At 42.8% G+C, this 72,089-nt stretch overlaps 1 protein-coding gene across 1 annotated transcript; it reads right to left on the bottom strand.

The window, feature by feature from the left end:
- Positions 1-47,614: 47,614 nt before the first annotated feature.
- Positions 47,615-53,699, bottom strand: DLX2 (distal-less homeobox 2). Its single transcript, XM_073633890.1, has 3 exons — positions 53,105-53,699; positions 51,332-51,516; positions 47,615-49,744 (listed from the first exon to the last, which is right to left on the bottom strand). The coding sequence occupies exons 1-3, from the start codon at positions 53,424-53,426 to the stop codon at positions 49,397-49,399; spliced, it is 855 nt and encodes a 284-aa protein (XP_073489991.1). The 5' UTR covers positions 53,427-53,699; the 3' UTR covers positions 47,615-49,396.
- Positions 53,700-72,089: the final 18,390 nt, after the last annotated feature.

Below are 72,089 nucleotides of genomic sequence, written 5' to 3'. Positions count from 1 at the left end.
GGACAGGGGGCAGTTTCTAGTGCTGTGCTGTAGCTCCCCCTTAGGAATGCCCATAAATTTGGCTTCAGCATGAAGTGAAGCTAACAGCAGAAACCAAAAAAAAAAAAAAAGTGTTTTTATTGCACAATGCAGCCACAGATCAGAAACGGACTAAGTTCTATATGCACTTTGTTCCCTGGGGAGACTAAGATGGATTTTTAAAATGGAGTTCTAGCCTGGGGAAAAAAAATAAAATACAGCAGCTACAAATACTGTAGCTGCTAGCTTTTAATATCAGGGCACTTACCTGTCCAGGGAGCCCGCGATGTGAGCACCCCAAGCCGATCCGTCCTTCGGCTCCGGGTGTAGACGCTGGCATTGCTAGTAAGGGAAACCAGCAGTGAAGCCTTCAGGCTTCATAGCCGGTTTCCTACTGCGCATGCACAAGTCGAGCGGCAGTTTCAGAATGGTCCCGTCTTGTTCTAGGATACACACACAGATCCCAGAAGACAGCTGGGGGGGGGAGGGGAGGAGGAGGGCCCAAATTATTCAGGGAAAAGCCGTATCTTGCCGCGGCGACATAGGACAGAAGTCCAGAAGAAAAACCACAAAAAAGGTACTAAAACACCAAAAAAGACCAAAAAATATATATATATATCTAAATTGGATTGCTTAAGACCAAGTTGTCTTTTTGTATGAAACTCAGCTTTACGTTGTGTTGATAATCCTTTTTTAAGACAGAGGAGGAGAAGATTTGGGTGTTTAAAAAAATAAACGTTCATACTCACCTCTATGCTGTATTATCAATGTGATGCTGCAGCTGTCGCACGTCGGCTCTAGGACAGAGAACTGAGCGATCACATGATCACTGATCGTTAATTTCTTGGTCTGCTCAGAATGGAGAGCAATGAGTGTCAATCACTGCCCTCAATGGAGCACAAAAAAGCTTTGGCCATACTTGTCTTTTAAACAGTTTCTAACTGTGGCTGGACCAGAGCTTGCAGTGGCATAACAGAGCCTTATCCTTAAAACTCCAAGTGCAAGTGTATTTCCACTTACTTGTAATGCACAGCACACTGAGGCCTGTTTCACACCAGCCGATGTGCAATCTGGCTGATTGCGATCAGCACAGTGATGATGCTTTTTGTTTTAAAAAACAAACCTTATTGAAATGTCACATAGACATCTCATTAAAGCGGGGTTCCACCCAAATTTTGAACAATATCTGTATGTATTCTCTTCCTTGCCTAGATGCTGACATGCCGTTTAAAAAAATTTAAATCGCCGTAATTACCTTTTATTTTTCTGTTCTTCTTTGCACTTCCTGGTTCTCCTCCCGTGGGAGTAGGCGTGTTTCTAGCCTCTCCCAGACTCCTGGGAGCTAGTCTCAGGCTTCCCAGGATGTCACTGAACATGTGCAGGAACGAGCGGTGAATGCTGGGAGCACAGCATTCACTGCATCCAGGAAATAAATGCTTGTGGGCTTCAAATGCCCACAATGAAGATGGAAACCGCCTGCAGTGAATAATATAAGTTATTCTTTCCGACGAAATCTGACACAGGCGGACATATTACACACAATATGTGAGTATGTAATGCTGAGGAGAAAAGTTTGTGAATGAACTCAAAAAAAAAAAAAACGATAGATAGGTGGACCCCCGCTTTAAGTTCAATTGTCAGCTGTGTAGTGGGAGGCAGTGGAGTGCAGTACTTTTTTTCAGAGAATTGTGCCCGCACACCACCGCAACGCAGTGGTGTGAACTGGGCACATAGGAGAAAAGGCATTTTGCCTTGTCTATGCAGTGGGACTGCACTGGAGTAGCCACCCAACGCAGCCCCTAGTAATGAGGTTCCAGTGACATAATCCAAGGAAGCAGGAGTGGGATGTGGGGATGATTTCCCATTTGTTCCCAACCCCTAACCATGTGATATTCTATAAATCAACTGACCAAGAATGGGGGGTTTACAGAAAAGTGTCCCTGTGCTCTGTATAATTCTTCTCTGAATTATGTGACTGGCATCCATACACTTAGCCCACCCAACGTTTTATTTCAGAGCAGATCCATGGGAAGTAGAGAGTGATAAGGTTCCCTACAAAAGGGGCACAGTCATGGCTGCAACTGCTGCAAGCCCTATTCCCAGTCTTCTGCCTTGAGCTCCCATCTATTGACAATGAGTTGTCTATCACAGTTGTTACATTTCCCCCAGGCAATTTTGCAGTACAGTGTATGACAGACATGATATGCAGGTGTTCCGTCAGATTAGGCGACCCGTCAGATTTCGTAACGAAAGTGACATTCCGTCACGGCCATCTTGGTACACCCCGCACTCGTCCACACTAAGCCTACAGTCTGAAGTCGCCAAGCAGACATCTTTTTACACCCACCGAAGTCTTGCACGTCACACTTATTTTTACCAGTAAACTGAGCTTATATCATGAAATACAGTATTTAGAACTCCGTGACACTGTTTTGATGTTGAATTTTAAAAGCAGCGGCAAGCCTTCTGATATCACACATTTGCTAATCTGGCAGAAGCCCTCTGCTTTTAAAATTCAACATCAAAACAGTGTCAAAGAGTTCAAAATACTGTGTTTTAGGATATAAGCTCTGTTTACTTGTAAAAATAAGTGTGAAATGCAAGACTTCAGTGGGTGTAAAAAGATGTCCGCTTGGTGACTTCAGACTGTAGGCTTACTGCAGCTGAGTGCAGGGTGTACCAAGATGGCTGTGACGGAACATCACTTCCGTTACAAGATTTGACAGGTCACCTAATCTGATGGAACACAGGCCTCTCTTGAACCTCTTAGTTCAATAAACATTTCTGTCAACAAAGAAAAAATATCCATCAAGAAAAAATATCCATCATAATATATAACATTGTATTTTATTATTATTTATACATGCGGCTATATATACTGTAATTATCAAAATTAAACGACAGACAAATGTGAAAGTGATAATCAATTAAAAAAATAAACAATAACATTAATTGGCATTGTATTTTCCATTTCCATCATTATATGTATGTGAACGTGCAATAAATAAGTGTGCACCAACACATCCCAGCCCTTTGAGAGCTTTATGACGCTGGGAGGCTTAAGAACACATGACCGTCGTGACTGGCTGTCACGGCGGTCACGTGATCCAAACATTCCCGATCGCATGCAACGTTCGGGAGCTTTTGGTTAGGCACCGGTAACTGTGCCAGGAGCACCCATTGACAGCAATTCATGCAAATATGTGGCTTCTCTGTGCCAAGGACCAGGAGCTGAGAGGGCACATATAAATGCATGTGGCCGGCGCCGGGGGTTTAAAGATTAACTATAACTATTCTTAAAAATGTTCCCTCCCCCTCCTCCTACCTATCCTGACTAACCTGTAGAATAAATATCTGTTTACTTATCTATTTTCAAGCTGCTCTGGTCATGTGATCCTGCAGCTCTGTGTAAGGGAACCCTTGACAATTCCAGAAGTGATGGAACTTATAGGCTTGCATGGTCCAGCCATTGTCGGTGCTCCCTCCTCTCCCCAGCAGCAGCCACTCATTGACACAGGGGAGCCAGAGCTGTGAGATCACATGGCCAAACTGGAGCTGTTTAAAAATAGGTACACATCTTTTTTATGCAGGGTGGGCAGGCTTAGGTAGGTAGGAGGAGGTAGAAGGAACATTTTTAGGAATACTTAAATTTAGGCTTCTCTTCCACTTTAGTTCGGATTTGTGAGGTCCCTTTCACATGGACGCTGTCAGGTGGCAAAACCAGGCACAATTTGAACTCACCTCAGCTGCATGTCAAAACCAGGCAATGGCCACCATACAACTCCATACACATTAGTTAAAGAAAGAAAAAAAGCCAGGGCATGTTACATTCAGCTGGTTATACCAACTGCCACTGCACCTCACTGAGGTGAATGGGGCCACAAGAAATCACGTCCAATGGATGTGGTTGTGGCGCTGTGCACAGAGGTTTCTTGTAGGCAGGTGTAGTTTCACTCCATCCAGCAGGTGGTGCTGTGCCACTTTATAAAGGAATCGAGACTTGGAGGAATATTGCTCCTCTGCAGCTTCCATAGGCGTCACAGGAAGAGCAGTTGTCCAATTGGACACTCTGATCCCTGGTGACCATCAGCAGCCATCTTAGGTGGGGCAAGGACAGGGGACCCTGCCGGGGTTTGACAGACATTTGTGAGTGGAATAGCAAAGGGACAGGTATCCGCTTGCTAGGGAGAGAAATATAGTGTTAGGGAAAGGTTCCTGCAGGAGGAGGGAAAGCATAGGGATATCACGCAAGTCACCGGTCACCAGAGCTGCTTCTGCAATCTTCTTGAACCAAAAAATGCATATGAACACACAAAAAAGTGCACTTAGAGTGTGTTTTTGATCTACCTCCTGAAAAACTAGGGCCCCACATTGACTCCTCCCCCTTCCCCATGGTCACAAGGCTCCTGACACTTAAGTCTTCCCAGCTAAAAGGCCTGGTGGACCCCTCATCTAATCAGCCGAAGCCAACCACTGAGTACTAGGTGAGGAGCTCTCCCAAAGAGAGACCCCCCCTCCAAGGCAGGGGAAGAAGGAACCTAATGGCACATCCTCCCCCTAGACTTCAGGGTAGGCCCACAGACCCACACCCTCCATCCTGAGTAAAAAGGGAACATGTATACAAGTGCAGAGTGACACACATGTGAGGAGAAAAAATATATATGCAAAGCAAAAAAGTGCCAGTGCAAGAGCATTGCCTAGGCCTTGTGGCCTGGTAACAAAAATTGCCCTGGTCTCAGCCAAAAGGCCTAGCCTATGAGGCATAGTACAGAAAAAAAGCAAGAGGTATTGTGGTCTAGTGCTCATTCTCACAGAGGGGTCCCAAACCCATAGTGGTAGTAAGAGCACCCCCAGGGTGTGCTTGACATCATGACTCTCTGCCTTCCCAGCCTCTGGCCAGACCAGGTAGTGCTGCTCAAATCAGGAGGCACTGTGCCAATCGGAACCCTCCGTACCAGGGATGTAGTACGCCTGACCCCCACCTGATGTGGTCCACGCTATGTTCGGTTTCCTTGCCCATTTGGAAGATCCCTCATACCAGCAGAAACACCAGCAGGCCAAAAAGACTGAAGAGCGCCCATACTGAACACTGATAGGAACTAGACTCAGACTGCACTTGACCTTAGCCAAAAGGCAGAGAAGTCCAACCTTGTTACAGTCTCTCAGAACCGCTAGCTGAGTCTTGTAATACTGCCAGTCAGCCACTCCTACAGCAGATGCCGCCCTGGGTAAAGTAGGTCTTGCCTGTATTGTGCCATACTATGAGCTTGAAGAAACATCACTGCATTCCTGTGTTGATGCTTTGTGTCATGTTGGTACAAATTAGTGATGCCTTCCTTGCCTTATACTACTACATGTGCCATTATGGGACTGTACCGTGTTGGAATGGAGTACTAATCATACCTGTTACTGCAGCTGTTACTGCAAGTGTTACTGCCAGTATACTGTTATTTCAAGTGACACCAACAACATTTCTTCAAATACTTCTGTTCTGTATCTTCTGCCTCCTTATGCCTTCAAATATAAGAACTTGTATCTCCAACTGGTCTCGATGTGAGTTCTCTCCCTGTATTGGGTACCACACCTCCTGACCCCGCCCACAGCCTTTAGTATTTGCATTTCACCTTCCACAAATGTCAGATTTTTTATTTTTGAAAGAAAAACTGTCAGTTCTGCTCATTCTTTCCTTCTGGAAGTCTAAGTCCAGCATTGGTCAGACCTTTATGCTAGGATCAAACATTGCCATTTGGGTGCATTGCATTAGCGCACACAAAATTGCCTAAATTAAATTTATATATATATATATATATATATATATATATATATATATATATATATATATATATATATATATATATATTTATATTTATTTATTTATTTATATCTGTCGTTGACCTTTTATACACACACACTAACTACAAGCAAACAGATCACAGGTGAGGATGGTTACCTTTAATAGCCATTCAAACCCCTTTGTTTCAACTTGTGTGCATGTTATCAGGCCAAAATCACCAGGGCATGTAAACTTTTGATCGGGGTCATTTGGGTAGTTTCTGTTGTGATTATGATTTAAAAAGAGTGAACACATTTACTGATAATAAATGGCTTCAGCCAAACACTAACCATGAGTGAAAGAAACATTTTTGTGTTATCATTCATATTCTCTGAAAAATAACCAAGAAATCATAAATTCTGCCAGGGTATGTAAACTTATGAGCACAACTGTATACTGGAATTATTGTCATTATTTTTTTATACTAGTAATGGTGGTGATCAGCAACTTATAGTGGGACTGTGATATGTGGCGGACAATCTGACACTAGCTGACACTTTGTGGGAACTGACTAACTGACACTTCATCAGTGACGCTAATACAGTGATCAGTGCTAATAATATACACTATCACTGTACTGACGACACTGGCAGGGAAGGGGTTAACATTTAGGGGCAATCAAAGGATTAACAGTGTGCCTAACAATGTTTACTGTGTGTACTGCTTTTACTATGCAATGGGACGGTCTTTACGCTTTGCTTTGCAGGTGAACAAAAAACAGCACATTGCTGCTGTCTGTAGAGAGCCCTGTGTTGTTTACCAACACAGAGATCTCTTCTGTCATTCACTCAGCCAATCAGCGGTTTCCAGCTATAAATCATTGGCCAGGACCCGCTGATTGGCTTGTGCTGTAGCAAATGACAGCACAACTGGGGTGGTGGACGCATGCGCCCCCTATCTAAAAATACTGCATCACATACAGGTACATGATCCACCGCAGCTAGGCCAACCTGTACATCTACAGTTAGCTGTCCGGAAGTGGTTAATTTTTAGTTTTTTTACATATTAACCACTTTGCCTACTGGGAACTTTTACCCCCTTCTTGTCCAGGCCAATTTTCAGCTTTTAGCGCAGTCACACTTTGAATGACAATTGCGCTGTCATACAACGCTGTACACAAACAAAATTTCTATCATTTTTTTTCACACGAATAGATCTTTCTTTTGGTGGTATTTAACCACTTGACCACTGGGCACTTAAACCCCCTTAATAACCAGACCAATTTTCAGCTTTCAGTGCTCTCACAATTTGAATGACAATTACTCAGTCATGCAACACTGTACCCATATGAAATTTTCGTCCTTTTTTTTCACACAAATAGAGCTTTCTTTTGGTGGTATTTGATCACCACCAAAAATTTTGTAAAAAAATGCATTTTTCTTCATTTCTATTAAAAATTTTTGCAAATAAGTAATTTTTCTTCATAAATTTGGGCAAAAATGTATACTGCTACATATCTTTGATAAAAATAACCCAAATTAGTGGATATTATTTAGTCAGTGTGAAAGTTATAGGGTCTACAAGCTATTAGGTAGTTAGCACGAGGCACAGTTCGTTTTTTGAAGTTGTCATTTTTCCCCACAATTCTTTGCAAAATTAAGATTTTTTTTATTTTTATTTTTTTTTTCACACCAAATTGTCATTATAACAGGTTATTTCTCTCACATGGCATGTACAGTCCACAAATGAAACCCCAAAATATATTCTGATGCTCCTCCTGAGTATGGCGATACCACACGCGTGAGACTTTTACAAAGCCTGGCCACTTACAGAGGCCCAACATTGAAGTAGCCCCTTCAGGTGTTCTAGGAGCATAAACTACACATCTCATTTCTCAACCACCAATTACACTTTTGAAGGCCCTGGAGCACCAGGACAATGGAAACGCCCACAAAGTGACCCCATTTTGGAAAGCAAACACCCCAACGTATAATCTATGAGGCATAATGAGTCTTTGGAATGGTTAATTTTTTTCCAGAAGTTTTTGGAAAATGTGGGAAAAAACACATTTTTTTTTTACACAAAGATGTCCATTTATAAGATATTTCCAACACATAGCATGTACATAGCAAAAATGACACCCCAAAATGTATTCTGCTACTCCTCCTGAGTATGGCGATACCACATGTGTGAGACTTTTACACAGCCTGGCCACATACAGAGTCCCAACACTGAAGTAGCAACGTCAGGCGTTCTAGGAGCATAAATGACACATCTAATCTCTCAACCACCTATTACACTTTTGAAGGCCCTGGAGCACCAGAACAATGGAAATGCCCACAAAGTGACCCCATTTTGGAAAGCAAACACCCCAATGTATAATCTATGAGGCATAATGAGTCTTTTGAACCGTTCATTTTTTTCCAGAAGTTTTTTGAAAATGTGGAAAAAAAATAAAAACGCATTTTTTTTTTTACACAAAGTTGTCCATTTATAAGATATTTCCAACACATCGCTTGTTTATAGGAAAAATGACACCCCAAATATATTCTGCTACTCCTGCTGAGTATGGCGATACGACATGTGTGAGACATTTACACAGCTTGGCCACATACACAGGCCCAACATTGAAGTAGCAACTTCAGGCGTTCTAGGAGCATAAATTACACATCTAATCTCTCAACCACCTATTACACTTTTGAAGGTCCTGGGGCACCGGGACAATGAAAATGCCCATAAAGTGACCCCATTTTGGAAAGCAAACACCCCAACGTATAATCTATGAGGCATAATGAGTCTTTTGAACGGTTCATTTTTTTCCAGAAGTTTTTGGAAAATGTGGAAAAAAAATGAAAACGCATTTTTTTTTACACAAAGTCGTCCATTTATAAGATATTTCCAACACATAGCATGTACATAGCAAAAATGACGCCCCCAAAATGTATTCTGCTACTCGTCCTGAGTATGACGATACCACATGTGTGAGACTTTTACACAGCCTGGCCACATACAGAGTCCCAACATTGAAGTAGCAACTTCAGGCGTTCTAGGAGCATAAATTACACATCTAATCTCTCAACCACCTATTACACTTTTGAAGGTCCTGGAGCACCAGGACAATGGAAATGCTCACAAAGTGACCCCATTTTGGAAAGCAAACACCCCAACTTATAGTCTATGAGGCATAATGAGTCTTTTGAACGGTTCATTTTTTTCCAGAAGTTTTTAGAAAATGTGGAAATAAAATGAGAACACATTTTTTTTAACACAAAGTTGTCCATTTATAAGATATTTCCAACACATAGCATGTACATAGCAAAAATGACACCCCAAAATATATTCTGATATTCCTCCTGAGTATGGCGATACCACATGTGTACACAGCCTGGCCACATAGAGGCCCAACATCCAAGAAGCACCATCAGGTGTTCTAGGGACATAAATTACGCATCCAATTTCCTTACAATCTATCACATTTTTGAAGGCCCTTCATATTTCTAACACAGCATGTACATACCAAGAATTGCACCCTAAAATACATTCTGTTGAGTAAAGGATAAACAAAAGATTACCTGTGGTTTTAGTAGTGCAATTGTCCACAGGAGGAGAGCCCTGATCCAGGCAGCAGGCAGGGACGTGGTCAGCGACAGTGAATGGAATTGTCCAGGCAGTAGGCAGGAATATTGTCCATAGTCAGTACAGGCAGGGATACTGATCATATACAGACCAGGGTCAGTGCAAGTAGAGACGTTTCCAGTAGTGCCAAAATATTGGTCCTGGTAGTAAGTAGGAACACGGTCCAAGTAGCAGGCAAGGAAAGAATGGGGACAGGGGTAGAGGCTTCTCCCACCCAAATTTCTTTGAAGCCTCCGAGTCTCCAGACCCTAATCCGGGAATGAGAAAACGAAAAAAAAATTTTCTCCACCCAGAAAAACAATTCTGGAGCCCCTCACATATGTGAGACCCCTGTGTTCCCACTAGCATAGCAGGGTGAAAGATCAATCCAAGAGGCAGGCAAAAAACGTGGTCAAACAGTCCAGGGTCAGTTCCAGAGCAGGCAGAGGTAGGTACAGTTTAGCGTTAGGCAGAAGCGTGGTTGTATAACAGGCCAGGGTCAGTTTCGGTGAAGGCAGAGGTATGTTTAGCATTAGGCAGAAGCTTGGTCATATAACAGGCCAGGGTCGGTTCCGGAGAAGGCAGAGGTATGTACATTTCAGTGCAGTGGCATAAGGGGTGTGGAGGAAAATGGCAGGAAATGAGAATTACGTTTACCATACTTCCCTAATAATGTAGAGAAGTATGGTAACGGCGGAAACATTCACCTATACAGAGGCCTGGTTGGGAAGGACATTGGGGACAATAATACGTGGTGTCTCTTCTAATTCCTCCACTAGTGCACACCTGGCATTTCTTCTGACGTCTGTGGCCTGATTCACGGGGGGGGATTTTGTCAGGAAAGTGGCGCTCGTGGAGTCTGCTCACGGAATCAGAGTGAATAATTTCTGGTGGGCTTTCAGGGTACAAAAGGGCGGAAATAACTTCTTCTTGGTAGTGCAGATAGGATACGGGGTTCTCTGTAGATTTTTGGTAAATAACATAAGTGTTATACATGGCCAAACTGAAAAAATAAACGGACACTTTTTTATACCAGTGGCGGGATTTTCTTGTGGGAAGGTAAGGTTCAATCATCTGATTGTTGAAGTCCACTTCCCCCATAAACAAATTATAATCGTAAACACAAGCAGGTTTCTGGACTGGGCCGTTTCTTCTTGGGACTTCCACGTAGGTGTCATTATGAATTGTCGTCAACATGTGGACGTTTCGTCTGTCCCTCCACTTGACAGCCAATAGCTCCTGGTTCCGCAAAGATGCCGTCTCCCCTCGTCTTAGCCTTTCATTGATGAGTTTTTGCGGGAAGCCCTTTCTATTGACTCTTACTGTACCACATGCTGGGGTGTCTCTCCGGTGAAGATTGCGGAAGAGGGGCAAGCTAGTATAAAAATTATCCACATAAAGATGGTATCCCTTTCCAAGGAGTGGATAGACAAGCTCCCAGACCACTCTTCCACTGGCTCCGATGTACTCTGGGCATTCAGGGGGATGCAGTTGGGAGTCCTTCCCTTCGTACACCAGGAAGGCGTAGATGTACCCCGTGGCTCGGTCGTAAAGTTTGTACATTTTTACCCCATATCGGGCCCTTTTGCTGGGGATAACTTGTTTGATGCCCAGCCTGCCTGAGAATTTTACAAGGGACTCATCCACGGAAATATTCTGTTCGGGGGTATATAACTGAGGAAATTTTTCACAGAAATAATTTAGGAGTGGCCGAATTTTAAATAGTTTGTCAAAAGCTGGGTCATTTCGGGGAAGGCACTGGGTGTTGTCATTGTAGTGGAGGAACCGCATAATCATAAGGTATCTTGATCTTGGCATAAGGGATGAGAAGAGTGGCATGTGGTGGATGGGTTTGGTAGACCAATAGGAGTACAATTGGCATAACTAGAGCCAGGGTTGCTTACTATGTGCTGCTGTGCGTAGGAGGTTGCACTGGGCCACAATGGACGATAGTAAGTCTTCGGTGAAAATCAAATGAAAAAAAATCAAGCATGGCAAAATCATTGGTGTTCACCTGGACACCTGGCTGGGCGGTGAAAGGGGGGATATTTGCTGCTCCGAAAATAGGGGGAAGCCACAGGGGGTTTTGAAGGGCATAGGGAAGGCTGGCATGGCCCCTATCCCTTTGGGGCTGAGATGACACCCTACTGGTGCCTGACCTTTGTTGTAGTGGCTCTGCTCTCGAGGTGGACGGCACTGTTCGCGAGGTGGATGGCCCTGCGCTGCTGGTAGTAGGCTGCTACTCCACGCTAGAACGCCTTCTTTTCATGGGCGCACATTCCTCTTCTGATTCTGTATCAGAACCGCTGCTTATAACGGGTTCATAGGCCGAATCCGAATTGGACTGAGACTCAGAGAGCTCCCCGCTGCTCTCATCGGTCATGCTTAGAAGCTGGTAGTCCTCCTCGCTAGTAAAATATTTTTTGCCATACTGGTGGCTGATGAGCTGCAGAGCACTGTGGTGGCACTGGTGGGCACAGGTGACACTGGTTGGCACAGGCAGCACTGGTGGGTACAGGTGGCACTGGTGGGCACAGGCGGCACTGGTGGGCACAGGCGCTGGTGGGCACAGACGGCACTGATGTGGCACTGCAGTGGCGCAGGTGGAACTGATGGGCACAGACAGCACTGGTGTGGCTCTGGTGGTACTGATTAGTACACAGGCGGCACTGGTGGGCACAGGCGGCACTGGTGGGCACAGGCGCTTGTGGGCATAGACGGCACTGATGTGGCACTGCAGTGGCGCAGATGAGCACTGATAGGCACAGGTGGCACTGATGGGCACAGGTGGCACTGGTGTGGCACTGGTGTGCACTGTAGTGGCACTGGTGTGGCTCTGGTGGAACTGGTGTGGCTCTGGTGGCACTGATGTGGCACTGGTGTGGCACAGAGGTGGCACAGGTGGTACAGATGACAGATGGCACTTTTGTGGCACTATTGTGGCACTATTGGGCACTGTTGGGCACTGCTGGGCACTGCTAGAACAAAAAAACTCACAGTATGGCACTCGAGTTGCTCTCCTCTCCTCTCACGCTGCATCAGTGTGAGGAGAGGAGAGCGGTGAACTTGTAATGACCCCGTTTGACAGTCTTTGTTGACATTTGTGATCGCTCTGTCATTGGACGGAGCGATCACGTGGTAAAGGGCCGCTGTCATTGGCCCTTTACCATGATCCGTGTAGCGCCGCGTCCCGGTCGACTCTCTTCTCCCTTCCTCATGCTGTCATTGTGAGGAAAGGAAAGCTGATAACTGGCTTGGATTGGACACAGCTGATCAGGTGGTAAAGAGCCGCTGATTGGCTCTTTACCTCAATCTGTGATCAGCAGTGTCCGGAGGACATTATATTACGGCCTCCCAGAACTGGACGGCTGTGCTGTAACCGCCGTCCGGCTGTAGCACGGTTGGCAAGTGGTTAGGATGCATATTCAAAATGAATGGACTGGTAATGCACCTCAATGACCCTGAAAGATGACATGTGACTTTCCTGGCAGCACACTGCGATGCATGTTAGGGCTCATTCACATGTGTGGCAGCCTTTGCTGCCCTTTCGAAAAGCGATTTTTGACGGATTGCTTTTTTAGAGGCGTTTAACAGGCAGTGTGAAGGCGCCTTATTTAACCCTGTAAATATTGTGCCACAATTGCATTCATTGCACATGGCTGGAGGCAGCTGTGGCACAACCTTATAGACTTGCATGGGTCGTATTCATAGGTTGTGCACCCCAATGCTCAAACACACATGCCTTTCTCTGCAGCCTCAGTTGCACTGAACAGTGAATGAATGGGAAGTGCTCTGTACTGAGTGGCTTCCTGTTCATTCACAAATTCAAGCATAGTAAACACAGATTACTATGCTTCAGTTAGGAATGAACACAGTGAGTGAGTGTGTTCACTGTGTTTATTTAGAAAGGGAATGGGCTGGTAAATGACATATTGATTAGCCCCTTCCTCTACTCTCCATCCTGAAATGTCCTGCAACGCGAGGGGAATCCTGGGCAGTAGGGGGAATCGGCCTGGGCACACCCCCTGTGCACGCCTATGGTCGTATTTTGTGGCCGTAACGCCTGCATAATGTAACATGCTGTTTCAGTTTTGCTTGCGGCTGCAAAGCACAACATGTGTACAGCCCGAGCGGCTGCATGTCCTCATTCAGGAGGGCAGTAAAACTGCGGCTCAACCACCTCATTTTAACACTCTCGACTGCACCTCTGAGTGAAGCCTTCAGGCCCGTTCACACTGTGTGGACAGTTGTCCATTTAGGGTGTGATGCACCCTTTACCACGTCACACAGGTCCCTATTTTTTGTAAACGTTAAGACCCCTTTCACACTGAGGCAGTTTTCAGGCATTTTAGCGCTAGAAATAGCACCCAAAAAAGCGCATCCCATTCATTTCGGTGTGACTTTTCACACTGGGGCGGTACGATTGCGGGACGTTAGGAAAAGTCCTGCAAGCAGCATCTTTGAGGCGGTTTGGGAGCACTATATACAGGACTCCCAAAACGCCCTGCCCATTGAAATAAATTGGCACCACTTCACAGGCACCGCAACATGGCCATTTTTAACCCCTTCTTTGGGTTTAAAAGCACCCACTAGCAGCTGAAAAGTGCGTTTTAAACAGCACTAAATCGACGCTTTAGCGCTAACATGGCCCCAGTGTGAAAAGGGTCTATGTGAAGTGCACAAAGTGACACTTCAGTCATGTCACCTTACAGAAGTGCGGTGCGTTGCAGTGCTGTACGGTGACATGCAGTGCCTTCCTGTGCGTTGCGATAAAATGCAGCAGGTCTGTAATTAATCGCATCTTACTGGGCCGAACCTCCGAGCAAACAGGGCTCATAAAAAAACATGGTTTTCTGTGTCCTAGCGGTAAGCGGTTTTCTTCTAATGCAGAAAACTGCCAGGCGCTGCACTATTTATGAATGGGCAATGCGGTGCAATTCAGAACGCGTCACACAAACGCAAGTAGCGTGAATTGTCGCTTGCCGCGGTTACATTAACGCACCTTCCTGCTTTGGAATAGTGTGAAGTGAGATTTATAGACTTTATTCGTGTTTTGCTGTGTACAGCTGATATGACAATGACACACTATAATGGGATGGAGCCATGACACTCAGATAACACACGGCCTGAGGAGGAGTCCGGCCAGACAAGTAGGCTTGGCCCTCCGGCTCTGACAGGAATCCTCTGGCAGCCAGGCTTAGCCCGGTTCCCGCCCTGACACGGCGCCCTCTCGTGTATAAAGCGGCCAGCCGCAATGCCAAGGCGCCAGCGTTCTGCTCCTCCGCCTAGGAGAGCCACCCCCGGCCCTCCCAGGGCCCTTCCCATCCCACACCGCCGCCACCCGGCTCCTGCTGGGGCCTGTTCTAAGCCTTCATCTCCTGACATTCCCTGCCTGGGGCTCTCCGGTTTAGAACTTAATCATCTTGTCTGCTGCAGATCCTCAGCTACTCCCCTCTGTGAAAAGACAGCAGACACTTAACTCCACAAATCCAGCAAATGCCATGTCCCCTCTATGTGCAGAGCCTCATGTGCGGCCATTACTGCAGTGCTGGTCAGTCACCTTCACCTTGACTGTTAGACCCTATTAGATTGTAAGCTCTTCTGTGCTGTCTCCCTTTATATTGTGAAGCACTACGTAAACTGTTGACACTATATATATCCTGTATAATAATAATAAGTCCCCTTTCACACTAAAACGCTGCAAAAAAACTGCAGATAAAACGCCGGTTGTTTTTGAGGCGCTAGCGGTGCGCTTTTCTCAGGTCACGTGACATTTCTCTCCACTCCCCTGTCAGAACGGGGATCTGTTTGTTTACATTGACAGATTCCCATTCAGGCTCTCTGTGGAGGATATGGAGGACATCACGGCCGCTGGCCACATGCAATGACTCCGGCGCCGTGCGTGTGCAAACTGTATATATTGTACAAAGCAACGCACAGCTACGGCGACTCGCACAATAGAGCCAACCTTCCACACTATAACTGCAGCGGCTGGTCTTAAAGGGGACCTTCAGTCATTTCTTTAACTTTCCATCTATTAAATCTTCTGTCCTTTGTGGTTGTTTTAATTTGGGTTATAAAACATTTTTTTTCCTGCCAGTAAATCCCTTCTACAGCCCACTTCTTGTTTCTTGTCTGGTCATTAGCCTAGGCTTATGACATCATACACAGCTCTCTCTCTCTTATGCCCCGTAGACACGGTCGGACTTTGTTCGGACATTCCGACAACGAAATCCTAGGATTTTTTCAGACGGATGTTGGCTCAAACTTGTCTTGCATACACACGGTCACACAAAGTTGTTGGAAAATCCGATCGTTCTAAACGCGGTGACATAAAACACGTACGTTCGGGACTATAAGCGGGGCAGTGGCCAATAGCTTTCATCTCTTTATTTATTCTGAGCATGCGTGGCACTTTGTCCGTCGGATTTGTGTACACACGATCGGAATTTCCGACAACGGATTTTGTTGTCAGAAAATTTTATATCCTGCTCCCAAACTTTGTGTGTCGGAAAATCCGATGGAAAATGTGTGACGGTGCCTACACACGGTCAGAATTTCTGACAACAAGGTCCTATCACACATTTTCCATCGGAAAATCCGACCGTGTGTACAGGGCATTACTCTTGGGAGAGTTTGCCAGGAAGGGAGGGGTGAGTCATAAGAGGGCCAATGAGAGCTGCAGGTGTGCCTCTGTGTAAATCCAGGAAGTTAACAGACAGCAGCTTCAGCTGCCCACAATAAAATGGCTGCAGCCAGACCCAGCGGAGGGAGATTTCTGCAGCATATTTGGCAAGTACAGAATCACAGTATATATAGAATAATATGCAAAGTGGTTGGAGGGAGTCAGAATGACAAAGATGTTTTTATTACAAATTATGTGAGCAGACTGCAGTTCCTCTTTAACCATTTGACGTCTGCAATACAGCACTGCGTTACTTTAACTGAAATTGCGCAGTCGCGTGACGCTATACCCAAATAAAATGTATTTCCTTTTTTTCCCCACAAATAGAGCTTTCTTTTGGGGGGATTTGATCAACTCTGCATTTTTTTTTATTTGCCCTATAAACAGAAAAAGACAATTAAAAAAAAAAATATATATATATATATATATTTTTTTTACAATCTGCTATAAAACATATCCAGTTAAAAAGCGAAAGAAAAAAATCTAATTTCTCCATAAATTTAGGCCAATATGTATTCTGCTACATGTTTTTGATAAGAAAAATCCCAATAAGCGTATACTGATTGGGTTGCGCAAAAGTTATAGCGTCTACAAACTATGGGATATATACTGGAATTTTTATTTATTTCTTTTTTTACCAGTACTGGCGGCAATCTGCGACTTATAGCGGAACTGCAATATTGCAGAGAACAATCGGACACCTAACTGACACTTTTTGTGAACCAGTGACACTAATACAGTGATCAGTGCTAAAAATATGCACTGTCCCTGTACTAATGACACTGGCTGGGAAGGGGTTAACATCAGGGGTGATCAAAGGGTTAAGGCCCCTTTCACACTTGTGCGACTTGGGGACTGCAAAGCTCGCATGACAAATCGTACCCCATGATTTCCTATGAGTACCGTTCATATCTGTGCAACTTCAAATTAGTCCCTGCACTACTTTGGTCCAACTTTGATGCGTGTTGAGGTCCATAGACCTTAAGATTACACAGGCATTGCTTCAAGTGGCCTCGAAGTCGCATCAAAGTTACGCAACTTTCAGGTCGTACAAGTGTGAGAGGGGCCTAAATGTGCACCTAACCAGTGATCTGGTGTACTATGTGTGATGATTTTACTAAGGGAAGTGATGGATTTTATTCTCTGCTTTGTGGGGAAAGAGAATCCATTACTTTCCCGCTGACAGGACAGAGCTCTGCCTTGTTTACATAAGAAGAGCTCTGTCCTGTGGGTCTTACCAACGATCAGCAGGTGGCGGTGGTGATCTATTGCCCGGCACCCGCTGATCGGCATCTGCTGTGTATAATCACTGCTGTCGGCACGCATGAACACCCCCTACCCAGAGGTTCTGGATCCCGTACCTAGTCCCTGATCTGTAGCTGCAGAGCTGACTTGCCGCTGTATATGTAAGTGATATGGTTGGCAAGCGGTTAAGCTGCAAAGGCATCAGAAGTAGTGGTACATATACCACAGACAGTCGTAATGCTTTGTATGGCAGTGCGCCGAGTATAACCCATTCAACTGAAAGGGGCCATGCGGCAACTGCGTGCGGGTTTTTGGGGGTTAAGGCGGTGAGCAGGTGACATAATGCCTTCTTGCTTCCTGCCAAACGCCCCTCTGAAGAACGATCCCGTGCAGAATGGTCTTCAGGGGGCAACACAAGTGTAAATGAGCCCTAAAAGGGGGAATGTATTGGAGGGGATTTAACAAGGTATAAGACCTGCGACATTCTATTGATGAAGGTGACAAATTCAAGTTGTTCTTATTTGTGACACTTTTACTTCTTGTTGTTATTGTTATAACAAATTCATGTAGAAATGTCGTCGTATTGGTAATGCGGACGTGGAGGTAGATGAGAGCTCTTTCATGTTGGAGGAAATTGTTGATTGTGTTGAATTGTTGAGGTAAATCTGGAACAAACTTTGTTAAAATGCAACACAAGAGCGGGTTTTGTTTGCTTTTTCATGCGTTTTTCTGCAGACGTGCGAGTTGAAAAACACACTTATCAAAACGTGATGGAGCACTTTCCATGCATTGCCATTGACTAGATTGTAACACATTGGGGTTGATTTACTAAAACTGGAGAGTGCAAAATCTGGTGCAGTTGTGCATGGGAGCCAATCAGCTTCTAACTTCAGCTTGTTCAATTACGCTTTTACAAAAACCCTGGATGCTGATTCGCTTCTATGCACAGCTGCACCAAATTTTGCACTCTCCGGTTTTAGTAAATCAACCCCATAGTTTTACCAAAACGCACAAAAGATGCAGCAAGCAAGACATTTCTGAAAATGCAACGCACCCCTCTATAATACAACACACCCCTCTATAATACAATGCACCCCTCTATAATACAACGCACCCCTCTATAATACAACACACCCCTCTATAATACAACGCACCCCTCTATAATACAACACACCCCTCTATAATACAACGCACCCCTCTATAATACAACACACCCCTCTATAATACAATGCACCCCTCTATAATACAACACATCCCTCTATAATACAACGCACCCCTCTATAACACAACACACCCCTCTATAATACAACGCACCCCTCTATAATACAACGCACCCCTCTATAATACAACACACCCCTCTATAATACAACGCACCCCTCTATAATACAACACATCCCTCTATAATACAACGCACCCCTCTATAATACAACACACCCCTCTATAATACAACACACCCCTCTATAATACAATGCACCCCTCTATAATACAACACATCCCTCTATAATACAACGCACCCCTCTATAACACAACACACCCCTCTATAATACAACGCACCCCTCTATAATACAACGCACCCCTCTATAATACAACACACCCCTCTATAATACAACGCACCCCTCTATAATACAACACATCCCTCTATAATACAACGCACCCCTCTATAATACAACACACCCCTCTATAATACAATGCACCCCTCTATAATACAACGCACCCCTCTATAATACAACGCACCCCTCTATAATACAACACACCCCTCTATAATACAACGCACCCCTCTATAATACAACACACCCCTCTATAATACAACACACCCCTCTATAATACAACGCACCCCTCTATAATACAACACACCCCTCTATAATACAACACACCCCTCTATAATACAACACACCCCTCTATTATACAATGCACCCCTCTATAATACAACGCACCCCTCTATAATACAATGCACCCCTCTATAATACAATGCACCCCTCTATAATACAACACATCCCTCTATAATACAACGCACCCCTCTATAATACAACGCACCCCTCTATAATACAATACTGATGTGATGTTATCATTGTAACTAGTTTTCCTACTTTCCAGAGCGCTGTGATCTTGTGTGTTGTTTGCCTGCCTGCAGGTTGACAAGAGCACTTTCTAGTCTCTATCAGATTCCTGGGGGACAACACAGGAGACAAGAACACAGCGTTGTCACCCTATAACAGAAAATGCCTACACAAAGACATCCATGGCAAGATCACCAGTGATTATTTTAATGAAAGCTGCAGATATAAAAAGATTTTAAAAAGATTAAAAATATCTTTTGAAATTACATTAAAGTAATTCCAAACCTTAACATTTCTTTTTTTCTAAAAAAAACCCAAACATGTCATCCTTACCTGTTGTGTATAATGGTATTGTACAGAGCAGCCCTGATCCTCTTCTTGTGGGGTCCCCTGCTGCTGCTCCTCTTCGGCAAATGCCCCCCCATAAGAAGCCGCTTTCTATGGGGGTACTTTTGCCGCCTCGATCCTGAGCCCCACTGCCTGCATCTATAGACACATGCAGCATGGCTCGGCCACCTCGCTCCCTTTTCAAAGGATTTGATTGACAGCGCTCCACCGTAAGCCTGCAAGGACAGCAGATGTGGGTGTATAAAGAGAAGCATTGCAATCATTACATATATATACACCCACATCCTCTGCCCTTCCAGGCTTACGGTGGAGCGCTAAAATCATGGCTCAACTGCACATTTTTAAGCAAAAGCGACCTATTCAAGTGAATGAGGAAGCATCACAAACATCCTGCAACTGTGTACAATGCATGCATTTGCAGTGGGTTTGTGAGGCAATTGTAGGGTAAAAACAGACTGTAAGGAAGAGTCACATCACTCCCCTCACTGCCTGTCAAACGGCTCTGAAAAGCAATCCGAACATGGATTGCTTTTCAGAGGAGCGTTAGTTTGGACACAGGTCTAAATCTATCCTTTGGCTTCTTGCACATGGGCTCCTGAGCTGGTGCAACATAAATTCTGATGTATTTCCCCCACCTGGAAAGCCCAGGTTCTGTGTACAGACACCCATGGAATTGAATAGCTGTGCTTGGCTGTACTTGAGTGTACGCCTGTGCTCTGCAAATACAGGTCTAGCACATGAGCAACAAAAAAAAAAATAGAACATTTCCTATTGTTTAACCACTTCAGCTACAAAAGATTTAGCCCCTTCCTGACCAGACCATTTTTTAGCTATTCAGCACTGCGCTACTTTAACTGGCAATTGCGCGGTCATGCAACACTGTACGCAAATGAAATTTATATCATTTTTTTTTTTACACAAATAGAGCTTTCTTTTGGTGGTACTTAATCACCACTGGGTTTTTCATTATTTTCAATATAACTAAAATAAGGCCATTTTTTTAAAACAAAACAATATTTTTTACTTTCTGCCATAAAACATACAAAAAAAATCCTTTTATGAATTTAAGCCAAAGTGCATCCTGCTACATGTCTTTGGTTGAAAGAATCCTAATAAGTGTATATTGTTTGGTTTGTGTGAAAGTTATAGCGTGTACAAACTATGGTATGTATACTGGAATTTTTATAAATGTATTCTCTTTAAAACTATTAATGGCGATGATCAGTGATTTATAGTGGGACTGTAACAGTGCGGCGGACAATCTAACACTAACTGGCACTGGGTGGGAACTAACTGGCACTGACATCACCAGTGACACTAATACAGTGATCAGTGGTCACTGTACTAATGACACTGGCTGGGAAGGGGTTAACATCTAGGGGCAACAAGGGGTTTACTGTGTGCCAGCCATACACATAGTGGCTGCAGGAAAGAAATTTACTAGTGAGAATTAAAGGTAAAACTCGGCATGCTGGTTGTATCCAAGTTGATCGATCGTGAGGCCCCCCTCACTTGAAGGGTTAAATGCTCCTTAACCACTTCCTTACCAGGCCAATTCTGACATTTCTCTCCTACATGTAAAAATCATCATTTTTTTGCTAGAAAATTACATAAAACCCCTAAACTTTATATATGTTTTTTTAGCAAAGACCCTAGAGAATACAATGGCGGTTGTTGCAACTTTTTATCTCACACGGTATTTGCGCAGGAATTTTTCGAACGCGTTTTTTCTGGGAAAAAACAGTTTTGTGTTTTAAAAAAAAAACAAAACAGTAAAGTTAGCCCAATATTTTTGCATATTGTGAAAGACGAAGTTACACCGAGTAAATAGCTACCTAACATGTCACGCTTCAAAATTGCACACACTCGTAGAATGGCGCCAATGTTCGGTACTTAAAAATCCCCATAGGCGACGCTTGAAATTTTTTTACTGGTTACATGTTTTGAGTTACAGAGGAGGTCTAGTGACAAAATGATTGCTCTCGCTCCAACGTTGGCGGCGATACCTCACATGTATGGTTTGAACACTGTTTTCATATGTGGGCGGGACTTATGAATGTGTTCGCTTCTGCGTGCAAGCACACGGGGACAGCAGCGCTTTAAAAAAATTTTTTTTTTTTAATTGATAATTATATTTTGTTTTTTTTATTTTGACACTTTTTTGAAAAAAAAACATTTTTGATCACTTTTATTCCTATTACAAGGAATGTAAACATCCCTTGTAATAGGAATATAACATGACAGGTCCTCTTAATAGTGAGATATGGGGTCAATAAGACCCCATATCTCACCACTAGGCTGGGAAGCCTGAAATAAAAAATAAAAATAAAACGATCACCGCTTCCCAGCCGAAGTGGCGCCGTTTTTTTGAATGGAGAGGCCGGGCATGACGTCATAACATCGCGCCCGGCCTCCGATGATCATAGAGACTCCGGCGACCATCTGGTCCGCCGTAAATCTCTACGATCTACATCTGACGCCGGCGGATCCACTCTCCGCCTCACCGATCGTAACGGTAAGTCGGAGCAAGCACCGGAGGGTGGAGGGAGAGGGGGGGACGTCCCCTCCCGCCTCCCATAGGAACGATCAAGCGGCGGAACGGCTGCTATGATCATTGCTATGGTGTAGAGATTCGCCGGCTGAAACCGGCAATATCTGAATGATGTCTGTAACTACAGGCATCATTCAGATATACCCGCCCAAAGCCCAGGACGTCATATGACGTGGGCGGGCGGGAAGTTAAAGGATAGGTTCACTCATGTTTAGTGTGTAACATGTAACTTGTCTCCTCTCAAGACAGCAGGCAGGGGTTCTTCTCCCCACACCACATTCACATTTTGAATACAGCAGAGCCCTGCACAGCGGCGTCATTCATTCACAGGAATCTGTGAATGAATAAACGACAAGTCCCTCCCACGGCTGGGACAAAGGGTGGGCAGGAGGGGAAGCCGCCTCTGGTGTAGTGAAGCAAAGGAGCAAGGAATGGATGCAGGGTGGCACACCCATTCTAAAGCATGTGTTAACAATGGGGGAGGGGTGTGCATTTCTGGATCCTTGCCCTGGGCACTGGATGACCCTGTTTCAGTATTGTTCCGCGGCAGATGGACTTGTAGTATCAATGAACTGCAAGCGCACTAATCAGCATGCACAGTGCCTTCAAAAGTATTCACCCCCCTTGGCATTTTTCGTGTTTGGTTGCCTCACAACCTGGAATTAACATGGATTGTTTGAGGATTTGCATCATTTAATTTACAGAACATGCCCAAAACTTTGAAGATTTATTTATTTATTTTTTTATTATTGTGAAGCAAACAACAAATAGGTCAAAATAACAGAAAAAGTCAATGTGCATAACTATTCAGCCCCTAAAGTCAATACTTTGTAGAGCCACCTTTTGCGGCTATTACGGCTCCAAGTCGCTTTGGATAAGTCACTATGAGCTTGTCACATCTTACCACTGGGATTTTTGCCCATTCCTCCTTGCAAAACTGCTCCAGCTCCTTCAAGTTGGATGGTTTGCGCTTGTGAACAGCAATCTTTAAGTCTGACCACAGATTTTCTATTGGATTGAGGTCTGGGCTTTGACTAGGCCATTCCAACACATTTACATGTTTCTCCTAAAACCACTCAAGTGTTGCTTTAGTAGTGTGTTTGGGGTCATTGTCCTACTGGAAGGTGAACCTCCGTCCTAGCCTCAAATCATACACAGAGTGGTACAGGTTTTGCTTAAGAATATCCATGTATTTAGCACCATCCATCTTTCCCTCAACTCTGACCAGTTTCCCAGTCCCGACTGCTGAAAAACATCCCCACAACATGATGCTGCCATCACCATGTTTCACTGTGGTGATGTTGTTCTTTGGGTGATGTGATGTGTTGGGTTTGCGCCAGACACAGCGTTTTCTTTGATGGCCAAAAAGTTCAATTTTAGTCTCATCTGACCAGAGCACCTTCCTTCATACATTTTGGAGTCTCCCACATGCCTTTTCGCAAACTCAAAACGTGCCATTCTGTTTTTTGATGAAAGTAATGGCTTTCTTCTGGCCACTCTGCCATAAAGCCCAACTCTATGAAGCATACGGCTTATTGTCGTCCTATGTACAGATACTCCAGTCTCTGATGTGGAACTCTGCAGCTCCTCCAGGGTTACCTTAGGTCTCTGTGCTGCCTCTCTTATTAATGCCCTCCTTGCCCGGTCCGTGAGTTTTGGTGTGCGGCCGTCTCTTGGCAGGTTTGCTGTTGTGCCATGTTCTTTCCATTTGGTTATGATAGATTTGATGGAGCTCCTAGGGATCATCAAAGATTTGGATATTTTTTTATAACCTAACCCTGACTTGTACTTCTCAACAACATTGTCCCTTACTTGTGTGGAGAGTTCCTTGGTCTTCATGGCAGTGTTTGGTTAGTCGTGCCTGTTGCTTCGGTGTTGCAGCCTCTGGGGCCTTTCAAAAAAGTGTGTATATGTAATGACGGATCATGTGACACTTAGATTGCACACAGGTGGACATCATTTCACTAATTATGTGACTTCTGAAGGTAATTGGTTGCACCAGAGCTTTTTATGGGCTTCACAACAAAGGGGGTGAATACATACGCACATGCCAATTATCAGTTTTTAATTTCTGAAAAATAGTTTTATGTATATATTTTTCTAATTTTACTTCACCAACTTAGACTATTGTGTTCTGATCCATCACATATAATTCAGATTAAAAAAACATTGAACTAAAGGCTGTAATGTAACAAAATAGGTAAAAAGCCAAGGGGGTGAATACTTTTGCAAGGCACTGTAGTTCATTCACACTGCCTACAGCTCAGGAACTGTCTGCTTGTACAGAGGTACGGGCAGAGAGTTCTAGGCAGTGTCTGCAGAAGTCTGACATTGCGCCTGCAATCCACTGTTTGCGGGTGCAATGTTCTGCAGGCTCCTGCAAAAAAAATAAATTATAAATGCACATTTTTTTCCTGCAAATAGAGGTGCAATTATTACTTTTTTGAAAAAGTGAACTTAGCCTTTAAGTCTAGGTGTGGAGGAATCTGGCGTAATAACGAATTCCTCGCTTCTACGGGCTTCCTCTGCACTTTGTGACTACTGCCCTAAGGTCTCTACTCTAAAGCCGACTGTACATGGATTGAATATCAGCCAGTACAGCAGGGAGCAGCCTGTTGGGTCTTTAGTGACCAATCAGTGTCATTGGCTATAACCGGCAACACTGACCATCGTATTCTACTAGCAGTGAAAGCACCCCACTGGCAGAGTGCAAAAGCACGGTGGAAGGATTCCCCCATCCACATCGAATGTTTGGATGGAGAATAGGCTAATTTTTTTTTTTGGGTTGAACGAAAAAAAAAATGAATCGTGTAGGGAACTCCTGTGACACCACCAGATACAATGCACAGCAATGCAAAGCCTGCAGGAAGAGGAATACGGTAAACATCACACCTTATTCCTCTACCCCTCAACTTAATGAGCATTTAACCCTTGCAGTGCAGGGGTATTTTTTGTTTTGATCCCAGAATTCAGCTTTAAATACACTGAAGTTGACTGCCCTGGTGTGAATGAGCCCACAGTGGACAGAATCATTTTTTAATACAATGTTAAGTAACGAGTGGGTATTGCCATTTCAAATAATTAATTCCAATATCCAGATTTCCCAACTCCAAGCAACTTACTGCTACAGAATTGGCAATTTAGATCCAGGGTACATGTTTCTTACTATGTTTAACATGGCGGAGTTTTTTTTAGCTATTTGCTGCTCTTCCACTTTTGTTTGTTTCACATCAGCAGCTTCCTACAAGAAACTCCGGAAATAGGTTATGCTCTCTGGTAACCCAGATGCCTCCATTGTTATAAAATGGGACAGGCCTGGGGGCAACGTCCCCTCTGACACTTGGAGCAGCCACCCCTGCATACTGTCATACTGCATACAATTAATAAGCAGATGGTCCAAGGAGAACAACTCTAGCTGTATGCTTTAATTTAGAATCAACTTCCAGGGCATATGAGGTCATATTATTTGTCCATTTTACCATATTGTATGTGCATGTAAAGATGGAGGGTAGATTAGAAAGGGGCAACATTTACTAAAGAAGGGACAATTGCCAATTTGTAAAACTTTGTAAATAGAGATGTTAAAGCTGAACTTCAGGCTGTGTCAGGAAATAATAATCTCCATGGATGTCACCATACCTTGCATTCTTGTTGTTTGTGATGAATGAGAAGAGCGCTGAACCCCCCCCCCCCCCAGGTGTGGTTAAAACTCCCTAAGGGAAGAGTTTTCTTTGGGTGAGGAGATTCTCAATACATAGGAGGCAATGTTCAGTTCTTGAATGAAATTATCAAGTAGAGCAGAATGAGAGCGCCATACAAGTAGTAGAGGCCAACAACAGGGACATGCGGTGAGGTTATCGGCTGGTGAGGCACTGGCTAGTATCAGAACCAGATACACAGAGGTTACATACGCCACGATCGTTAGAGATAGAGCAATAATTCTAGCACTAGACCTCCTCTCTAACTCTAAACATGTAATCTGTAAAAAAATTTAAAGCGTCTTATTTTAAGTACTGAAGTTTGGTACCATTCCACGCAATTTTAAAGCGTGAGGTTTTAGGTATCTATTTAATTGGCATAACATCATCTTTCACATTATACAAAAAAATCAGGTTATCTTTATTGTTTTTTTTTTTTTTCATATTTTTTTCAAAAGAAACACATTTAAAAAATTGCTGCGCAAATACCATGTAACATAAAAAGTTGCAACAACCACCATTTTATTCCCTAGGGTGTCTGCTAAAATAATATATATAATGTTCGGGGGTTCTGAGTAATTTTCTAGCAAATAAATGATGAGTTTTACATGTAGAAGAGAAGTGTCAGAATTGGCTTGGGTGGCAAGGGGTTAATTACCATAAGTAATTACCAATAATTATTATATACAGGCATACCCCACTTTTAAGTACACAATGGGGTTTATTTACTAAAGCTGGAAAGTGCAAAATCAGGCTCACTTCTGCATAGAAAACAATGAGCTTCTAACTTTGGCTAGTTCAATTAAGCTTTGGTTATAAAACCTGGAAGCTCATTGGTTTCTATGCAGAAGTGAGCCTGGATTTTGCACTTTCCAGCTTTAGTAAATAAACCCCATTGTGTACTTAAAAGTGGGGTATGTCTGTAATGTTTTTAAGGTAATTTACTATATTTTCAAAAAGCAGGTGGCTTAAGGGACAAATTACTGAAGTTTGAAGTTATAACTTCAAACCAGTAATTTCACAGTAAATAGATAAATAATAAATTAATATCTTATAACTTATAGCATACAAATATATGATTTAGTTTGATTATAACAGTACCTTTTCAACAGCAGTATATTCTCATTCTCCCTCAACTGTGTGAGAAAAACATGGGATTGTGGGTAAATCTTTTACCCATAAACTCATGTATTTTCTCCTTGTAGTTAAGAGGGCTGGGCTGGAAGCGAGCATTTGTCTTTTAGACACCTGCCCCTTCTATGACACTGCAGTGAGAGGTGTGCCTCCACTGCAGCATTTTTATTGGACAGCTGGGGCTAATAGTACTTTACCTTTAGTCCAAGACTCTAAGCTGTCCATTGAGCTCAGTGCCTCTGACAAGAAGTGAGGAGAGGCACCGTGAGCTCATCCTCTCAGTCTGCTGCAAACAGAGTATGTTAGCTTGTATTTAAACTGGACAATCTGTATGTAGCTACTCGCAGGCTGCAGGAGAAGCCCCGTATCTCGAGAACGATAGCTTGTAGGAGCCCCAAATTTATAGCAATGTTGGGGTAGGATTCACCCCCCAAATTTGGGGTCTCTGTGACCTCAGGTCACCGAGCTATGACGAAGCTCGATTTTTTATGTTCATGGCATTGAGGCTCTGCCTCACCTGCCTCCCCTAACTGCATGTCCCTGGCCAACATGTTTTGAGGGTTCTAAGGAACCCCATTCATGAAGGCTTTAAAAAATAATGTAGCACTAACTCTCGGTGGAGCTGCTGGTATAAAGTGGGCTGTTACCTTCACTCTCAATACCTCTGTTTTACCGGCATCGGGTCTAGGGTCCCGTTGAGTTTACCTCTGGACGATGTAGGCACCAAACACTTGAGTATATTTTCCAATGCTTTATTGAACAAATAATAAAGGAAGTAGCAGGAAAGAGGCAGAAGGAAAGTTGCAGGGAAGCTCAGATACCTTTCCTTAGTATTCTTTAGAACATTCTTTGGAATTGAACACTTGTAATTGAATGCACTGCCCTTGTGGGATTCAATCTTTGCCCGCCTGGATAGGCCTCTCTCACTTGCCTAGCAGCCAGTACGCAGCACGAACAAAAGTCTCTACCACAGACTTGTTTGGAATAAAACCTGTACAATCCTCTGCCACAGGATGTATTGGTTTGCGATGAATGTCAGACACAGTGCTTGAACCTTTAAGCCAACCCGGCAGTACTATGCAGTAAGATTACTTCAGGATACGTCCTCCAACCGAGTCACCAGGCCCCTCTCCAGACCAGCACTCTGCATGATCCTTCCATGACGGGTCCTCCCCTGGGATCTCCTCGGTTGTCCAGCTTCTTCACTCAGGATAGACAGCTCAGGACCATTCCTCTGCTGCTGTGGTAGGCCCCAGACAGGCTTCTGGGCCCACCCACACGCCGCAGCGACGTGGGCCTCCGGAACGGAGAACCACAAGGTGGTACTCTTAACGCATACCTGTCGGCCAGGAGGGCCAGCAGGTGGCTGAAAACGAACCCCTAAACATAAATACCCTCTCCCAGAATGCTACTCGGAGGACCGTCTCCACCGAGCTGTCTCTGGGACGGAGGAGCACTCATACGCTTCAACGCGTTGCCTTTCCAACACCAGCCCATGGTGACAACGACACCCACCGGCACGGTGTGGAACTACACGCAACTCAGCCAAGCTGGAACAAAGGCAAATCTAACTTCACCTGACAAGCAACCCATAAGATTCACCTATCAGCGGTAGATTAAAAATCTACCAGCGCTACAATAAGAACAGAAGATGGACCAATTCTGGATGCAATTTGCAGGAGTGCAAATATAGCAGCTGGTTTTTATTTTGTCTAACAATGTAAAGCTTCAATAAAGGTGGAGGACACTTAGGCTTGGTGCACATTATTGCGTGCGCGGGTGCATGTATGTAGCTTGTAGGGCAGCCCATTCATTTCAACGGGCCGCTCCACCAGCCAGAAACATGGGAAAAGAAATCCCCGACCCTTTTGTAAAATTACACCGCAAATAACTGTGGATGCATTAAGAACGAATTGCACCCCCACGTGTCTGCTAAAGAGCGGTGCGTTTCTCTGTGTGTCAGGAGTGCGCAATTTTGTGCGTGTTCTCGACATGAATAGATGTAAACCAAGGGTTAGATGTCTGAAATGTGTTGGCTCTTCAGCAGATACTATGAACTAAAGATTTTATCTGGACTTTACTACTTGTTTGGTGCTCTTTTTCATGTATACTTGCAAATGTATTAGGCTTCATTCACAGGAGCATATGCATGTTTTCTGCTTGGGAGGCAGGTTCTTGCTGGCAGAGCTAGCAGAGGATCCTGTGTAAAATATGCACCTAAAGTATTCTCGTTTAGACAAACATTAGATATTTAGTCCTGATTTCTGTCTACCTTGGGATCTAACACTCCACCAATACACACACACTTATGGCTCGTACACATGATCCGAAAATCGGACGAAAAATACCGACTTTGACGCGATCGTACGATAATCGGATCGTTAGTACAGAGCTTTCGAGAGCCGATCACGACAATTCATCCGATATTATTCGATCGGACCAGCACGAAAATTTTCCTCGTACGATACCAGATCGTACGATTTTCGTTTAGTCAGTACAGTTGTCGTCCGAAAATACAATACAAATACATTACAACACATGACATCACTTCTGATTTTTTTTCTGTCGTACGAGAATTTTTGTGACTTTAGTAACCTATTCAATTGCTACTTGCGACTATTAAGCGAAAGAAAGTCAGACGTTCTGTCGTCAGATTTTTGGATCGTGTGCACGGCCATTACTCTCAAGTATGGTTTGGCTTCCAGGTAATAATTTCCTGAGGATGGAGCTAGCTTCCCTTTAGCCTGAAGTAACTGACAATACAACACAAAGGCAACGCTGCAAAGCAAAACTAAATGTAATGTAAAATATCTCAACATTTGTACATGCATGGAAAATTTAATAGACATATCTATTAGTGTTTTTCTATAGGAAAGCAGAAATGAAGGTCTACTGTTCCTTTTATTATAGCATATTTCTCTTGAGGATGGGTTTTATTACTGCTCTATTTTACATTATATTTCCTAAACAGGTTTGGAGCTTCTTCCTCCAGTGGCTATCTGTATATCAGGCAGCACAGTCAACAATCCTGCTGAACAACTGCTAAGATTAAGATAAACATAATGGGCTGATTAGTAGTAATCAGCAGTGAAAAATCAGACCCCATCAATCCACTGCCCCTGGACCAGACAATTATTCCCTGAAATGTGTAGGCTCCTATAATGAAGAATAGTCATCTTATGTAGAAACTAATATGGCTGATAGGTGTAAATGTATAATATACAAATTCAAAATGGAAGCATTTTTTGTAAATGTTAATAATAATATTTGCATTAAAGTAGATCTTAGCCCCCATTCACACTGGTGCAACTTGTCATGCGATTTGACAGTTCCAACTTGCATGACAAGTCGTACCCGAATGTCAGCAATGGAACCGATCAAATCGGTGTGACTCAGACTTTGCGGTGCCGCACCGATTTGAAAAAAAGGTTCCTGCACTGTTTTTTGCGATTTCAGGTGCGACATGCATAGACATCTCTGCATGAAGTCGCACAGATGTCAGGCAAGTTGCACCTGAAATCGCACTGACCTGTTTCTTTTAAATCAGATGAAGTAGCACAATTTCAAAGTGGCATTCAGTGTGAACCAGGGCTTATCTATAACTGAAAAGGTAGACATTTTGCCACTGCAAAGGTAGATTTTGTCCAATTCCCAAAGTTCAACTTTAAGCTTATGTGAGATTTCAGTGATCTGGTAAACATGCACTTTAAAGCAGATCTTCACTGCATCTGAGCACCACAAACGAAAACACTATTTCATTCATTTTTAATATTCAAAGTAAACTCCCGCTTCCATCCATGACTCCATTCTTTATTTTGTTGAGAACTCACTTTGAAAAACGATTACCTTAGCATTTTTGGCTGTGGCCATCTTGAGTAAGGGCAGATGATTCATGTAACATTTACTTCCTGGAATCGATCTGCACCTAGCTCAAGGATGCATGCAGGAGAGTGTGCTTAGCAGAGAAAACCCCTCCTGAAGACTCTTGGGATGTATGACATCATTTAGCTAGGCAAGAAACCAGGAAATAACTGAAGAAATGTAAAAAACAAAAAGTTTAAAACAAGTAAATATGATATACTTTCCTATCTATTTACTAATGCTAGAAGCACTAAGAAATTAATGTTAATTTTGATAGTGAAGTTCCAGTGGTTTTCAACCACAAGGCCATGGCCCATCGCTGGGCCATGGCCTCCATCATTCTGGGCCTCCAGCCACCTGCAGACCCCCTAACCTCCAACAGAGCCTACCAACTCCCACAATGCCACCCAACCTTCCATAGTAATCCACTGTTCCCCTCAACTTCCCACAATGCCCCAAGGCCCCCACAGTGCCCCCCAATCGCCCACAGTGCTCCCCTGCCTTCTTCAGTGCTCCTCGGCTGCAGATCCTCCAGGCCCCTCTGGTGCTTAAAAACTCCAACAGTGTCCCACATTGAACCCTAGTCCCTGCAGTACCCTACAGCCCCCTCCAGAGACCCCATCCCCCACATTTGCCCCCAGCTCCCTCCAGAATCCCCTACGGAGCCCCCAATTCTGCTGCAGAACCCCCTCACAACCCCCATCCCCCCAAAGTGACACTCAGCCCTATCTTGAGCCTTCCAGCATATTAATACATGTTTTGTATTCCTGTAATTTTGTGAGGTTAAAGCCCCCGTATACACAGGGGCGAATGTCGGGCTGCCTCGGCCGGTTCAATAGAAACTGGCTGACATTCGGCTGGCTTCTGTCCAAGGGGCATGACCGAAAAACCGGGTTCCAATCATGCTCTTAGCCAATGGCTGACCGGAGTGTTCTGGGGGGGCAGAATATAATAGAACAGCAGGGGAGATCACTGTACTAACATTGGATTGTTAGTACAGCGGCTTCGACCTGCGCTGCCAGTTTGTTTTTTTTCGCTCAGCCCGCTGGGTTGAATGACAAAAACTAGTGGTGTGTACTAGGCTTTAGGAAGAAGTCACTGGGCCCTGGTCTCCATAAGGTTGAGAGCCACACAGCTGATTACATTCTCTATATGCAAAGCAAATATTCATTTGTGCAATCCATCTGTGTCACAGCAGATATACAAACACGCTGATCCAGAATTTTTTTTGGGGGGGGGGGGGGGAATGTTACAATGTATCAGTTTGGAATCATAGAATTTATTAACATTTTTAAATCTGAAATTAAATGGATTTAAGAAAAATAGAAGATTACAAATAAATAAGAAAAGACCAGTGCTTCCTTTTATGCAAGGGGGTTACATCACCTTCTATAAAAGGCTCCAAGCAAACTTCCTAAAGTCATTTTCTCTTTAGAATCCCTCCTGTTCGCTTTCATTTTTACCGCACAAATGAAAGCCCCCTATTTAGCTGCTACAGACTCAGTTCAAGCAGAAGTATAGGGAACATAACTACAGTAATAATAATGATTAGCTTCAGACACCAGAAAATCACCAAATGTCTTGTAAATAAAAGCTGCAATCTCCCCAATTTTATAAATTGATTTTATATCACCCCACAGGATATAACTGAGCGCCATGAAGTGATCTCATTTCGACTATTTCTAACTAAGGCGAGTGTCCAAGTTCAGATGTCTCTGCAGGTGAATTGAGGATAGTGTATCTGATAAAGCTGAATTCCAGGCAAACAGCTAAATACACAGATGACATACATGTAGGAGTAATGTTTTATCTTCTGAAGGAGTTGTATTTCCATCCATCCAGTCCTGAGATTTACACAGCCCTGCCACATAGCAAAGCTTTGGCAGGGAAGAAGACCTACCTTTTGTCTGCTGCAGTTCAGGAACAGGTCTTGTCCTTTTAACAACCTGTGAACAAACAATAAAACTAAAAACCTCAGACTGATGAGCTGATCTCTGTCACTCTGTCCTCTCCTTCTGTCAGCAGACTCTTTGCACTGATAGGCTCTTTAGGTTACTCATCCTTCTCCCATATATACCTGTTGATCCTGCCAGTGAGCTTGTAACTTCCTGTGGACTCTGCAGCATTGTTTCATGTCTACCAGCCCTGCTCAGTTATCTTACACCACCTGTCTATGTTATGTAGCTGAGAAGAGGGAGAGTGTTCTGTAGTCCTGTCCTAGGGTGGCAATGCTGGTCATCCATAAATACAATACACTGAGTGAGCATTGTCACCTTAGGACAGAAAGTGTGTCTGTCAGAATCCCCAGGTAACAATAAGGGAATAGAAGGCTGAAAAAGAGAAAAATAATGCAGCCTCTATATCTAAGGAGTGCTAATCTGCATATATTCCATTTTGTGTCCAACTATGCCCGCCCTTTCCACTCAGCTCTGCCAGTCACACAAGCTATACTACAGTTTCTATGAATAAAGTAGGATCCATGAATAGAGGGGTAAAAAGACCAATCATCTGCCTGTCCTCCATTTATAGATCACCTTCCATTCATAGAAGTTGTAGTACAACTATTAACCCCTGCTGCACCGAAGATTATGGCATGAGGGGTGGGGGGTCTTGGGTTGCCACCTTTTCCTTAAGCCAAACCTGAACAGTTTATCAACACATGGCAAAGAAAATCCCCCCTTAAAGCTCCCCCTATTGGATCAGGATCCTCTTATATAGGCATCCCCACTTAGAGACCCCTCATTAGATCAGAGTCTCTTTATATGAGCATCCCCAAAGCTACATTCCCATTGGAGATTAGGACCAGTGAGAACAGTAGGTAGGTGCAGCCGCCAGTGCCGTTTATTATAATAACAGGTTACAGGTGGCCTCCGCTAGTCGCTGCTGTCCACACAGCCAGCGATTGCCTGCGTTTACCTTGACAGTGAAGAGAGCCGACGGCGGCACCTAGCTGCTGAGAGCCACAGCAGGAATATTTGATTCCTGCCGCTAGCTATTTGCACTGGCCCTAAATGCCAGTGTGAATGTTGCCTTAGAGACCCCCATTATATCAGAGTCACCTTATATATGCACCCCCCCACATACCCCCCTTAGACTAGAAACTAACTATTAGATCTTAGAAACCATCCTTTAGATCAAAGACCCCTTATATCAGCGCCCCCCCCCCCCCCCGAGACCCCCCATTAGATCAGGGACTCCCTTATATCCTTATATCAGCGCTCCTGCCCCTTAAAGACCCCCATTAGATTGCCTTACCATGTGGCAGCTACTGCGAGCCAGGGAGTGGGAGCAAAGCAAAGCAAGCAAAAGATTGAGAGCAGGTTCTCAATTTTTTCGGTCGGAAAAAGTTCCTATCCGAAAATGTGATCGTCTGTACAAATTCCGACATGCAAAATCCCTACGCATGCTCAGAAACAATTCAATGCATGCTCGGAAGCATTGAACTTCATTTTCATGGCTCGTCGTAGTGTTGTACGTCACCGCGTTCTTGTCGGATGAAAGTTCAGAGAACTTTTGTGTGACCGTGTGTATGCAAGGCAAGCTTGAGCGGAATTCCGTCGGAAAAACCATCCAAGTGTTTTCCGACGGAAAATCTGCTCGCGTGTATGGGGCATAAGTGTTTATGCAAATTTAGGGAGGTGAATTGTGCATAGTCCAAACTATTTGATAAACAACTATCTAACCTTCAAGTCAGTTAATCAGTTAAATTTAAGCTAATGAGATGTAGATGTTTTTTATGCAATTATGATTTAAAAGCCCTAATCATCTGAGATACAAACACTGGCTAATAATAAATTAATATATTGAACAGAAAAGGTTTTCTTGAGCATTTTGCATCTTTATCATAAATACCGACATATACACTGATCTCTAATATGTGTTGATTATGGCAATTGTCACCATTAAGTGCAATCTTACTTTCACTACAGTAGCAGAGTCTGTGATTGGAAGTCCTCCATTTAAATTCAAAGGAACTATATGTCATTTTTTCAAGAGTGATACAAACAGACCATGTGAAAAATAAAAGTCAAAGGTTTCTGATTATAGCCATAAATATTTGCGCATGATAATATCCTCGTTTGTTGTATGCAAATAAGAATGTTCTCTATACTGCCATTTATTGTACATCTAAAGGCCCGTACACACGATCGCACTTTTTGACAACAAACATGCAAATTAGCTGTTTTGGAGCAACATCCGACCGTGTGTACGCTCCATAGGACAAACTTTTTCTGTTTCCATCGGACTTTTGTTGGCTGTGCGAATGGACAAACTTTCCGGCAACAAAAGTCCTATGGAGCAAAGTCCGATCGTGTGTACACAAAAGCATCGGACTTTTGTACAAACTACAGTATGCGGCCACGAGAATGTTTGTTCAAGCTGGTTCTCGGCAACAGGGTACATCTTGCGCTGGCTGCAATAGGAAAAACACATTTTCCTATTGCGGCCAGCGCGAGAGGGAATTCCCCTCTGGGGGCATACCAGGCCCTTAGGTCTGGTATGGATTTTAAGGGGAACCCCCTACTCCGAAAAAACGGCGTAGGGGGTTCATACCCCAAGGTCCATACCAGACCCTTATCCGAGCACGCAGCCTGGCCGGTCAGGAAAGGGGGTGGGGACAAGCGGGCGGCAGGGCGCCCCCTCCCCCAAAGCACCCACCCCCCATGTTGAGGGCATGTGGCCTGGTACGGCTCAGGAGGGGGGGGGGGGGCGCTCACTTTCCTGACCGGCCGGGCTGCATGCTCAGATAAGGGTCTGGTATGGATTTTGGGGGGACCCCACGCTGTTTTTTCGGCGTAGGGGGTTCCCCTTAAAATCCATACCAGATCTAAGGGCCTGTATGCCCCTGGAGGGGAACCCATGCTGTTTTTTTATTTAAAATTTGGCGTGGAGTTCCCCCTCAAGATTGATACCAAACACAATGCCTGGCATTGGCGGGGATCCAAGTCGGATCCCCGCACCAGTGTGAACCCAGCTCGCAAGGTGTCAATCTCGCCAATAAAAGTGGCGAGATTGACACAATATCAGACAACAATACAGAAGTTGATCAAAGGGTGGTGGTAAAGAGCTGAAAAACCACGTGATTTGGTAAAAGTTGGCTGGAAAAGTCCCGTCGTCTGTATGCAAGACAAACTTCTGGCCAACGCCCTTTGTACAAAAAATCAAGGGAAAGTTTGTACAAAGTCCTATCGTGTGTATGGGGCTTAAGACCCCTTTCACACTGGGGCTTTTTCAGGCGTTTTTAGGCGCTTTAGCGTTTAAAAGAAAAGCGCCTGTAAAGTGCCTGAAAGAAGCCTCATCTGCAATCCCAATGTGAAAACCTGAGTGCTTTCACACTGGGGCGCTGCGCTGGCAGGGCATCAAAAAAAGTCCTGCAAGCAGCTTAATATTGAGTACGTCCCTTTTACCTTGTAAAACAGCCCTGACCTGTTAAGGCATGGATGCCACTAAACCTCTGAAGATATGCTGTGATATCTAGGAAACTAAGTACCAGATCCTTTAAGTCCTGTAAGTAGTGAGGTGGGGCCTCCATGGATCACACTTGATTTTCCAGCAGATCCCACAGATGCTCGATTGGATTGAGATCTGGATAATTTGGAAGCCAAGGCACCACCCCCAGCTCATTGTTGTGTTCCTCAAACCATTCGTGATCCATTTTTGCAGTGTAGCAGGGCACAATATCCAGCTGAAAGAGGCCACTGCCATCAGGGTATACTTGGTCAGCAACAATGTTTAGGTAGGTGGTATGTATCAAGTAACATCCACATGAATGGTAGGACCCAAGGTTTCCTCTGCCTTCTTCCTATACTGCATTCTGCTACCATCTCTTCCCCAGGTAAGCAACCCACATGCACTTGGCCATCCACATGATGTAAAAGAAAATGTGAGTCATCAGACCAGGCCACCGTCTTCCATTACTCATCAGTGCTCACATGCCCATTGTAAGTCCTTTTGGCTGTGGTTGAAACGGGTCAGCATGGGCACCCTTACCGGTCTGAGGCTATGCAGCCCCATACAGAACAGACTACGATGTCCATTTTTCTGCTTTCAACATATCAACTTTAGGGACCACATGTTTCCTTGCTGCCTAATATATCCCACTGACTGTCAGATGCCATTGTAACAACATAACCAGTGTTAATCACTTAACCACTTCAATACCTCACACTGTCATATGATGTCCTTGACTTTGTGCGGGGATATCTGAATGATGCCTGCAGCTGCAGGCATCATTCAGATATCATTATTTGCAGGCGGCGATTCTGTGCATGATAAGAATGATCACAGCGGCAGTTCCGCCGCTTGATCGTTCTTATAGGCAATGGGAGTGGACGTCGCCCCCCTCCCGCCGCCATCCGGTGCTTCTCCGGGCTCTCCCGTGCCATGGGGGGCCTGGAGAAAGAATCGGACGCCGCCAGATGAGGAACATAGAGGTTTCCGGCGACCAGATGGTCACCAGTTATCTCTATGACTGTCGGAGGCCCAGGGGCAATGCTATAACGTCACGCCCGGACCCCGCATGTAAACAAAGCCGCGATCGCGGCTGTCAGCATGAGATCGGTGATTTTTTTTTTCCCGATCTCATGCTATACAGCCTGGAGGAGAGATATGGGGTCTTATTGAACCCGCATCTCTCCATAAAGAGGACCTGTCACATAGATTCCTATTACAAGGGATGTTTACATTCCTTGTAATAGGAATTAAAGTGATAAAAAAAAATTAAATGTAAAAAAAAAGTGTAACACCCTTGTTCCCGGTAGCTCACGCTCAGAAGTGAATACACACGTAAGTCCCGCCCACATATATAAACGCCATTCAAACCTCACATGTGTGGTATCGCCGTGTGCGTTAGAGCATGAGCAACAATTCTAGCACTAGACCTCCTCTGTAACTCTAAACTGGTAACCTGTAAAAAATTTTAAAGCGTCGCCTATGGAGATTTTTAAGTACCGAAGTTTGGCGCCATTCCATGAGTGTGCGCAATTTAAAGCGTGACATGTTGGGTATCTATTTACTCAGGGTAACATTATCTTTCACATTATACAAAAACTAACTGGGCTAACTTTACTGTTATGTTATTTTTTGATTCAAGAAAATAAGGTGTTTGAAAAATTATTGCGCAAATACTAAGCGAAATAAAAAGTTCCAATGAACGCCATTTTATTCCCTAGGGTGTCTGCTAAGAAACTATATATAATGTTTGGGGGTTCTGTGTAATTTTCTAGCAAAAAAATTATGATTTTTACATGTAGGAGAATAGGCCCGGTATTGAAGTGGTTAACCTGCAATTAGGACAGGTATCAGTGATATAAGTTGCATTCAGGGTGGGTATTGGGCATTATAGCTGATTCTTACTATATGCAGCAAATACAACCCCTGAACACAGATTTCTGTACTATGGGTGTATGATGCCTTAAAGCAAACTTTCTACACAAAGGGCCAGTTTAGTGTCCTTTAGACTTTAGGGGGGCCAGACTTTGGCCAGTGGAAGTAGAAAAGGTCCCAACAACAGTGGGGGAGGGGATGCTCCATCGTTTGTTTCAGTGGGAGCAATTGTGCCTCATCATTGGTGTCAGTGGGAGGAATTGTGCCCCATCATTGGTGTCAGTGGGAGGAATTGTGCCCCATCATTGGTGTCAGTGGGAGGAATTGTGCCCCATCATTGGTGTCAGTGGGAGAAATTGTGCCCCTTCATTGGTGTCAGTGGGAGGGATTGTACCCCATCATTGGTGTCAGTGTGAGGAATTGTGCCCCATCATTGGTGTCAGTGGGATGAATTGTGCCCCATCATTGGTGTCAGTGGGAGAAATTGTGCCCCTTCACTGGTGTCAGTGGGAGGAATTGTGCCCCATCATTGGTGTCAGTGGGAGGAATCGTGCCCCATCATTGTTGTCAGTGGGAGGAATTGTGCCCCATCATTGGTGTCAGTGGGAGGAATCGTGCCCCATCATTGGTGTCAGTGGGAGGAATTGTGCCCCATCATTGGTGTCAGTGGGAGGAATTGTGCCCCATCATTGGTGTCAGTGGGAGGAATTGTGCCCCATCATTGGTGTGAGTGGAGGAAATTATGCCCCACTATTGGTATCAGAGGATGAAATAGTTCCCCAGAGGCTGGATAAAAGCAAGCAAAGGGCCTCATCTGGCCCCCGGGCCACAGTTTGGAGACCACTGCCTTAAAGTATGGAATACAAAAAAATTACAAACTGTGATTTTAGCATAAAGCTGAAACTATATACTGTATGTGTTTATATGTCATCTCAATGTAACAATTCTTTTTCTTTCATTTTAATGTATTCTTTTGTTTACTGACTAGAGCAGTAAAATCCCACGTGATATTTAGTTTCATCAGATTGATAGCAGCTTTACGCTGGCTGTAGGCCTTGATTTGGTTTGCCGTTTTTATGTCAAACTACCATTAGTGTCAGCTCTGTTAAGCTGATTCACCTAAGTACATAGTTATTCCAGCCTGTCAGGTGCTTGGCTGCCCCCATCTGCCTCAGCTTTTAACAAGAAAAAAAAAAGACAACAGATGCATGCATACATATAACAACAAAAAAAATCATGCAGTGCAGATGGCATACGCTACCATACGTATCTGCAAAAAGTGACTGCCCCATGAGTGTAGCTTGGCATATATGGCTGTCACTGCTGACCTCTCCTTCTGGAAATGTTAATTGCCTGGCTGTCATGCTAATCCAGAGGCTTCAGTGTTTTCTAAGGCACTGACCTGAAACAAGCGAGTAACTCAAAAGATCTGGCTAGATTCTTTCTTTCTGATTTGCATGCTTGTTCTGTAATTGAGACAGAACTGAAGCAAGGGACAGTAAAAAAGCCAGTATCCTCCACATGATGTCATCAGGTTACCCCCTTTATTTCTCTCAGCACAGAGTTTCTTCAAAGTTGAACTTGAGGAATTGCAACTCCTGCGCTTGCACTGCAAGGGTTAAATGCTTGTTAAGTTTAGGGGTAAAGGATTAAAACGTACCTTATTCCTCGATCCATCAGGCTTTGGGAACTCTCCTTTCTAGTGCTCTAGGTTGTGCAAGGGCCCTCGCTGTCCTTATGTACAATACAGGGCTAATAGTCCTACATCATACCTAAGATGTCAGTGTGGAACCTTAGAGAAGAGGTGGGACGCCTTAGAGAGGAGGTTTTGGGAAAACGGTGGCAGAGATGGAGGGAACCTGCTGGAGTGAGTAATAAAGTAAATATTCTTCCACCCCTAGACTTACATTTAACCCCTGCAGGATTAGTGGGGCCCACTTCAAGGGTGTTTGTAGTGTAAGTCCTGGAGTTAAAATGATTGTAAGCCTTTAATGCTTACCTGCTCTGTGCTATGGTTTTGTGCAGAGCAGCCCAGTCCTTCTCTTCTGGGGTTCCCAGTTGGGGTTCCCACGTGCCCCCATAGCAAGCTGGTTGCTATGGGGGCACTCATGTGGGAACTTGTTAAACTTGAGCCGCTGCTCTGTGTGTCCACAGACACATAGAGAGCAGCTCTGCTCTGCCCTCCCACACTCTCTCCTCACAAGCTGTGATTGACAGCAGCAGGTGCCAATGGCTCCTGCTGCTGCCTCAGTGTCCAGTGAGAAGAGAGGGAATGGAGAGAGCCTCTGCTCTCAGGCACAACACTGGACTGAGATCAGGCTTAGGTAAGTGTTTAGGGGGGCTGGGGGGAAGGAGCTGGACAAAGAAGATTTTTTACCTTAAAGGGGTTGTAAAGTCTCAAGGTTTTTCACCTGTTAAAAAACCTTCTGTGCTGCAGCTGCCCCCCAAAGCCCCCCTTTTTCTTACCTGAACCTGATTGTTCCAGCACGGAGCACAAGCCCAGCGGCTCCAGCCGCTGTCTCTATCCTCATTGGATAGATAGCAGCAGAAACCATTGGCTCCCGCTGCTGTCAATCAAATCCAGCAACACAGGAGCGGGGGGGGGCGGAGCTGAGTCCTGCTGTTTGTGTCAATGGGCACATCAGCGGGACTCGTGAGTGCCCCTCACACGGATGCCTCCCAGGAAATGCGGGTCCCCGTGGGGGAACCCGATGCAGAGGAGGAGCCAGGAGAAACAACAGGGCACCCAAGAAGAGGAGGATCTGGGCTGCTCTGTGCAAAACCCTTGCACAGAGCAGGTAAGTATAACATGTTTGTTATTTAAAAAGATAAAAACGAACCTTTACAAACACTTTAATGCAGAGAATGCATTAACGTAGAAGTTCACCCTAACACTAAAATCTGTAAATGTATAGCCATCACCAATCTAAGACTAACCTATCTATCTAGCTCTGTAAAGAACAGATTGCTATACATACCTATTTTTGAAGCTGCTCCGGTCCAGTCTCCAGCGGCAGAAGCTCTGCAGAGGACACAGCGGACAACGGCTGTGAAATGAATGGGGAGTGACATCACCCATAGACTTACTATGGGGCTTCCGTTGTCGCCTGCCTCCTCTGCACACGCCTCCACAGAGAAGCTGCCGCTGACAGCTCAGCGTGGGATCGGAGCAGAGCGGCTTCAAAAAAGGTATGTATAGTGATTTCTTCTTTACCGGGCTAGATGGCTTCATCTTAGATGGTGGATGCCTGTAGATTTACAGATTTTAGTGTCAGGATAAATATCTACTTTAAGGTAAAAACCTTCTACCTTTAGAACCACCTTAAGTTTATATTGTCCAGTGGCTCCCCATAATCCCTGGATCAGAACCACACTGAAGCTAATGGTGTTGCAGTTTCTATATGCAACACGAAGGAGTTCACTCACCATTATATATACTGTATATGGGGGGAGATGGAGACTAGAGTTTTAAGGGAGGTTGCCATAGGAGATCCCCATGCATTAATCTCTATACTTTCCAAGTAGCAAACAGGGTCTTGGTGCTTCCTTGTATATTTAGTCCACGTATAAATTGGAAAAGAAAATCTCACAAGGGTACTCTCAACTTCACCTACTATTGTGTAGCAAAGATCCAATATGATCGACAAGTGCCCTTGTGAGACTTTATTTTCTGTCTGTCTGTCTGTCTATCTATCTTTGTATCTTGAACTGAAGTGAATCTAAATCTTAACTGAATGATATTTCTATTTCTGACAATATTCTTTTCACCTTTTTTCATTTTAGTGCAGCGGATCTCCTTCAGCCTCTTCATACCAGCTTCATGTCTACATGTATGTACTCCAGCAGTTGCTGTGTGTCTCTACTTAGGGAGGCTTCATGATAGTGACTATGGTGGAACATAGTCCACCATACCTACATGTGCGATAATATTCAGGGTGGCCCCTTGTAGTCCTCACTGGATGTAGGTGTAAAAGGGTGACAACACAGAACAGTGATTGGGAGAAAGGAACAGAGATTTTTATCCAAAAACAGGAAGTGTCCGAACAAGGAAACTCATGGCAGGACCACTAGTCATTATTTTATTGAATGCTGTTGCATCAAAAAGATTGAAAATTACTTTGGAAACTACATTAACTTGTTAATGATTATTAGAGATTTTTGTGATCTCCTTGAAAAAGATGAGTCAGTATATGTAACTTTGTTCTTTCTACAATCAGATACAAATTTGACAAGTAAATTCTATCGGTCAAGAAAAGTATTTATACCTGGGTGAACCCAAGCAAAGAACTAAACTTCCTCTGCAGAACACTGAACATTATGCCTATATTTTGTATATGAGACTGCATCTAATCTAATTTGATAAGGGTGAATAATTTAAATATTTCGGCTATGGATTTTCTACTAAAAACACACATTTACTAAAAATGTTTTTGAAGATAAGCATAGTGAAGTAACCCATATTATCTTTAGACTTCCAATTTGAAGAGAAGCCCTTTCTCTTTTTTAAAGTCTGGTTTTACAATGTAATAAATCTGGTCCAATCAGAAAAGGCACAGATAGATTTATTGCTACAATGATGCTCATGATTTGGTTAACAAGTCTAAGTAGGTATAAATAGCAGTTTAAATAACATCTTGATAGATATGAGCTTGAATTAGTCTAGCCCCCTCTGATTTATTTTTAGTGGTGCTGTTAAATATAAAATATTTAATTGCTTGAAAAATAGCCTAACCTCTCTGGTATCCTGTTACAGTAAACTCTGTGAGTATAATTGCTGGGGTTGATTTACTAAAGAACTCATTTGGACTCTTGGTGAAATGGACCTGTGTTCATTTAAAACACCCTGGCATTTTATAAAACCTCTATCGCCCATGGCTTAAAGTTTGAAGCAAACACAATTTTACTTCACAAGTGTGAAAATATTCCTCAGTAAACCATACCAACCCTCTTTGGACTTCAGACCAAAAAGTTAACTCTATTAAATATAATACAATGTGATTAAAAAAACAAAAACATAAACACTGGGGTTGATTTACTAAAACTGGAGAGTACAAAATCTGCTGCAGCACTGCATGGCAGCCAATCAACTATCAGCTTCTAACGTCAGCTTGTTCAATTAAGCTTTGAAAATAAAACCTAGAAGCTGATTGGTTTCTATGCAGGGCTGCACTAGATTTTGCACTCTCTAGTTTTAGTAAATAAACACCATTGAGTACATGTTGTGGACTGGAGCTAAAGGATCAAGTCTTCTTGAGACTTGTAGCCCCACAGCAAAAAAGGAGCCACACTTATTGTTTGTGTTCTTAAAATGATAGCATTAATAGGGCCAGTTTCCAAAAAAACTATCAAATTGGATGGTTTATGGAGCGGAAATGTAACATGCTTTCATTTTGCAAAGTGTATCTTTGCAAGAAAATGTAGTAATTGTTACTTTTTAATTGTTGACCATACAGCTGTTCAGCTTTCAAGTTATAATAAACAATGTTTCAGGGGGAAAAAAAAACACCAGAAGAGCCCTGTGTAAGTTCTCAGTGGGGAAAGGCTGGCCATACATTGTACAATTTTTCTTTAGATTTACCAAAGGTCAAACATAAACATTTTCAATTTGAATGCAATTGGGCAGGCCCTTACACTACACAGTTGAAGGTAAATTTAAAGGAGATTGAATAAGAAAAGTGTATAATGTAGGGTTGTGACACTGATGTCACCTGTGTAACTTTGTCTAGTAGTAAGGAACAGTAGGGGAGTTTTCCTAAAACTGGTGCACACAGAATCTGGTGCAGCTTTGCATAGTAACCAATCAGCTTCCAGGTTTTATTATCAAAGTTTATTTGAACAAGCTAAAGTTGGATGCTGATTGTACACTGGGGAAGATTTACTAAAAACTGGTGCACACAGAATCTGCTGCAACTGTGCATAGTAAACAACTGTTAAACTGTGTTTTTCAATGGAGCCTTATGTTAACTTCAGATTTAGATAAAAACACTAAAAGCCTGCTATACTTTTTTCTTTTTTTTCTTTTTTGCACTGACTAAAAGGTAAGAACTATAAAACAGTGGATAGAAAAGTTTTTTTAATTGCTATAATGATACACCTCTTTTCAGAAACCCCTAATCTCTTTTTTTTTTGTAATATAATGTAATATAATATAAAAAAATATATAAGTATAACATACAAAGAAATTTGTACCTATACATATTGCAGAATATGGACTTTATATATGACCTCAATTTGCTTATTACGGTACATGATTATTTGAAAGGGTTAATTTGTTTAAAAAAAGTTAGGAATGTTCAGCTATCATAATACATAAAGTTATGTTCATTTTGACTATCTCATATGTGTAAAATAAAATACAATTTAAAAAAAACAGGATTTCTGTACGCACTTGATTGGAGTGTAAACAACATCATCCAAAGTGAAAACTCTACTTATTTCATAAATCAACCCTAAAATCTGTGAAGATTTTTTTGTGTTAAAAAAATGAGGGAATGTTCTAATTTTCATCTTTGCTCTTTTAACCAAAAAGGTGTAATTAATAATATAATACAGCAAAGCCATGCCACGTGACTGCAATGTTTGAATATCCTTGGAGTCAGCTAAATATAATTTTTGAAGATCCTTATCCAGGTGTTTTGGGTTTATTGCAATATATAAAAAGTGACAATTATTTTTAGTGGAGTCCAACAATAAACATGGCTAGAATATAGAACCTTATCATGGTGTATTGTGTTTACTGTCATATATAAAAAGTGAACATTATTTTTAGCTTAGTAGAATAATATTTAAACATGACAGTCGCATGGCTAGAATAAGGCCTTATTCACACAGCCTTATGCCAGATGCAGGCATTGTAAATAAAAATAAAATTAAAAAAAGCACAATTTTACGCAAGTATTCACTAATCATTACATAGGGACGTTTATGCTAAAAAAACAAATGCATAATAAGATCAGTCAATTTTTTTTTTTTTTTTTACGTCTGTGTGAATAAAGCCTAAAGATCATTATCTTTTTATCTTAAAAAATATTGTGAGTTACAGTTAATATTTTTAACTTAGCTCTTACAACTAAAGAATTATATATAATTAGTTATAATGCAGTAAAACTAACACACCAGGATATTGAGCTTTAAAAAAGTGACAATTATTTTAGCTGAGTCCACCCATATTTAAACATAACAGTCACATGACCAGAATAAGGATCCTTATATTTCATGTTTTTTAATTCCCAATATTACAAAAATATTGTAAGGAAAAGTTCTAATTTTTAACTTAGCTCTTACAACCAAAGAATTATATATAATTAGTTATAATGTACTAAAACTAAGACACCAGGATAAGGATATTTTTAAAAAAAGGATAATTATTTTAGCTAGAGTCCACCCATAAACATGACAGTCACATGCCTAAAATAAGGATCCTTGTCATTTTTATGTTAAAAAAAAAATTGTTGTAAAGAAAATTTAAAATTTTTTATTTCAGCTGTTATAGTGTAATATAGTACAGCAAAGCTGACGGCCCAGGATAAGGATCCTTAAAAAAAACACACACAATTACCCATCTTTGGTTAGAACATTAAGGGTAGAACTTTTCTTTTACATTTTTTTTTAAACAAAACAAAGGATCAGAATCTTTAGTCTAGTCATGTGACTGTCATGTTTGAATATGGTTGGACACAGCTAACATTTTGCCACTTTTTTCTAAATATTTGAGGTAACTCTAACACCAGGCTAAGGATCCTTATTCTAGCAATGTTTGAATATGGTTGGACACAGCTAAAAATAATTATCATTTTTTTGTGTATATATATATATATATATATATATATATATATATATATATATATATATATATATATATATATATATATATATATATTGAGGTAAACCAAATACACCAGGACAAGGATCTTTATTCTATCCATGTAACTGCCATGCTTTAATGTAGTTGAACACAGCTAAAAATTATTGTCACCTTATTATTTATATATTGCAGTAAACCTAACACACAAGAATAATGATCTTTAAAAAAAAAAAAAAAAAAGTGAGTTATTTTTAGCTGATTCCAAAGATATTTAAACATTACAGTCACATAACTAGAATAAGGAACCTAATCCTTTGTATGTTAAACATAAAAAATTGTTGTAAAGAAAACGTCTACTTTCTATCTCAGCTGTTATAGTATAATATAGTACAGCAAAGATAGCAGCCCAGGATAAGGATTTGCAAAAAAAATAAAAAAAAAAGAAGAAAAAAGAAAAAAAGAAAGAAAACCAAACAATTGGCATCTTTGGTTGGAACTGCTAAGGTAGAAGAAATAGAACTTTTCTTTTACAATTTTTTTTAACATAACAAAGGATTCAAATTTTTATTCTAGGCATGTGACTGTCATGTTTGAATATGGTTGGACACAGCTAAAAAATAATGGTCACTTTTATAAATATTGAGGTAAACCTAACACACCAGGATGAGGATATTTTTAAAATTCTAACCTAACACACCAGGATAAAGATTATTTTTTTAATTCTAACCTAACTCACCAGGATAAGGATTTTTTTTTTTTATTCTAACCTAACACACCAGGATAAAGATTTTTTTATTCTAACCTAACACACCAGGATAAAGATTTTTTTTTTTTAATTCTAACCTAACTCACCAGGATAAGGATTTTTTTTTTTATTCTAACCTAACACACCGGGATAAGGATTTTTATTTTAACCTAACTCACCAGGATAAGGAGTAAAAAAAAAGAAAAAGAAAGAAAGAATTATTTTTAGCTGATTGCAAAGACTTTTACACATTACAGTCACATGGGTAGAATAGAGATCCTTAAGATAAATCTTTGTAAATTGGGTGTAAAGGCTTACAAAGCTCTGTTTATCAGGGATTGGTAATAGAGTGGAGCTCACACTGTAGATCTTCCTATCCAGCACACGTAGACAAGCTGCTCAGCAAGACGAACAGGCTCTCGTGTGCCAAAGCTTTTTTTTTTTTACAGCGGGAGGGTGCGAGAGGGCGTGGCGGTGACGTCACCCGCAGACCAGACCGAAAGTGTCTCTGGCGCCAGGTCTGTGCGGTGGGCGTGGTCCAGTCTGGAAGCCAGAGTCTTTCCTGATTGATTCATGACCCGGCCCCGCCCACTTCCGAGAGCACAATTTATGGCAGAGGGAAATCAATCAAACCTCTCATAAAACTTCTTGCAGGAAAAAAAAAAACAAAACAAAAAAAGATCTGCACTAGACAAAAGTGGATCTCCTTTCTACACGCAGGAATGAAGAATGGAAATAAAGAAAGGTGATCAGATTTACATCAAAACAATATTTTATTTTAAATAGCCTCTTCATAAAAGAAAAGAAAAAAAAATGACATGGATAAATTGTATCCAAAATAAATAACTTTTGTTGGTGAATTCAGTAGCATGGGATTGGATGAGGAATAACACAAAAATAATAATAATCATTGTACACAGGACATGGGAATGTCAGGGAGGAGAAGACAAAGAAAACTGTACAGCAGATTACAGTTCATGCAGATCGGCCCTGCACGGGTGTGGCGGGTTTTATTTTTCTTTTTCTTTTTTATTAAAAAAGATAATTTAAAACACGGCTTCATATATCTACATATAAAAAAATCATCTTTTACCATTAAAAATGAGGTCATCCAAAAAGGCACCTAATCCAAAAATTGAGTCATCTGCTCGGGTGATTCGATCAACTGTGGCGGGATAACAACGATCCTTATCGGAACCGCCCGACAGCACAGCTCAGCATTCTAATCGGGGAATGGGGATAAATTGCTGGGCATGCTGTGACTTGTAGTTCCACAACAGGGCCTTATAATCAGTGAATGGAAATAGATTGCTGGGCATGCTGTGACTTGTAGTTCCAGCACAGGGCATTATAATCGGGGAATGGGAACCGATTGCTGTGCGTGCTGAGAGTTGTGGTTCCAGGGCATTATAATCGGGGAATGGGAATAGATTGCTGGGCATGCTGAGACTTGTAGTTCCAGCACAGGCCATTATAATCAGTGAATGGGAACTGATTGCTGGGGATGCTGAGAGTTGTGGTTCCAGGGCATTAAGATCAGGGAATATGAACTGATTGCTGGGCATGCTGCGACTTCTAGTTCCATCACAGGCCATTATAATCAGTGAATGGGAACTGATTGCTGGGGATGCTGAATGTTGTAGCCTATCATATTCAGGGAATGGGACAGATTACTGGTTATGCTGACACTTGTAGTTCCAGCACATGGCATTATAATCAGGGAATGGGAATAGATTTCTGGGGATGCTGATATTTGCAGCCCATTATAACCAGTGAATAGGAGCAGATTGCTGGTTATGCTGAGACTTGTAGTTCCAGCACATGGCATTATAATCAGGGAATGGGAGCTGATTCTGGGTGTGCTGAGACTTGTAGTTCCAGCACAGGGCATTATAACCGGGACATTGGAATTGCTACTCTGCAATAAAATGTATTTTTTTTTTAAATCATATTCATTTTTTTAAAATAACATCGATTTGTTTATGTCATTGCTGCCTACAGCCTACTAATAAACAATTTCTATTTCCCGGCCTGTTTTAGGTGGCTCAGGTAATAAAACATATAACAAATAAAATAATTATTGAATTATAATCCCAATCATTTTCATAGCAGAAGAACAGACTTGGATCATCTTCATTGCTCGGCTACACGTGAGATTTTAATTCGTTTAGCAGCATCGAATTAACCCTTTGTTGGCAGCTGCCTCCTTGGCAATTGGCAGAGAAGGCGATGATCGGATGCTGCTAATCTGCTACCGATTGTCACCCAGTATTTGATTATTTGGGCCCTGGTGCTGAGAACTGCATGTGGCTCACACGCCACACCGGTTTAGGAGGGAGGTGGGGGATCAGTGCTGCAAGACACAACAAGGGGTCATCCTTCCACGGTGGGTTCATCAGATCACCGGCAGGGTATATGAATTGAACCTGAGGCCACCTCGGATCGGTGACACGGAAAGTAAGAGTTCTCCCGGGAAATAAAGGGGGTTATTCTCAGCTTTGTCAGTCCGTCACAACCCCCTCCCCCGCGGTGCTCTCTAGAAGATAGTCCCCGCTGTCACCGCCGGACTGCTGTGGTGATGGAGGTGATGCTGAGACTGCTGCAGGATCGGGCTGGACTGGAGGTGTGTGGCGGGGTTGGACGATTGGTACCAGGAGTAGTTGCCTAGGAAGGCACTGGGGCTGGAGCTGGGGGGCTGGATGGTAGGGCCACTGCCGGGCCCCTGTAACCTCTGATGTGCTCCGAAGTCCCATGACACTGCAGAGGGGGGCGGGGAGTGACAGCCGGGGGACTCGCTGCCAGTCGGAAGCTGATCGTTGGGCAACTCTCCGCTCTTCCACAGCTTCTTAAACTTGGAGCGCCGGTTCTGGAACCAGATCTTCACCTGGGGGGCCACAGGGGAGAAAGCAGGGGGGTTACATTATGTCCTACAATGGATGTTTAATATATACATGTCCTACAAATATATTCAATCATTTATTATATGTCCTATAATAATACATGTCCCACAAATAAATCCAATAATTTAATATATATTCTACAATGGATGTTTAATATGTTCCTAAGAATACATGTCCCACAAATATATTCAATAGTTTAATATATGTCCTACAATGGATGTTTAATAATTCATATAATAATATATGTCCCCCAAATACATCCAATATATGTCCTACAATGGATGCTTAATAAGACTACATGTCCCCAAATATATCCATTCATTTAATATATGTCCTACAGTGGATGTTTAATATGTCCTAAGAATACATGTCCCACAAATATATTCAATAATTTAATATATGTCCTACAATGGATGTTTAATAATTCATATAATAATATATGTCCCCCAAATACATCCAATATATGTCCTACAATGGATGTTTAATATGTCCTAAGAATACACGTCCCACAAATATATCCGTTAATTTAACATATGTCCTACAATGGATATTTATGTCGTATAAAAATACATGTCTCACAACAGATATTCAGACATTTAGGTCCTTTAATATATATCCTATAACGGACTTTCAATATGTTCCCCAATACATATCCAGTAATATGCCCTACAATTGATGTGTATCGAGTCGTGTAATAACATACAGTATGTCCTGTAAGGGATGTTTAATATATCCTATAATATATAGCCCATAATATTTGTCAGACAATGTATGGCTTATAATATATGACTTATAATGTATGCCCAATAAAAATATATGTCCAACAATGCATGGCCCATAAACAAAGGTCCCATGATAAAAGGTCTATAGTATATGTCCTATATTATATGGCTCATCATATTTGCCCCACAATGTATGTCATTTGATACTATGCCCTACAATGTACGTACAATATTATATGTCCTATATGTATGGCCCATAGTATTTGTCCTACAATAAATGTCTATTAATATATGTCCTACAATATATGGCCCATAATATACGTCCCAAAAATGATAGCCCATTATATATGTCCCACAATCGATGTCCAATAATATATATATATCCCGTATGTTCCACATATACCAACATATCACATATCACTGGAAGGGAGGAGGTGCATTTTCACATCACTAGGAAAATTCAGACAATGTAGACGAGTCTCTAATCCTAAAATATTTACATATCAAACCTCATATATTACACGTTCTATAGAAATCTAGGAGGCTCATATAGCTGCATGAATTAGGAATAAGGAACAAAAGGTTCAATTGTTCTGCGATATGCGATTGACTTTAGAATTCAAATTATATATATATATATATATATATATATATATATATATATATATTTTTTTTTACACACACACATACACGATAAATAAAATATTCATACACACAACCATATCATGTAAATTATGTTATTATTGATGGCAGTGCAGTCATTAATCTTCATATCCTAACAATAAATGAAGCATATAAAATACATCCAATACATGACAATGTATTGTGCTGTATGTGGCCGGTACTGACCTGTGTCTGGGTCAGGCCCAGCGATGCTGCCAGCTCGGCTCTCTCGGGCAGTGCCAGGTATTGGGTTTTCTGGAACCTCCTCTGCAGGGCAGCCAGTTGGAAGCTGGAGTAGATGGTTCTGGGTTTGCGGACTTTCTTGGGCTTCCCGTTGACTATCCTGACCTCGGGCTCGCACTCCTCCTTCTCTGTAACACAATAATGGATGAAGGGGGGTAAGAGGGGCACACCAGGCACAGAAGAGAGGGGCACACCGGGCACAGAGAGGGATACACCGGGCATAGGGAGGGATACACCGGGCACAGAGAGGGACACACCGGAAACAGAGAGGGGCACACCGAGCACATAGAGGGGCACACAGAGCACCATCAGTAACACAGCTAACACACCGGGAGATGGAGACTTCCTTTAAGAAAGGGACGATCGTAGTTGAGGGTGATGAGATATCAGCCACTTGGCTGGAAATACAGATTTTTTACTTAGTGCAAGCTCCATGAATTGACCCCAGTGTGTGGCATATTATCTATTTTTTCCAGTCATGTGTTTGCTGTGACCAGTGATAGATGACAGCTGGGATGTTTGGGATCTGGGGTGATGTTCAGGACTCTCTGGATGGGGGACCTGGCTGTGATATGAGAATTCTGGCCTCTCTGGATAAGGGTTCTGGGTTTATGTCCAGATTCTGGGCTCTCTGGATGGGGTCTGGGCCGGGGGATGATGTCTAGAAACTGGACCCTCCGGTTGGGGAGGGAGGTGTCCAGGGGGATCTGGGGATGATGTCTAAAATAAATTCAGGACTCTCTGCAGGGGTGGGGGGATGTCCAGATTCCGGCCTCTCTCTGGTTGGAGGGTGATGTCCAGATTCTGGGCTCTCTCTGGTTGGAGGGTGATGTCCAGATTCTGGGCTCTCTCTGGTTGGAGGGTGATGTCCAGATTCTGGGCTCTCTCTGGTTGTGGGTGATGTCCAGATTCTGGGCTCTCTCTGGTTGGAGGGTGATGTCCACCAGATTCTGGGCTCTGAGGTTGGGTGGTGCTGTCCAGATCCCTGGCTCTCTGGTTGGGTGGTGATGTCCAGATCCCAGGCTCTCTGGTTGGGGGGAGATGTCCAGATCCCAGGCTCTCTGGTTGGGGGGCTATGTCCAGATTCTGGGCTCTCTGGCTGGGGGGTGATGTCCACATTATAGGCTCTCTCTGGTTGAGGGGTGATGTCTAGATTCTGAGTTCTCTGTTTAGGGGGTGATGAGCTCTCTAGTTGGGGGGGGGGGGGGGTGATGGGCAGATCCTGGGCTCTATGGACGGGGGTGATGGGCAGATCCTGGGCTCTATGGATGGGGGTGATTGGGAGATTACCTGGGCTCTATGGATGGGGATGATGGGCAGATCCTGGGCTCTATGGATGGGGGTGATGGGCAGATCCTGGGCTCTATGGATGGGGGTGATGGGCATATCCTGGGCTCTATGGATGGGGGTGATTGGGAGATTACCTAGGCTCTATGGATGGGGGTGATGGGCAGATCCTGGGCTCTATGGATGGGGGTGATGGGCATATCCTGGGCTCTATGGATGGGGGTGATGGGCATATCCTGGGCTCTATGGATGGGGGTGATGGGCAGATCCTGGGCTCTATGGATGGGGGTGATGGTCAGATCCTGGGCTCTATGGATGGGGGTGATGGTCAGATCCTGGGCTCTATGGATGGGGGTGATGGTCAGATCCTGGGCTGGAGGTCAGGATGGATGGGGGGTGAAGACAGAAGTGTGGGGGATATGTTCTCACCTGGTTCGTTGTGTGTAGGGGAAGGACTTGCTCCGTAGGGTCCATAGGAGGTGTAGGAGCCGTTATAGGCCAGGTCGTAGGACTTGGCAGAGTAGGAGATCCCGTTGATGGCGGTGGTATGGAAGGGATAGGATCCCAGCTGTCCATAGGGTGAGCCCCCTCCGCAGTGTTGCTGTTGCTGGTTGGTATAGTAGCTGCTGTCGGTGGCGGTGGAGACGGGCAGGGTCGGGGACTCCTGGGATTTGTGCAGACTGTGATAACTGTTGGAGGTCATCTGGGTGCTGTGCATGTCTGACACCAGGCTGTCAAACACTCCGGTCATGGTGGAGAGAGGGGAGAGCTCGGGGGGGACTCTGGGAGGAGCAGGGAGGATGGGCGATCAGTGCAGAGTTGGGTATGGCGCCTCAGTAAGCAGTAGAGGAGTTGAGTGGTCAGTGATTAGGCTGGCAGGGATCTGGATACAGCATGTTCCCCTGTAGAGGAGGAGAATCCCGGGGGCTGATTCTGGAGGACAGGCGACCACCGATCACTGCAGATTGTCTGCTCCTCTCTGCTTCAGCGCCAGGCATTTAACTCCAGTCATGTGACTGCCAGCTACGTCACCTAGCAACGGCCAATGAGCGCCGACGTGTGGCCAGGGTCTCGGGGTTCTGCCCCAGGACAGGAGCTGCCCCTCCCACTTGTTGCTCCGGAGCCTCCTACACAGCGGGGGTGGGGGAGGGGGAGGAAACTCACTGCGAGTCCTCAAAGTCCCACAACACAGAGCTGCCAGCCGCCTGATTCTTCTGTGACTCAGAGAGAGAACTACTGACACCCCACTGTCCATGGAGCCTAGGCACAGGGACACCCCACTATGCCCTTCCCAACCACTGTCCATGGAGCCTAGGCACAGGGACACCCCACTATGCCCTGCACAGTCACTGTCCATAGAGCCTAGGCACAGGGACACCCCACTATGCCCTTCCCAACCACTGTCCATGGAGCCTAGGCACAGGGACACCCCACTATGCCCTTCCCAACCACTGTCCATGGAGGCTAGGCACAGGGACACCCCACTATGCCCTTCCCAACCACTGTCCATGGAGCCTAGGCACAGGGACACCCCACTATGCCCTTCCCAACCACTGTCCATGGAGCCTAGGCACAGGGACACCCCACTCTGCTCTTCCCAGTCATTGTCCATGGAGCCTAGGCACAGGGACACCCCACTCTGCTCTTCACAGTCATTGTCCATGGAGCCTAGGCACAGGGACACCCCACTCTGCTCTTCACAGTCATTGTCCATGGAGCCTAGGCACAGGGACACCCCTCTCTGCTCTTCCCAACCACTGTCCATGGAGCCAAGGCACATGGATACTCCACTCTGCTCTTCGCAGTCACTGTCCATGGAGCCTAGGCACAGGGACACCCCACTATGCCCTTCCCAACCACTGTCCATGGAGCCTAGGCACAGGGACACCCCACTATGCCCTGCACAGTCACTGTCCATAGAGCCTAGGCACAGGGACACCCCACTCTGCCTTCCCAGCCACTGTCCATGGAGCCTAGGCACAGGGACACCACTCTCTGCTCTTCACAGTCATTGTCCATGGAGCCTAGGCACAGGGACACCCCTCTCTGCTCTTCCCAACCACTGTCCATGGAGCCTAGGCACAGGGACACCCCACTATGCCCTTCGCAGTCATTGTCCATAGAGTCTAGGCACAGGGACACCCCACTATGCCTTCCCAACCATTGTCCATCCTTCCCAACCACTGTCCATGGAGCCTAGGCACAGGGACACTCCACTCTGCTCTTTGCAGTCACTGTCCATGGAGCCTAGGCACAGGGACACCCTACTCTGCCCTTCCCAACCACTGTCCATAGAGCCTAGGCACAGGGACACCCCACTCTGCCCTTCACAGTCATTGTCCATGGAGCCTAGGCACAGGGACACCCCACTCTGCTCTTCGCAGTCACTGTCCATGGAGCCTAGGCACAGGGACACCCCACTCTGCCCTTCCCAACCACTGTCCATAGAGCCTAGGCACAGGGACACCCCACTCTGCCTTTCACAGTCATTGTCCATGGAGCCTAGGCACAGGGACACCCCACTCTGCCCTTCACAGTCACTGTCCATGGAGCCTAGGCACAGGGACACCCCACTCTGCCTCCCCAACCACTTCCATGGAGCCTAGGCAAAGGGACACCCCACTCTGCTCTTTACAGTCACTGTCCATGGAGCCTAGGCACAGGGACACCCCACTCAGCCCTTCCCCGTCACTGTCCATGGAGCCTAGGCAAAGGGACACCCCACTCTGCTCTTTACAGTCACTGTCCATGGAGCCTAGGCACAGGGACACCCCACTCTGCCCTTCCCAACCACTGTCCATGGAGCCTAGGCACAGTTTCAGGGAATGTTTGGAGCAGAATTATCTTCCTGACTTCCTCCTTTTCCTTTGAGTGGGGGACCAGGCAGGGTTGTCTCCTTCCCCTGGATAAGTATCTGCCCATATTTTTCAGCTTTGAGGACACCATTGATCCTGAGCAAATTTACAACACCATTTGCAGTAATGCAGCCCCAAACATGAAAGGAACCCTCACCATCCTGCCTGCAAACACTTAGGGGTGGATTTACTAAAGGCAAATAGACTGTGCACCCTGCAAAGTGCAGTTGCTCCAGAGCTTAGTAAATGAGCAGAATCTCTGCTGACTTCCATCATCCAATCATGTGCAAGCAAAAAAGCTTTTTTTTCCCCTTGTATGTGATTGGGTATTCTTTGTAAAGTGAAGCTTCCCCTCATTCACTAAGCTCTGCAGCAACTTCACTTCCAAAGTGCACAGTCTATTTGCATTTAGTAAATCAAGCCCTATAGGTTCCTTTTATCCAACACATGGCATTTTACATCAGCTTTTTTTTTATTTTCCTTGCATGTGATTTGGTATTCTTTGCAAAGTGAACCTTTCATCTAATTTACTAAGCTCTGGAGCAATTGCACATGCAGGGCACAAGTACACTTTGCAAGGAGCACAGTCTATTTGCCTTTGGTAAACCAACTCATTATTGTATTGTTCTCCAGCCCTTCACAAACAAACTGCCTCCCGCTACAGCCAAAGATTTCACACTTTGACTCATCAGCACCTGCTGCCATTTTTCTGCACCCCAGTTCCTATGTTTTTCTGCATAGTTGATTCCCTTAGCCTTGTTTCCTTGTCGGAGGTGTGGCTTTTTGGCTGCAATTCTTCCATAAAGACCACTTCTGGCCAGACTATATAGTATATAGTATATGGGTGTACCCGAGTCCCACTGGTTTCCACCAGTTCTGTGCTGATGGCACTACTGGACATCTTTTGAGGTTGAAGAGAAGTAAGCATGACGTGTCTTTCATCTGCTGCAATTAGTTCTCCTGTCCGATCACTGTGTCTACGATCCTCAACATCGCCTGATTCTTTGTGCTTCTTCAAAAGAGCTTGAACATCTTGACACCGCAGTCTAGTTTGAAATCTTTGCTTGGGAGAGAAGTTGCTGATGCAGTATATCTATCTTGTGTCTTGTTGCTGTGGTCGGTCTTGCCGTGGTGTATGACCTGTGACATGAAACTGTCTTCTACAACCTCATCTTATAGTAGCAGAGTTTGGCTGTTCCTCACTCAGTATTGGCCTCCTACACAGCTGTTTCTGTTTTAGTTAATGACTGTTTCAGCCTACATATGAAATTGATGATCATTAGCACCTGCTTGGTATAATTGGTTAATCATACCTCTGACTCGAATCCTACAAAATCCCTGACTTTGTGCAAGTGTACAAAGTGTGCAAGTGTAATAACTGATGCTGGTTTGAAGCCAAAAATGTAGTCACACCAAATATTAATTAGATGTATATTTTTCTTCTTTTTGCTCACCTTGCATTTTGTAAATTGATAAAAATAAACAATTACAAAAATATATTTTTGAAAGCATTCTTAATTTACAGCATTTATTCACACCTGCCTAAAACTTTTGCACAGTACTGTACACTTCTTTTTTTTATTATTATTGTGCCTTGACATACTGTATGCTTTAAATTCATGGTCAACAAATATGGTGGAGCTCTCCGTCAGGTAGACTGTAGAAGTCCTGATAATCACATGCTTGGACATCAATATTAGAAAACAAGAAGAGATCACACAAATCTCCTGCAATAAAAAGTAATGTGTTTATTGATGTAAAAACAGTTTAACCACTTGCTGACCGGTTCAGGCCGATATACGTCGGCAAAGTGGCATGGGTGCACGAAACAGCATACCCGTACGTCACTGCGTCATCGGCGGCTAGTGGGCGCGTGCGTGGCGCCAGCGGGAGCAGTGACCTCTGTCATGTTCTAATGAGCCCATCCCCCCTACAGTTAGAACACGCCCAGGGAACACACTTAACCACTTGATCCCCCCTAGTGTATAACCCCTTCCCTGCCAGTGACATTTACACAGTAATCAATGCATTTTTATAGCACTGATCACTGTATAAATGCCAATGGTCCCAAAATTGTGTCAAAAGTGTCCGATCTGTCCACCGCAATGTCGCATTCACGATAAAAATCGCAGATCGCCTCCATTACTAAAAAAAAAAATAAATAATAATAAAAATTCCATAACTCTAACCCCCATTTTTGTAGACGCGATAACTTTTGCGCAAACCAATCAATATACGTTTATTGCGATTTTTTTTTTACCAAAAATATGTAGAAGATATCATATCGGCCTAAACTGAGGAAGACATTTGTTTTTTTATATATTTTTTGGGATATTTATTATAGCAAAAAGTAAAAAATATTGCTTTTTTTCAAAACGTTCGCTCTTTTTTTGTTTATGGCGCAAACAATAAAAACCGCAGAGGTGATCAAATACCACCAAAAGAAAGCTCTATTTGTGGGAAAAAAAGACATAAATTTTGTTTGGGTACAACATCACATGACCGCGCAATTGTCAGTTAAAGCAGCGCAGTGCCGTATCGCAAAAAAGGGCTTGGTGAGGAAGGAGGTAAATCCTTCCGGGGCTGAAGTGGTTAAAGCAGAACTTTACCCATAACAACTTGATAAAAAATAATGTTCTTTAGCAAGGAACGTACATTCCATATTAATAATTATGCTACCAACATTAGTGTGTGTTGTAAATTACCTCCAGCATTTCTCCTGTTTCTTTTTGGTGGAGGCTGCATTTTACTGAAGCTCAGAGCTCCTGAACAGCAGTAAATCTTTGGGCTGTCACCAAATCGGCCTCTAGTGGCTCTGATTTTCTGCGCAATGCCGACAAAAATGACAAAAAATGCAGCGCAATCGAGCATGTGCAGAGCAGGGTGAGAAGATGTATTACTGGATTTTAAGCAGTATAGGTACTTATCTTTATTGTTTTACATAGCTATACCTGCAAAAGGGGCCAGCCTGAAGTGATCTAAGAGGGCTTACTTTTCTGATTAAAGCTCTATTTTAAAGTAGAACTAAATGCAAAACCTTTTTCCTCCATTTTTGGATAGTGGAGGGGAAGGTTATAACCCCTGTCAGGTTTTTTTTTCTTCTCTTTGCCCCATTGGGCAGATTTTCCTTCACTTCCTGTCCCATAACTGAAACAGGAAGTGAGAGAAAATCCCTCCAAAGTGAGGGAAATCATTGGCTGTAACTAGGGTCACCAGAACTTGTGTCCCCGATGGAAGATGTTCTCTCTATTTTTGTTCTGGTGAAAACTCAAAATTTGGGATTTTCTTTTACTTTCAGTGATAACATTACGCTGGACAAGTATGGAAGTGTATTCTCCATAACAGGGGACACAGATGGCAATAAAGAGCAGATAGGTGCTCTAACCCATCTCAATTCTGTCCCAAAAAAAAAAAATGTTTGCCTTTAGTTCTATTTTAACAACCCACAAGTGTCCAAGTGTAAACAGCATATGTCAGGCCGGTGGCGTAAAGTTGGATGGACGCAGCCTGCATGCCATGCCCAGTGACAGGCTGTACAGTAGTTCTTGTGGATGGCAGATGACTTCAAGGACAGGACCTGTTTGAAATCCTGTGTGATGTGATATCAGCCTCCAGAGGGAGCCACTGTGAAAGGGGTTCAGATGTTTCGAAGAGAGGGAAAGGGCTGACAGTGCTTTTGGAGCTTGAATACCTTCTTTTCAAGCCCTGAGGTTTGCAGGTCCCAACACTTCATTTTTTTTTGCAGCTGTCCTTTTCACCCTGCTTATGTAGTATATGACGAACCTGACATTATCATGGAGAGTTGCAGTATAAAAATGTGATCACTGTGACAGCCAATCACAGTGGTCACATAATCACTGGTCCTTCCTGTGTAGACCCTATTAAAGGGATACTGGGGCTGGGCGGGAAGGGTTAAAATTCCATGCAAATCTACATGTCCACCTAAGGCTACCCTGCCCACAGGATTCATTCATTGCAGAACTAACAGTATTGTCACCCTGTAAAGAAAGTGAAAAAGTTATGGATCTACTGGGAGGGCCAACCATTAATGCACTTATGATCCAGAGGTTCTGTGCTGTGGTGATGCTGGTGACAAAAAAGGGTAGGTTTACTAAAACGGATGCACGCAGAATCTGGTGCAGCTCTCCATGGTAGTGAATTAGCTTCTAACCTCAGCTTGTTCGGCAATAAAACCTGGAAGCTGATTGGTTTCTATGAGCCTGATTTTGCACTCTACTGCTTTAGTAAATAAACCTCACTGTATCATGTAAGTAATTTTACTTTTTTGCATATTGCTACACTTTAAATGTGACTGCTTATTGGTTTTCTTTGACTAACTGCATTCCCTGAATGATCAACTGTCATTCGCTAAGCATACTTTGCTGTTTCATATTTTTTTTAAGATACTCTGCAAATGCTGTTTAGTTACAATGCTACACTCTATTACCAAAAGTATTGGGGTGCCTGCCTTTACTTGCACATGAACTTTAATGGCATCCCAGTCTTAGTCCGTAGGGTTCAATATTGAGTTGGCCCACCCTTTGCAGCTATAACAGCTTCAGATCTTCTGGGAAGGCTGTTCACAAAGTTTAGGAGTGTGTCTATGGAAATGTTTGACCATTCTTCCAGAAGTGCATTTGTGAGGTCAGGCACTGATGTGGACAAGAAGGCCTGGATCGTCTCCATTCTAATTCACCCCAAAGGTGGTCTATCAGGTTGAAGTCACTCATCCATGTCTTTATGTACCTTGCTTTGTGCAGTGGTGCGCAGTCATGTTGGAACATGAAGGGGTCATCTCCAAACTGTTCCCACAAAGTTGGGAGCATGAAACGGTCCAAAATGTCTTGGTATGCCAATACCTTCACTGGAACTAAGTCCAACCCCTGAAAAACAACATAATCCCCCCTCCACCAAATAATTTGGACCAGTGCACAAAGCAAGATCCATAAAGACATGGATGAGCGAGTTTGGGGTGGAGGAACTTTACTGGCCTGACCTTAACCCGATAGAAAACCTTTGGGATGAATTAGAGCGGAGACTGCGAGCCAGGCCTTCTTGTACAACATCAGTGCCTGACCTCACAAATGCGATTTTGGAAGAATGGTCAAACATTCCCATAGACACACTCCTAAACCCTGTGGACAGCCTTCCCAGAAGAGTTTTATCTCTTATAGCTGCAAAGGGTGGGCCAACTCAATATTGAACCCTACAGACTGGGATGCCATTAAAGTTCATGTGCTTGTAAAGGCAGGCATCCCAATACTTTTGACAATATAGTGTATATTTTATGGTTTATGTTTCCGTTCAAATAAGTAACATCAATTGGCATTGCATAAACATATAGAGCAACTTAATACAAAGCTAGGATTCAACTCAAAAGTGATTAGGACATTACATTCTTACAACAATTAACCCAACACAACGTGGTAATCATGGGAGTACAGGTAAACATACAGTCTTGCGGTAATGCCATAGTGCATTGTGGGTGAACAGTTATACCCAATATTCTCTCCTAAGTCAGGGAAAGTAAAGTGTGAAGTGAAAATGAAAGATTACACATTTTTATTACATTTTTATACCATTCTGTATATTATGTATACATTGTAATAAAAAGTAAAAGCTAGTTAACAATTAGATGTTTCATTTTAACAATACCTTAACAATAACAATACCTTAACAATGCCTTATAAAACATAAGAGAGAGACGATTTCCCATCGAACTGATTCATTCTCTATGGTAAACTTCTTGATTATAACAATGCAATTTCCATTTTGATTCTAGCTTGCTTTATTTGATTATGTCAAGATACAATGTATCAATTGTTATAAGTCCACAGTGACAAGCTCTGCTACAACCATTGATACATTTATTTTCATATTAACAATGAAAGCAGTATGAAAATGTAACATTATTTCTTTTACAGCCAGTCAGTTTGGATATTGTGCGACGGTGTGTGAGCATTTTTTTTGTGCAATTTTTGCGCATCACATTTCAGGGCAGCCCATTCATTTCATGGAGCTGCCCTATGCAAAATTACACAAAAGAAGTGCATGACCCTTTTTTTAAAATTGCGCTGCAACAAAATGCATTGGGGTGCCATTAAGAGTTGATGGCACTGCCATGCACCTTTCAAAAGGGATGCACTTTTTTTGGGCGTTAAGGGAAGTTGCGCAATCTTTCACACCTTCCCGCCATGCACAATAGTAAACCTATCTTTAGTCATCTTCTGAGGAAAGGGACTTGGAACAATTTGCATGCGTTATGCAAATCAGAAAATTTCTCTAATTCCTTGGATATTACCAAGTTTATACAGTACAGAGGTGATGCTGTGTTAGGTCATTGCACCAAATGAGCAGTAGCATAGCCAATGGAGATCCTAGATAAGACATAATTATAAAGGAGGCCAATTAGAAGGTGGTGGGTCATGTAAGTATTGTTGGGAGACCACCATCTAATGTCTATGGGCAGATTGTGTAAATGAACAGCCTTACTTTAAGGGTCAAGTTCCTCTCTTTCTATTTTCTGCCAGTGACATACCTGCTGTACTTTCTTTATATTGTCTCTGAGATTTAATTTCCTTTCTGGCCATGGGTGAGCTGTGCACAAAACATCTCCTGTTTGTATGACCCATCGACACTACCTTGATTTGATGTGTCAGTCATTCTACACAGTGAAGCTTACATCAACATCAGGAGGGAAGACCATGCCTTGTGTTTATTCTGGACCTTATGAGAAATAGAGAGAATTCTAGATGTAGAATTACAGAAATGCCTAAAATTACATAAAAGTCTGAAGGAAATGTTAAAGCGGTATAGTAAAGTCCATTTTGTGAGTTTTACCTACTTGTAAAATGAATATCTCCTAAATGTGCACCGTTTAGGAGATATTCACTCTGCATGCCACCGGTGACGTTGTGTTCTGAAGGTCCAGCATACCGTACCGGACCTTCAGAGCACCGTGCCATAACGGAGGACTCCCGCACATGCGCAGTAGTAACATCATTGCAGCTCCAACCACTCACACAGCTGAAGTCTGTGAACCCAAAAGGAAGACCCGGGGAGGATGGAAGCCCTCTCAACAGTGACAGCGCACCCCTAGAGGGCTTTGTTTTAAGGTAAGTAGTTCATCATGTGCTAGTATTCGATGCATACTAGCACATTATGGTATTATTTGTTTATTGCAGCGGTTTACTACCTCTTTAAAAAAGCATATATCTGAATACAATCTAATAAAGGACACCTATTTTTTCATTTGCTGGGGAAGAGTTTTCCTTTAAATAGGTCATCTAAAGCTAGTGATAAAGAACATCTATTCCTGTTTAATCTCTTAGTTATTCATTAAAACTAATTTTTATCGTGCAATATACAACTGTTGGTAGACAGATATGATATGGCATGAATGATCTTTGATATATCTATGTCTGGTAGTCCTGCCCTGCGTAGTGTCCTGACAAGAATTTGCTCAATAATGGGCCACCTCTGACTTTTGAAGCCACCCAGATACTAAATGGCCAGCATAGAAGATGCTGTCATATGAGGGCCCAATGACATGGGTGAGGTTCTTGTACCATCACTTCTATTTCGATCCATGTCAACTCTTGGTATCTGTCAGATCTGGCTTTCCCTATAGAGAATTTGTATATTAGACAACCTGCAAATTAGATGTAATAATAAGTTGTGTGTCACAATCTGCCAATTTATAGTCTCCAGAAAGCAGATCTAACTACTGGCGGCTGCATTTATTTAATTTTTTCGGGCTCAGAACATTTTCAGAAAGAAGAGTAAATACCCTTTTGATCTTGCCGGAAATGCAGGGTCATTTTCACTCCCCAGGAGCTGAAAAGAAAGCAAAGACATCCTTATTATTCTTTTGTGAGCTAGAACTAAAAACTAAAACTGGTCCCAACAATCCGCCATATAATAGAGATGAACAGACATGTTTAAAGTCCAGCCTGTTTAGAACCATAGCTCCTTACATATATACAATGGAGAAATGAGAGTAGCCATGGACAGAAAGCGTGTTCTCTACCAGGTGATGATAAATTAAATTTTTTTTAAGGAAACAAATGCAGGAACCACATCTATTAAACTGCAATACAATTAAATGTTTGTTTTTGAATTTTGATACACTTTAACTGTTGTCTCAATCCATTATTATGAGACACCAGACACATTCAAAAAACAGGTGACCAGCAAGAACTACCAATATCATAACGTATAGAGATAATGATATCACATGACATAATTTTTATAAAAACAGTTCTCAATGCTTTGGCGCCCCTTCTTGGAAAAATGTACATTAAATGTAAGCCAAATGTTCAAATATTATCAGACACGAGTCTCTTGGAAACGCTATACAAATAATAGACGTTTGAAATTTTGGAAGTACTTGCTATCACTTCTTAATGCTACCTGTAAATGCAGCAATCTTTGCCAAATAGTCTAATTGGACAGGGATAGCGCTGTTAATGTCCAGCATAGGGGGTTGATTTACTAAAACAGAAGAGTGTATATTCTGGTGCAGTTCTGCATAGAAACCAATCAGCAACCTGGTTTTTCTTTGTAAAAGCTTAAAGTGGAACTGCAGTTTTGTTCACATAATTTGTAATAAAAACATCTTTGCCATTCTGAAGCTTCCCTCCAACCACTTTGTATATTATTTTATATATACTGTGATTCTTTACTTGCCATTTATGTTGCAGAAATCTCCATCCACTGAGTCTGGCTGCAACCATTTTTGCTGTGGGCAGCTGAAGCTGCTGCCTGTTCACTTCCTGGATTTACACAGACATACAGAGGCACACCTCCAGCTCTGCAGCTCTCATTGGCCCTTTTATGACTCACCCCCCCTTCCTGGCAAACTCTCACGAGTGAGAGAGAACGCTGTGCATGATGTCATAAGCCTAGGCTTTTTACCAGACAAGAAACAGGAAGTGGGCTGTATAAGGTATTTACTGGCAGAAACAAAAATGTTTTACTATCCAAAGTTAAAACAACAAGGGCAGAAGATTTAATAGATGGAAAGATGAAAAAATGACTGAAGTTCCACTTTAATTGAACAAGCTGAAGTTAGAAGCTGATTGGCTACCGAGCACAGCCACACCAGATTTTGCACTCTCTAGTTTTAGTAAATCAACCCCTAAGTGACAGGTTCTCATTAGTGCTCCAATTAGTACTTATGATAGGTGAACATGCCAATATGAGTAAACAGTTTTAGTAAATTGCAAACAAGATGGCTTGTGAAATATTTATACACAATTAGTAATTACAATGGGATTAAGTGCACACATCAAGGAGTATTTAAAAAGAGGTGACCAACATCAGGGGGTACATGGTACACATTTATTTTAAGAACGAGGTAAATGTTAGAACATTGTTCTAAATAGCTACAGTCAGAAACATAACTTAAAGCCAAAGGGTTGTGGTACAAAAAAAAAAACACAACAAGGTCCCTCATGGTGCACTCAACAACGTCACCAGTCAAACAGAACCAATGGACTATACATTTTTAATAAAACTATATACAGATTTGTATATATTAATAAAGCCTTTTTTTTAGTAGAAAAGAGATAATAAGGGTTTCCTGCTGTAGCGAATATTACACATTTGGTTATTAAGGGTTGATGGACTTTTTGGGCCCCAGAGCAGCTGTACTCCCTGTACACCATATGCACTCTATTGTGCTTGCTAAATGCAAATAATGGGCAAACAGTTTAAAGTTATATTAAACCCAAAACCAAAAATGTAATGTATCGCAGCTTACCATTCATTATATGGTGGCTGCATTCATTTTTTTAGGCTTTTTTCCCTCTGTTTTCACCCGTAAACTGGCCAGTAATACAGCTCCTGTATTAGAGTGCCCCCACTCTGGATCAATGAGCACAGGGGCACCTTTAGAAAGCAGCATCGTCAGTCTGGGGGAAGGGGAGTGTTAGATGGACTAGCAGATTTAAACACACTTACAAATTGAAGCTAAACTCCAGCTCACACTTTCTAAGCAATTACAGCAAATAGTTGTTTTCCTTTTGGGCTAAAGGTTTTACATATATAAAAAAAGCCAATCATTGCAAGCACCCCTGTCAATGATAAATGGTTTGTCTCATTCCTGTAACAACACCTTGTTCTTTTGAAAAACAACAGACTTACTGGCCAGATCATCGGGTGAATATAAAAAGAAAGAGAACCCCCCCCCCAAAAAAACGAATGGAGCCAGCAAATCTAAGAATTGGTAAGCTGCAATATAAAAAAATGTTTTCTTTTGGGTTTAATACTGCTTCAATGTGAGAGGTAATATAACATGAAAGAAGCTCAACCCTATAGGGGTGTTCCGGTCGCGATTTTTTTTTTTTTAAGTCAGCAACTACAAACACTGTAACTGCTGACTTTTAATAAGGACACTTACCTGTCCAGCAAGCCCGTGATGTCGACCCCCCGAGGCCGATCCGTCCATCGGATTGGCTGCCGACGCCTCCATCTTAACGAAGGGAAACAGGCAGTGGAGCCTTGCGGCTTCACTGCCCATTTCCTACTGTGCATGCTCGAGTCGCGCAACACTTTGTGAATGGCCCCGTTATTTTCTGGGACACATACATGTCCCAGAAGGCAACAGGGCCACTCGCCGAAGAGGAGGAAGCGCAGCCGAATAGGAAGAGGCAGATTAGGAAGACTGCCTAGCAACAGGGGTTTCAGGTAAGTATTTTTTTTTAAATTTCTTTAAGAATATTAATGCAATTTTTTATTGTAGGATGGCCTTCCGCTTTAAGTTGCTTCTACTGAAACTGATAATATCTGCTGACATGCTGATAAATGCTGTCAGAATTGTACTGAAGGCAATTTCTAGATTGTAAGCTCTAATGAGCAGGGCTCTCTGATTCCTCCTGTATTGAATTGTATTGTAATTGTACTGTCTGCTCTAATGTTGTAAAGCACTGTGTAAACTGTCGGCGCTATATAAATCCTGTACAGTAATAATAATAATAATATCAACATTTTAGTAATATTACTTTTAAGGTAATGGGGCCTAATAGCGATGCAATCCAGCCATTCACTTTATTGTATTTTTCCAAAATATTCCTGTTTATTCATGTAGCTGAAATCTGACCTGTCTTTAGAACTAAACAAGAACTGTCAGATAACTGCAAAACTGAGTACAATACACATTGAACACTTCATTGTGCTCCTTGACAAATACTTTTCTAGATGTTAGGATCTCTGATCATTCCTCTGTCATAAAACATTCATTGTTTCAAAATTCCTGGAATTCCGATGGCAAGACATTATAGCACTATCCAAGGCATTACTGATATTTTACATGTATACATGTATCAGATTGAACACAACTTTGACATATGAGCAACCTGGGATGACAATCAAATGACCACAAGGGTAAGGAGCATGCTTCCCATTGACCATCACACTAATGTATCATGAGTGGTAGATATAGTAATTTTTAGCAGAGATTCCCTGAGGCTGGAAAGTTAATTCAAGAGTTCCTCTGTGTTAAAAAAGGTTGAGAAAGGCTGCTTCAGACTATAGGGTATTAGAAAAGCTAATACCCTATAGTCAAAAGCAGCCTCCCTCAACCTTTTCAACACAGAGGAACCCTTGAATTGACTTTCCAGCCTTAGGGAATCTCTGCTAAAAATGACTATCTCTACCACTCATGATACATTAGTGTGATGGTCAGTGGGAAGCATGCTCCTTACCCTTGTGGTCATTGGAAATAATCCCCCCTTACAGATAGCTAAAAAGATCAATGGTGTAAGTTGGGAGAGGCAGAAATTGGCCATTGCTCAAGGAACCCCTAGTAACCTCTGGAGGAATCTTTGAATTCCATAGAACCCTGTTGGAGAAACTTTGGTCTAAAGTCTATCCTGTGATGTGATTTTTTTTTGTGTATGTAAATATTTATTGTGCATAACAACAAGACATTCAGCAATGCCACAGTGAAATACAAAGGACACAGGCTGTACAGGAAAACTGAGCCTATACACAGTAATTCTGAGATAGGTACAAACAGTGGCCTTTCCGGTAGAATGGTCCTCTAAAGGTGGGCAAACGATCCTGTGCTTTTACCATCGAAAGAGTGAATGTGAGAGTGGTGGCCCATTGACCACCAGCCTGTGCTGAAGGTTGCTGCTACTGTACACAGGTTCTATGACTGTGCTCTCAATTAGTAATTATGACATCATAGTCCCCCTCTACCCACCAGTCCTCATTATGATGATAAGAGTGATTGTCTGAAAACTACAACAAATTGAACATCGAATGAAAAAAGGTGGACCTTTCAGGCAAATATATGAGAAGACAATCTTTAATCTCGTTATGTAGTAATTAAAATTTTAGTAATTAATTTTTTTTTAATTGAATTTATTTTAAATGCTGCTGTTAAAAGTATTTAAAATGATTTTGTATTTTGTGTTAGCTTCCCATTATCATAGAGTGAGAAACAGAGCCAGCATTGCCACCCAATTTTACTTTACTACAGTGAACTACTGTATGCTGTCAGTCAGACACTGGGGGCTTGCTGACAGATTTGTCCATTAAGTAGTCTAGAGGTAGGGGGGATTATTAAAGAGGCAGAAAGCCATAAGCCATTTTCTTCTTACACTCACCCACCAGATGGGTTAGAAATAGTACTTATTTAGGGTTGTTAACCTGTATACATGGAGGAAATTTGCAGCAGTAACAGTAAGTTAGTACACATACATGGGGTGTTACATTTTACATCAGGGGTGTCCAACATTTTAACCTTCCTTGGCCACATTGGAAGAAGAGGAATTGTCTTGGGTCACACATAAATACACTATCAATAAGGAGAGCTGATGAGCAGAAAAAGTCAGGCAGATTACAAGGTAATGATCACTGATATAGATAATGTACCCATCAGAGTATTGAAACTTTATTTATTTTTTTATTATAAAAGTAAAAGATGGCAACATAAAACTAGTGCGATACTTGTCACAGTTTTTGATAAACTAAGGCCCCTTTCACACTGTCGGACCGTTCAGGTCCGCCTGTCAGTTTTGTCGGCGGACCTGAACGGGCGCTCTATGTTAGTCTATGGAGCAACGAATGTCAGCGGTGACATGTCCGCTGACATCCGACCCGGTCCGATCCGCTAAAATCAGACGGAAGCCCCTACGTTCGCATCCGTCCCTGGCTGATCGGATCGGGTGAGATCTGATGAAAACGGACTTGCTGTCTGTTTTCGTCCGATCATTCCAAAGCAATCAGCAGCGCTCGACAAGCCCCTCCCCTCTCAGTGAGCAGAGAGGGACCTGTCATCCGCCGGCTTAGCAGAGATCAACGGAGAGATCTCCAGCTGAGCTGGCGGACAGAGGCGGACTCCGTGGCAGCGGATCCGCCTCGTGGGAATGAAGTCTAACACATCGTTATCTGGTTTGATGGATGTAGTAGCAATTCTCAATGAATTCTCAAGGTGCTTATCAGATATTTTGGTCCTAATTTTGACCTTCGAATGCTTCATCCCTGAAAACAGTTGCTCACAAATATAGGTGCGGCCAAAAACTGATGACATGAATAAGGAGTGATTATGAAGAGTGGGATTTTTTTCTTTGGGTTCTTTGAGAAGATAAAACGTATAAAAGTCCAGTAAAGAGATACTGTCAATTTTTTTTTTGGCCGTGCATGATCGCTAAGTGTAAATGAATTTTTACAAAAAATTCCCCCCAAAAAACATTATTTTTAATTAGGTTTACAATTTTTTTGTTAGGCTGCATTCAAAGCTGTCTTGGGATGCATGCGACCTATGGGACACCCCTGTTTAGATCTCTCTGCTATGCTTTTACCTTGGAGTAAACTTTAACCTCCCTGGCGGTAATCCCGGGTGTGTCTCAGAGTTAAATTTCAGTACCATTAGAGGTAATCCCGAGCCACACTCGGGATTGCATTGCAGAATACTGGTCCAGTGTACTTACCTTGTCACCAGGATCCTGCGATGTCCCCCCGTTGTGTCTGCGGGCTCTGTCCTCCGCCCGATGCTCTGTGTGCCGGGCTCCGTTCCCTGCGAGCGTTGCGATGCATGGGGGCGGAGCCTGGTGGCGAATTCAAAAAGTTAAAAAAAATAACACATACAGTACACTGTAATCTTACAGATTACATTACTGTATCAAATCATTTCACATCAGTTTTGTCCCTAGAGCTTTGTCCAGTTTTATACTGCATGCAGTTTTATATTTTATATACTGTTTTTTTTCTGCCTGGAAAGTTGAGAATGTCCATGGCAACCAAAAAGTGTCCCTTTACATCAAAGGCGGTTTTGGACCAGCTAGAAAACAGCGATAGTATATTAGAACACTTACAGAATTGAGCGATAGTGAATCGTGCGGAAATTTATTTTATTTTAATTATATTATCATTTTTTATAATTATTTATAGTTATTTATTATATTATAATTTATGATTTCATGTTTCAAACTTTATCACATCCGGGATGTCTACTAGACTTGTTTGGACAGATGTAAATGTGTTAATACTAAAAATTACAGGCCTACAAATATAAAACGCCAAATTTAGGTTGTAAGCTCTTTGAGGGTAGGGATCGATGTGAATGTATAATGTATATGTAAAGCGCTGCATAAATTGACGGCGCTATATAAGTACCATAAATAAATAATAAAATAAATACATTTCTATGCAAAACAATGTACTACTTGGAGACGCAAAAATCTGATATAATCATACCACCAGGGTGGCTACGGCACCTACATACTATGCAGAATACTCAACTCTCTGCCTCTTCTTTATGTACTAAAAAATTACAACCCCAAACCTTCCATTAATACAAGTGTTTGTACAACTCCGTTTCAAAGGTTATCTTTCGCTGTTGGTGCTTAAATAAAATGATCTAAACCAGACCCCAATGTGATGATTAGATGAATGGTCAATAAGACTTGTAGGAAGTAAATGTTCATCATCAGAAAGGAGGATATACAGAGTTGTGCACCAATAACAGCAACTGAAATTTAAAGGAGGAAACAAAGAAGGAGGCTGGAGAAGAAGGGTGGTCACTTTGTTCATGTATACAGATCCAGGCTGGTATTACCTTTACGCACAGTATGCACATGCCTAGAGGTGACACAGACTTTAAAGTGTTTTTTTACTGTATACTAATTGGCCAATAATTTTTTCCCGTCATCTGTAGACTAAATATGGTTATGTGCACATTATCACAATATTGTAAGCCAGGTGAAGATCAATAAAACAAGGAAATGTCTTTGGTAAATGAGATCTCAGCTGAAGGATAATACTAAGGGTCCTACAAGTTGTTTGTTTTCAGGCCCCAGTGATAGAGACCCCTGATGTGGATGATAAAAAAAAAAAACACAAGCTTTTGCTCCCTGAAATATAAAAATATCAATTAAAGGAAAACCTGAACAAATGTGGTGAAAGATCACATGTTTGACCCCCGTGTATGGGAAGCTAAACACTGTATGATGTTCAATAGCTAGTCCTGTGGCCAGGTTTGTGTTTAGTTTCTCTATTCATCTTGATTCATCATTCCGAAAAAAGAGCTTTGTGCCGGAACCGAGAGCTTGTACGCGCATGTGCAGGAGTGACGTGATTGCGGCTCCAGCCAATCACATAGCTGGAGTGGGCAAACCCCGGAGAAAGACTGGGGGAAGATGTCAGCCCTCTCAGCGGTGACATTACAGCGCTGGAGGGCTTTCGTTCCAAGGTGAGTATTTCATAATCTGTTAGTAAGCAATGCATACTAGCACATTATGCCATTGCCTTGCAGATTTATTTTTTTTTGCAACCGCTTTAAATATTTAGGACCTTTAGTGGTCCATGTTTTACTGTGTCCCTTGTCTGATAAATATTGTATATGATACTTTAGGGTTGATTTACTAAAACTGAAGAGTGCAAAATCTGGTGCAGCTCTGTACAGAAACCAGTCAGCTTCCAGTTTTTTTTTTTTATCAAAGCTTAACTGAACATACTGGAATTAGAAGCTAATTGGCTACCATGTACAGCTGCACCAGATTTTGCACTCTCCAGTTTTAGTAAATCAACCCCTATCTGTTCTCTAAGATAAATACTGCAGTGACTTCCAGCTTAACATTAGCCATGTATTGTAGTTTAATTACATAATTGTAAGTGTGTGCTGACTTTCCAAGGCCAAAATTTAGCAAACCATTGGTAAAAGCCACAATTGGGTTACTAAAGTACATCTCTAGCCTAAACTTTTTTTTTTTTTAAATAAAGTAGCAATGGTTAAATACCTGTCAGTTTTTTTTTATAGGTATATGGTTGGGGATATTTTTCCTGACTTTCTGTTTTGGATACACAATCCAGTCACAAAAATAAAGAAGAACTCTTCGTAATAAATAAATAAAATAACAATAAAATATTAAGGGGAAAATCCAATTGTCACCAGAACAAGTATCTTTATTAGAAAATTTCCCATTGCTTCTTGTTCACTGACAATTGTAAAATTTTGGATTTCCTATCATTGAGTGTCCTGGTGCCAATGATTACCAGGACAAACTGGGTACATTTCCCTAGTGAAAATGAAAACTACAATTGAAAACAAG

This window comes from Aquarana catesbeiana, linkage group LG06 (assembly GCF_042186555.1).
Source record: "Aquarana catesbeiana isolate 2022-GZ linkage group LG06, ASM4218655v1, whole genome shotgun sequence".
Classification (NCBI taxonomy): Eukaryota; Metazoa; Chordata; class Amphibia; order Anura; family Ranidae; genus Aquarana; species Aquarana catesbeiana.
This window is presented reverse-complemented; position numbering and strand designations above follow the sequence as displayed.

What these genes read in the sequence shown, in the direction of transcription:
- DLX2 (XM_073633890.1), bottom strand. Translation starts at nt 53,426, where the DNA reads ATGACCGGAGTGTTTGACAGCCTGGTGTCAGACATGCACAGCACCCAG. An exon ending in CCCTACACACAACGAACCAG is followed by an intron (nt 51,517 to 53,104) that starts GTGAGAACATAT and finishes ATTGTGTTACAG; the next exon opens with AGAAGGAGGAGTGCGAGCCC. An exon ending in TGGGCCTGACCCAGACACAG is followed by an intron (nt 49,745 to 51,331) that starts GTCAGTACCGGC and finishes GTGGCCCCCCAG; the next exon opens with GTGAAGATCTGGTTCCAGAA.